The 72,089-nt window shown below is 47.2% G+C and overlaps 1 protein-coding gene and 1 pseudogene across 1 annotated transcript; one reads left to right on the top strand and one right to left on the bottom strand.

Annotated features, from left to right (window-relative positions):
- Window positions 1-43,004: 43,004 nt before the first annotated feature.
- On the bottom strand, window positions 43,005-44,421 carry LOC125521294 (homeobox-leucine zipper protein HOX28-like). Its single transcript, XM_048686351.2, has 2 exons — window positions 43,974-44,421; window positions 43,005-43,858 (listed from the first exon to the last, which is right to left on the bottom strand). Exons 1-2 carry the CDS (start codon window positions 44,313-44,315, stop codon window positions 43,400-43,402), a joined length of 801 nt encoding a protein of 266 aa, XP_048542308.1. The 5' UTR covers window positions 44,316-44,421; the 3' UTR covers window positions 43,005-43,399.
- Window positions 44,422-48,390: 3,969 nt separating this feature from the next.
- LOC147957820 (uncharacterized) lies at window positions 48,391-50,001 on the top strand (annotated as a pseudogene).
- Window positions 50,002-72,089: the final 22,088 nt, after the last annotated feature.

Here is a 72,089-nt window from a genome sequence, read left to right as displayed (position 1 = left end):
ATGACCCCGCCACGTCGGTTATCGCCGGAGTTGGCCGGCAGTGACCAAACCCGCGGCGGCAACGCGCCGGACTTGCGCTAAAGGCGATGGGGGCGGTGGCTAAGGGCATCAGGGCGTAGCCCGGACTCGCCCGCATCCAGGGAGGTAGGTGGGTGGCCGTGGGGGCACCGGAGCTCACCGGAACGGAGCTCGTGGCGGCGGCCGGAGCTTGGGTGACGATGGATTCAGGGCTAGAGAGCATGGGAGGGGGAGGTACTGGTGGCTACGGGTTCGCGGAGACGCGCTGAGCACACTGGTGTGCTCGGACATGGGCTGCAGTGCCCATGGCCGCGTCTGCGTCATCGCCGGCGGCGAGGAGCTGACGGCTTCAGTGGAAGATGCGGCTAGAGTACGGGAACGAGCTCAGGGAAGAGGGGATAGACGCAGCAGCTCACAGTGAGTTGAACGAAGGCCTCGGCGTGCTCGGGGAGGGGTTGGTGACGACGGGAGGTCGGTGGCGATCTCCAGCGGCAGAGGAGGAAGAAGACGATGGCAACGGCGATGCAGGCCGTTCGGGCTTGGTTCCTTCGTCTTGGAGAAACGGCGCGAAGATTCAGAGCTCGGGGGCACGACCGGAGGGCGAGGGGACGGCTGTGGCTGCGGGTACGCGAGACGGTGGCCGGCGGTTGCTCTCGGATGGAGCTCGGGGAGGAGCTAGGGGGTGAGGGAGAGAGCAGAGAGTGAGGGAGAGGAGCGAGGGGTCTCCAGGGGGTGTCGTGGCGCTCGGAGCCGTCCCCAGCAACAGCGGCAACCAGGAGCTGGCCGAGCGCGTGCGCGCGTGCCGCGGCCACACGCCCTCCTGCCTACTGGCAGGAGGTTAGGGGTGACTGGCGCGTGGGCCTCGTGGGCTGGCTGTCCACTGGGCCGGCTAGGTAAGTCCAGGTAGGCTTTTTTTGTTTTTGTTTTTCTATTTGTTTGCTGCTGTTTTGGCTTTAGTAAAAATACTATAGCATTTTGTAAAATGCTGGAATAATTTGTGGACACTCTCTAGATTATTCTAGTGGCCCACATTTAATTTCAGCATTATCTGAGCATTTAAATTATTTATAGTATTTAAATTCCCAAAGTCAAATACAATATGAATTAATTCAAAAATCCAGGAATGACCTAGAAATATGTTCATCATTTTTGGCAGAGGTTTTCACCCTTATCAGAAATCATGAACATTTTCAAAGGGCATTTTTGGGTTCATTGAAAATGACTTTAGTTGAGCCTATTTGAAAACCATGTGGTGCTAGGGTTTGAACATCCCCATTTCAAGTTTCTGAGAATTTAAACATGATGCAAGATGATGATGCAAAGACAAGCAAGGCCAAAGCTAGGGCTGTGACATCTATGCAGCAATGAGGATAATCCTCAAGTTACGGACCCAGTCCGTGTAGTTGCAACCATCATCTTTCAACTTAGCTTTCTCTAGCAACGCATTAAAATTCAACGGAACAACAGCACGGACCATCTATCTACAACAACATACACATGCAAAATACTATCAGGTACTAAGTTCATGATAAATTAAAGTTCAGTTAATCAAATTACTTAAGAACTCCCACTTAGATAGACATCTCTCTAATCATCTAAGTGATCACGTGATCCATATCAACTAAACCATGTCCGATCATCACGTGAGATGGAGTAGTTTTCAATGGTGAACATCACTATGTTGATCATATCTACTATATGATTCACACTCGACCTTTCGGTCTCAGTGTTCCGAGGCCATATCTGCATATGCTAGGCTCGTCAAGTTTAACCCAAGTATTCTGTGTGTGCAACACTGGCTTGCACCCGTTGTATGTGAACGTAAAGCTTATCACACCCAATCATCACGTGGTGTCTCGACACGATGAACAGTAGCAACGGTGCATACTCAGGGAGAACACTTGTACCTTGAAATTTAGTGAGAGATCATCTTATAATGCTACCGCGAAACTAAGAAAATAAGATGAATAAAAGATAAACATTACATGCAATCAATATAAGTGATATGATATGGCCATCATCATCTTGTGCCTTTGGTCTCCATCTTCAAAACACCGTCATGATCATCATCGTCACCGGCTTGACACCTTGATCTCCATCGAAGTATCGTTGTCATCTCGCCAACTATTTCTTCTACGACTATTACTACCGCTCAGTGATAAAGTAAAGCAATTACATGGCAATTGCATTTCATACAATAAAGCGGCAACCATATGGCTCCTTCCAGTTGCTGATAACTCTGTTACAAAACATGACCATCTCATACAATAAAAATTAGCATCTTGTCTTGACCATATCATATCACAACATGCCATGCAAAAACAAGTTAGACGTCATCTACTTTGTTGTTGCAAGTTTTACGTGGCTACTACGGGCTGAGCAAGAACCATTCTTACCTACGCATCAAAAACCACAACGCGGTATAGTGATTGATTTTTGATCTTCAGAAAGAACCCTGTTCATTGAATCCGATTCAACTAAAGTTGGAGAAACTGACAGCCACCAGCCACCTGTGTGCGAAGCACGTCGGTAGAACCAGTCTCTCATAAGCGTACGCGTAATGTCGGTCTAAGCCGCTTCATCCAACAATACCACTGAATCAAGAATCAACTAGTCACCCCCACAACTCCTTTTTGTTCTACTCGTGCATATAACATCTACGCATAGACTTGCCTCTGATACCACTGTTGGGAAACACAGTAATTTCAAAAAAATTCCTACGCACAAGCAAGATCTATCATGGTGATGCATATCAACGAGAGGGAAGAGTGTTGTCCACGTACCCTCGTAGGCCGTAAGCGGAAGCGTTATGACAACGCGGTTGGTGTAGTCGTACGTCTTCACGATCCGACCGATCCTAGTACCAAAAGTATGACACCTCCGCGATCAGCACACGTTCAGCTCGGTGACGTCCCACGAACTCTTGATCCAGTTGAGTCTCGAATGAGAGCTTCATCAGCACGACGGCGTGATTACGGTGATAATGAAGCTACCGGCCCTGGGCTTCGCCTAAGCACTACGACGATATGACCGAGGTGGATTATGGTGGAGGGGGGCACCACACACGGCTAAGACTTCAATGATCAACTTGTGTGTTCTAAGGTGCCCCCATGCCCCCGTATACAAAGGAGCAAGGGGGGAGGCCGCCCGGCCCTTGGGGCGCGCCAGGAGAAGAGGAGTCCTCCTCCTAGTAGGAGTAGGACTCCCCTTTTCCTAGTCCTACAAGTAGGGGGAAAGGAAGGAGGAGAGGGAGAAGGAAAGGGCCCCCCCTTCCCTAGTCCAATTCAGACCAGAGGGGGAGGGGGCGCGCGGCCTGCCCTGGCCGGCCCTCTCTTTCTCTCCACTAACGCCCATGTGGCCCATTAGTTCCCCCCCCGGGGGGGGGGGGTCCGGTAACCCTCTGGCACTCCGGTTTTCTCCGAAATCACCCGAAACACTTTTGGTGTCCAAATATAGCCGTCCGATATATCAATATTTATGTCTCGACCATTTCTAGACTCCTTGTCATGTCCGTGATCATATCCGGGACTCCGAACAACCTTTGATTTATCAAAACACATAAACTCATAATACCGATCGTCTCCGAACGTTAAGCGTGCGGACCCTACGGGTTCGAGAACTATGTAGACATGACCGAGACTCATCTCCTGTCAATAACCAATAGCGGAACCTATATGCTCATATTGGTTCCTACATATTCTACGAAGATCTTTATCGGTCAAACCGCATAACAACATACGTTGTTCCCTTTGTCATCGGTATGTTACTTGTTCGAGATTCGATCGTCGGTATCTCAATACCTAGTTCAATCTCGTTACCGGCAAGTCTTTTTACTTGTTCCGTAATGCTACATCTCGTAACTAACTCATTAGTTACATTGCTTGCAAGGCTTATAGTATGATGTACATTACCAAGAGGGCCCAGAGATACCTCTCCGATACTCGGAGTGACAAGTCCTAATCTCGATCTATGCCAACTCAACAAAAACCATCGGAGACACCTGTAGAGCATCTTTATAGTCACCCAGTTACATTGTGACGTTTGATAGCACAGTAAGTGTTCCTCCGATATTCGGGAGTTACATGATCTCATAGTCATAGGAACATGTATAAGTTATGGAGAAAGCAATAGCAACGAACTAAACGATCATCATGCTAGGCTAACGGATGGGTCAAGTCAATCACATCATTCTCTAATGATGTGATCCCATTAATCAAATGGCAACTCATGTCTATGGTTAGGAAACATAACCATCATTGATTCAACGAGCTAGTCAATTAGAGGCATACTAGTGACACTCTGTTTGTCTATGTATTCACACATGTACTAAGTTTCCGGTTAATACAATTCTAGCATGAATAATAAACATTTATCATGATATAAGTAAATATAAATAACAACTTTATTATTGCCTCTAGGGCATATTTCCGTCAATATCTCTCCAAAAGTGAAGTGGAATCTTAGCCGGATGAGATCTACCATTAGTGGAGATCACCTTTATCTCATCAATTCAATTTGTTTGGTCTTTTTGTTTACCAATTTATACCTGGATATTGACATTTACATTTAACTTTAACACAGTAGTTCCATTATTAGTTTGAGCTCTGAGTGTCGTTTCCCACCTTTTTTTAATTGTATGTCTGTCTTTTTATTGCGAGATTTTTATAGGTCTCCTTAACTTCTAATGCAAAATGAATTTTCTAACCGGCCAGGTGTCCTACAACATGAAAACAATGAAGTAGCAATTAACTCTATAAAAATGTGCAACAACCATGTGTGATTGCAAAGAACCAAAATTACATTGTCGATTGTATGGTAGTACCGAGCAAGGAGCAATGCCATGCTTGCAATATGAAGCTTGTGACATGGATTATAATGTTTTGGTAATCTTACTACAAGACAAGGTGTATCATTTAATATAACAATAGAACTACTGGATATCAAGGGCGAACTTTACAAGACATTTGTTCAAACAAAATTACAAAGCCAAGATAAACAATGAACATACTGAATTCGGTTTATACTTTTAGTTGAATTGCGCTACCAGTTAGGTACAACACTTTAATTCTTAACTTTTGGATCATCGGGGTTGTAAATTAACTAGCTTAGTTTTGTCTACATAGTATCATATCATTCTTGAATACATGAAAGACAAATCCAAAATACCAATCCAGCACTTAGGTAGTTTGTATGCTTTGTTGAAACCTACAAAGAAAAAGCCAATGGCAAGTTCTTTTCTGCACTGAAATTTGAGATCAGATATGTCATAGGGGCAGATACAAAACCTCATGCTACAACAAATAAAAAAAACGCCTCCGATGCACGCCACGAGTAAACAATTTATAGAATTTTAGTTATTGGTTTCTCCGTGCACGTCCTTATCACGGAAGATCTTATTCGATCGGGAAATGGATCTCCTCCCCTCGCTCGCACTCGTCATATCATGTGATTATATTAACTAGATAATTCCCCATGTGTTACTGCGGAACATTTGCTCCAATATACGTAGAGATGTGCATAGAGAAAAAATAATGTAAATAAATGACAAATTGTAATAAATAATTGTAAGGGTCGTTTACCAATTTTATTTTTGTGTCTAAATTGCTAACTTGTCTATCCCAAAAATCAGATTCTCCAATTAAAAGGTGTCTAAGATTAGCACCAATTAGTAATAAATTCAGCCTTGAAGTTTGAAAACAACACGGGGAAATCTTGCTTACCTTGCCTTTCAGAAAATCGAAGCAGATATGTGCAATATGCTAAAACAGGTTGGTTGAGATAACAATGTGTCTACATTGAAAATTTGACTGGCCTTGGAGACCAATAGGTATGCAAAGATCACATTTATGTAAGCAAGTGTAAACCGTTACTCATCATCCAGTCATATTATCCATGTGTAATTACCCCGAACCATGGCGAGAAATAGAATTTTCCTGCCTGCGAGAACTTACCCTTTTAGATTATCAAACAATGAATATCATTATAAAAAGTTAGAGAAGTACTTAAGTGTAGCAAAATGATACGAAGGAATCAAGAATACAAAAATAGACCTACTGTCTTGAAGGATACACGGCGCACGACTCAATAGCAGAAAATCACTAACGCAAATGAACACCCATAGGGCAAGAACATGCACACTTAGTAACGTACCACTCGTATCTAACAACGTCCATATGAGTGAAATCAACTTAACAGGTAGAGAAGTAGAGAAAAGGAAAAAGAATGGGGGAATTGACTAGGCCGTTTCGGCTTGAAAATGGAAGTTACAGTACCTATGCTGCGCTTGATAATGCTAGACCACAGCTAGGAGGAAAGCAAGTGTTTCCAAATTTCCCACGCCAACGGCCGATCTCTCTGCCTAAATGCCTCCGCTTGCCTCGCACTCGCCGACTATGGCTGGGCATATGGCATTTCGTGTTTGTGTCGTGGACCTCGGCCACCTCTGTGACGCGTCCGAAACCATGATCGGCAATGCACGAGCTTGTCACCCTCTCGGCCTCTCGTAAGATACATCCATGATTCATCTATCCTCATTTTCTTAGTCCTTATCACTGAAGCATATTATATTGTTAGGGTTCTAGTATAAAACTACAATTCTATTTCTTTACTTTCTTTGGCAATTCTATTATGTGTTCAAATGTTGCCTAAATTTTTTTTGTGTGCTGAGAAAAGAAAATAAACATAGATGAGCAAATCAATTTATTGAATAATAAAGGGGTACTTTAAATGTTGCCTAAAATCATGATTGTTGATGGTCTTGGAGTCATTTGAATTTTGTTCTTATTTGAGGTAATCATACTAGTTTCATCTTGTTGTTCTTTTAATCTTCTTATCATAAGACATCTCAAACTAAAAACATGGTTGAAAGATATGTCTTAAAACTTTTCTTGTAAAAGTAGACACATATATGTATATGTACAGGTACATATATAGCCTTACGGACCTAGTAACTTCACCCAAGGGCCCTCGAAAACATAAAGTTGGCCCTGTCTTGGAGTCGACAACAGCGGTGAGAAGGTATAATTGGGCTTGCGGGAGGCCACTGAAGGAGGATGTGTGGCGGAAAGGGCAGTCCATAACACGACTGCTGATGGGCATCGGTGAGGATGCCATGGCGGCACTCAAAGCAAGCACGGTGAGGGAACAAGAGAAGCGATGTGATCTCGGGTAACTCATAATAATTGTGTAGCACCTCTAACAAGACGCAGAAACCCATGGAAAACCGCTTTGGCTTCTCGGACAGTCACCTCCATTTGTATTCTGATAAAATTCATGTATGTATCAGATACAAAAGGCTATTTTAAGGGTTTTAGCTCGACATATCCTTCTTCATATTCATTTCTTATTATATCAGAGCGGTGATTGTTCGAGTGTTACATGTTTCTGAGAGACCCTAGCTGGGTGTGTGAGCTAGTAATCATTAATTATTTTCTGAAATGATTAGTTAAGCCTCGGCCAGCTGTGAGTCCATAATATACTCACTCTTTTTCGCAGGAAACAAAACCTGAGCTAAACAATGCTCTTTTTTAGGAGCCCTCCTAAGTAAGATTCGGACCGATTCCGAATGCTGCTAGCTGCTCCGACACACGATGAAATGCTAAACTAGTCTGCACACGTACGTACGGTTTAGTTGCTTTGTTATTGCCTACGGAAGCCTTGGATCTTGCTGCATGCTCATGACCAGTTCTAATCATAGAGCGAGCTCTTTTCTTAGTGAAAACTATCGACTAATCGGTCACCATCACGCAAGCACATACACTCGATCGATATGATTATTGATCTGGCCAAGGGCCAACAGCGAATGGCTCTGGCCCTGTCGCGGCGACGCCAATTCCGAGGAGCGAAACACGCAAGCAAACAAATCGGGGCATTCCCGCGCCATGAAGCAACCGAGATGAAGCGCGATTAGCGCACGTAGAGTTGACAGGACCAACAGTTTGCATGGATCGATGCATGCATGCGCGCGTACGTAGGATCGTGTCGAGGTGGCCGGGGCGGAGCCAGAAAATCGAGCCAATGGGTTCATGACTGATTTATTATGAAAATTTAATATGACATAATTAAGTACACTGTCCAATTCTACACTACCATATAACGAGAGGCTAGCACCCAAATACAAATATAATAGCACTTATATTTTATACCTTGAAGACAAAACAGTATAACATTTGCAAAGAAAAACATCAAGACATACCAGTTGGATGATATTATAAAAATCTCTTGTTTACATATTGTGAATAGAGTAATTTCGAAAATAACTTCATAGCTTCAGGTGCAGCTTCTCCTTCCCGAAAACATCGGCAAAATAGTCAAGTTACATTGAAAGTGTATAATACCATAAATAAAACGAAGCATGTACAATCACTCACATTACAGTGTTCTCCTTTTCGACCATTCCAGTCAATTAATTACCAATGTATCACTCACAACTTGCCCCTAGTTATGATCTGTGAAAAAGGCGGCAACACAAATAATAGATGGATCGTCTTAATATCAGTTCTCTGTATAGATGGATTTTTCTCTTTTCGAAATCTGTAAGAGTACTTACATCAACGATGTTTGATGCATTTTACCAGCATCTAACAGGTGGCCTTGAAGTGCCTACATCATAATCTGAATCTGGTGATTGGTTTCTATTTGAGAAATATTGCTCCATTGCCGAGATCAATCAAAGTTCAGGAAAAGTTAATTAGAAAATTAGGGCAAAGGCTAGGCTAAATAGAACATGCATGAGAAGAAGAATATGTGGTGATCTACTAGTATCTTGTATTTGTACTGCACGCTGACCTGCTGTTGCTTCCTTGGGGCTGGCTGGCGAAGACTAGGCGATGCGCCGTCGCCGCGATGGGCGAACAAGATGGGGAGAGGCGGAGTAGAGGGAAGACCCCGGTAAGTCTTGGCGAGCGAGAGTCGTCGATTCACAACACATCCGACCTGATGCGTTACGAGTCATCTAACGAACGCACGGGACAAGTCGTGGTTTTGTCACGGCAGATGTCCTAGAGAAAGGACTTAGTCGTGGAGCCATCGCTACAGGTTAGCTTGAAGGGGTTAAAGCGGACACAAGGACGCAAGAGAGTTTATACTAGTTCGGCCCCTTCAATGAAGATAAAAGCCTACGTCTAGTTGTGATGGAATTGATGGATGTTTCGACGACTAGGGAGCAAATAAGCTTCGCCTATGTCTCGAGTTGTTGCCTCTCTCCCCGAACCGCCGCCGGGTCGTCCCCTTATATACATGGGGACGCCCGTCGGTTTACAGAGTCCCGATACCGGCTCATAGATGCGTCCGGTCCGGTCTCCACTATTCCTAACTTTTAACACAAGTTACATACCGACGCCGGTTTATAGCTATAGGCCTTAAACCGATTATGGGCCTTTAGCCCTCATCTGCCCTTATGGGCTTTTATCACACTCAACTACTGATGAAGTTAACCCGGGTTGTCCTGACCGGTTTACGCCCAGTAGTAATATCCCCAACATTAGGCCCCAAATTGATTTGAATAGGTTCATGTCAATCCTTAGCAAAAATCTTCATCTTCAACATCTTCTTGTATTTTGTTGAACCGCCGTGATGTCATCTTCTCTGCTCGCGGTAGACCGGTGTGACGTCACTGGTTATAAAGAACTTTATCCTGTTAACAAGCCTGCGACAATTAAGGCCGCAGTTTTGTTTCCAAACTCGCTGCTACTTGATTCTCGCACCTGACATATCCCTTTCTTTATAAATAGGACCGGAGGGTCATTTCCTTTCTCTTTCCCTCCGACCCCTTCTGCTTCGTCTTCCTCGCGTCGCCCAGCTTCGGAGCTCCGCCGCCACCGTCGTCCTCTGCATCAACCTTGGCCGCTGCATCAACCTGAGCACACCAGAGCATCGCGGCGACCTTCCGCTTCTTCCTTAGCTTCGGTAAATCTTCTTTCCTTTCCCTTGCAGATCTGTTCTAGGGTTTCCTAGTTCGTCGAAGTTCATCGAGACTCTGGCGCTGTTCTTCCTTTGTTTCTTCTTTAGCCCATGAATAAAACTTCAAACCTGATGTATTCTCCGTAATGGCTTATCTTCTGTTACCAAAGCAAACCTTTATGCGCATAAAACACTGATCTGGTCCCTTGTGAATTGCTTTGAGATCGACCTTTTAGGTCTAAATCCTTTTATTTTCCTGTCTTGCGGTAGATCCAAAATTTCACTGCGACCTTATGAAATCTGTTTTTACCTTCCTTAGTCATTCTTGCCTTAGATCTGTATCCTCTTTACCACATAGGCGGTTCACCTTTGAAAAAAGCAATCTATCATATATCATTAGTCCCCTTGTTGAACCGCCGGGATGCTGTTGCTTATAAACTCCGGTTTAGATAGATCTGCTTCCGGTTTAACATTGCACATGTCAATGTACTTTGTAGATTTCATCATGTCCAAGCAAGTGTATGAGTGCAATTGGGTCCCTTCTCGCGTCACAGAGGATCAACTGGACGATTTAGTCCTGATTGGCGCCTTGGGCAGCAAAGACACCGTCCATTGGAGGGCTCCTGGCAAAGAATGCCCCCCACACCTCGAGAAGGAGAGGTTGTTGTTTTCGTAGACCACTTAGCCCGGGGTTTTAAACCGCCCGGTTCTAAATTCTACCGGGATGTTCTAGCTGATTTCCAACTCCATCCGCAAGACACTGGCCCCAACTCTGTTACAAATATGTGCCACTTCCAAGTGCTCTGTGAGGTATTCTTTCAAGAGGAGCCCACAGTGGAATTATTCAGAGATCTTTTCCATCTAAACCGCCATACTGAGTTTACTGATGGCTCTAATACGGAGTTGGGTGGCATGGCGATTCAAAAAAGGAAAGAGGTCACATACCCTCACGCCAAGCTGCACAGTCACCCCAAGGAGTGGAATTAGACATGGTTTTACTGCAAAGACACCTCCCCTGCTGGTGAGAATCCCTTGCCTGGCTTTCGTCCGGAGCGGCTCAGCAATACCCATCCATTTCCTCAACGATTGACTGCCCAGGAGAGAAGCAAATATGCTCCTCAGCTGTCAAAGCTCAGGGCCTTTATGGCCAACGGTTTAACAGGGGTTGACCTTGCTCGCTATTGGATATCATGGAGCATACTGCCCCTTAGTCAGCGCTCGGGTTTGATGTGCGAATATACTGATAGTGTGGATGACCCACTGCGACATTCAAGACTCCAGCTCTCCGGTGAAGAAATCACAGAGGCTGTGCGTAAGATACTGAATGAACCGGAGCACATCTGCGCTAGAACCGGCCTGCTTCCTTTCTGTGCCACCAACAAACCGCCAGCTGTAAGACTTTGATTTTTCTCTTTGCTGAATCTGTTATTGATATGTCTGGTCATTGTTTTTAATATCAGTGTCTGCATAACCAGGGCGATGATCCGTTTTGGAGCAAAAAGCTGCCGTAGGAGAAACCAGAGAAAACAGATAAACCGGAAAGAGCAACCCGGCAAAAAACTAAAACTGTGAAGAAGACTGCCCACCGGAAAAGAACCACTGCATCTTCTAATCCGGCCCCCGATGACGAGGTGGATAATCCGGACTTTGAGGTAGAGCTTGACTCACTTGGTTTATTTTTCATGCATCTTATTGATGATGATATTTGTCAGGATGATGCCGAAGCCAGCCATGCGGATGTAGCAGAGGTAATTATTCTCTCTTCCGATTCAGAAACTTTGCCTTCACAAAAAATCCGTCAGGAAAACCGGAAAGTTAAATTTTCTCATCATCTTGCTTATTTGGATCCTAAACTTCTTATGAAGACTCAACAACACGAAGCTCGCCGCACCACCCGGCACAGCGGCCAGGTAGTTACCTCCGCCGGTTTACCGAACAGTCCAGTTCGGAAACGTCATTCCGAAGTCTCTAATTCGCTTGTCAGTGCTTGTCCTAAAGTGGGCTGCTTTCGTCAACCTCTTAATCCGTCTGACTCCGATTATCAGGTTATTTCCCACTCATCTTCTGGCGAGTCATCGGCTACTCAGCTCCCACCGCTCAAAACAGTGCTTGGCTAAGCTATATTTATTGTGATGTTTGTAGTATATTGCCTTAGAATATATGCTGTATTTAATTTTGTTATTCTTCTCAGGGCCAAACCTAGGCCGAGCAAGAAGGCCCGCCTGGATAAAGCGGCCGAAGAAGATGTCATTCTTCAACCAGGCACCACACCCAATCTTGAAGCGGCTATTCCTGAGGATATTCCCAATGATCCACCGCAGCCAGATGATGATCTTACTGCTGAGGAAATACCTACTGATACCTCTGTTGGAAATATGCCCTAGAGGTAATAATAAAAGCATTATTATTATATTTCCTTGTTCATGATAATTGTCTTTATTCATGCTATAATTGTGTTATCCGGGAATCGTAATACATGTGTGAGTAATAGACACCAACATGTCCCTAGTAAGCCTCTAGTTGACTAGCTCGTTGATCAACAGATAGTCATGGTTTCCTGACTATGGACATTGGATGTTATTGATAACGAGATCACATCATTAGGAGAATGATGTGATGGACAAGACCCAATCCTAAACATAGCTTAAAGATCGTATAGTTCGTTTGCTAGAGTTTTTCCAATGTCAAAGTATCTTTTCCTTAGACCATGAGATCGTGTAACTCCCGGATACCGTAGGAGTGCTTTGGGTATACCAAACGTCACAACGTAACTGGGTGACTATAAAGGTATACTACGGGTATCTCCGAAAGTGTCTGTTGGGTTGACACGGATCAAGACTGGGATTTGTCACTCCGTATGACGGAGAGGTATCACTGGGCCCACTCGGTAATGCATCATCATTATGAGCTCAAAGTGACCAAGTGTATGGTCACGGGATCATGCATTACGGTACGAGTAAAGTGACTTGCCGGTAACGAGATTGAACGAGGTATTGGGATACCGATGATCGAATCTCGGGCAAGTAACATATCGATTGACAAAGGGAATTGTATACGAGGTTGCTTGAATCCTCGACATCATGGTTCATCCTATGAGATCATCGTGGAGTATGTGGGAGCCAACATGGGTATCCAGATCCCGCTGTTGGTTATTGACCGGAGAGTCGTCTCGGTCATGTCTGCATGTCTCCCGAACCCGTAGGGTCTACACACTTAAGGTTCGGTGACGCTAGGGTTGTAGGGATATGTATATGCAGTAACCCGAATGTTTTTCGGAGTCCCGGATGAGATCCCGGACGTCACGAGGAGTTCCAGAATGGTCCGAAGGTAAAGAATTATATATAGGAAGTGCTATTTCGGCCATCGGGACAAGTTTCGGGGTTATCGGTATTGTACCGGGACCACCGGAAGGGTCCCGGGGGTCCACCGGGTGGGTCCACCTGCCCCGGGGGCCACATGGGCTGTAGGGGGTGCGCCTTGGCCTACATGGGCCAAGGGCACCAGCCCCAAGAGGCCCATGCGCCTAGGGTTCACAAAAGGGAAGAGTCCCACTAGTGGAAGGCACCTCCTAGGTGCCTTGGGGGGAGGGAAACCTCCCTTGGCCGCCGCCCCCTAGGAGATTAGATCTCCTAGGGCCGGCGCCCCCCCCCCCTTGGCCCTCCTATATATAGTGGGGGAAGGAGGGCTTTTCATCCACGCCTTTGGTTGCCTCCTTCTCCCTCTCCAACACCTCCTCCTCCTCCATAGTGCTTGGCGAAGCCCTGACGGAGTACTGCAGCTCCATCACCACCACACCGTCGTGCTGCTGCTGGAGCCATCTTCCTCAACCTCTCCTTCCCTGTTGCTGGATCAAGAAGAAGGAGACGTCACGCTGACCGTACGTGTGTTGAACGCGGAGGTGCCGTCCGTTCGGTGCTAGGATCTCCGGTGATTTGGATCACGTCGTGTTCGACTACCTCATCCCCGTTCTTTGAACGCTTCCGCTCGCGATCTACAAAGGTATGTAGATGCATCCGATCACTCGTTGCTAGATGAACTCATAGATGGATCTTGGTGAAACCGTAGGAAATTTTTTGTTTTCTGCAACGTTCCCCAACAACCTCAGGTCCTATCCATCAGCCCACAGGTTCCCTCCGGGTTGAAAGCTCCACCGGTCCCGCAAAACCTACTGACAAGCCAACAGCTCCAGTGCAAACAGGTGGTACCAATGATGATGAAGTTGTCATTACTGGCACTGACCATACTGAGCCAAGCAATCCTGTCGCTTTATCCAAACATTCTGCCAAGGAAGAATTAGCTGCTTTTGGCAAAGGCAAGTGAAATGCTGATCTGACGGCTCACGCTGCTCTGAACGCCCAAGATATCCATTCCGGCTATCTGAACCGGCTGTATACCAGCCGTGACTATGAAGCCGATCATGTTAACACGATGAAGGATAAATATGAGGTAACTTCCATATGCTCCTTCCTGCTTGTATGCTTTCATTCTTGCTGACTCTCCTAGCCCCTAAGGGCCGATTTGAAATATTCTTTCAAACCGGGACATAATAATATGAATCTTGATGCTTTGAAATTTGCTGATGTAGTCCCCAAGGGTCGGTTCAACTTAGCGTAGTTAAACCGGTACTTTAAATAATTGAAACTGCCGCATCAGCATACATATGATCAAATAGCCATTAGCCCCCAAGTGCCAAGTTGAATACTTGTATTGAGCTTGGGACTTTGTAAACAATTGAAAGATGAAGATCGAATATGCATTAGCCCCAAGTGCTAAGCGCATAACTTGTTATGTGGTTGGTACTTGAATCCTTCTACCGATTTGTTGAAACATATATCTGTATGCCTGCAGGCGGAGCTGAAGGCGAAAGAAAGCCAAGTCATCGATCTGCGAGAAAACCTGAAAACCCAACATGCTGAAACCTCCAAGGCAAAAGAGGAATTGGCCAGTGCCTTAAGCGCCATGGAACAACTTAAGGAGAACTTCAAGAATAAACGGGCGGATTAGGCCACTGAAAAGTCCGCTTTGATCAAACGAGTAGAGGATGCCGAGGCTGCACTGAAACCCGTGACGGATGAACTGACCAGCATAAAGCGGCACGTTCATGCTATGACCACTGCTATCTTTGGTAAGCCACTTGCCTTCTGAATTGGTTCTGCCTTCTTACAGAGTCGCCGGTTTATTAACCTTTTATGGTATTTCAGGGACACGCATTGGTCACTTGGGGTCAGATGTGCGGAAGAAATTGAAAGCCGCCTATACCTTGGTTGAACAATTGTATACTGGTGCCCAGCGGATCATCTGTACCGCGTCTCATAACAAACCGGCGCCCACTTTGATTCAAGATACTTTGATGAAACTGTCAGTGCTTCCTGCCTGGGTTGAAGAGCTGAAGAAATCTGCTGCTCGAACCGGTGCAATCAATGCTTTAATCCGGGCAAAAGCCTGGGTGCCGGATTTTGATCCTATTGAAGCGGCTCAAGGTTATCCCAGTTTGAAGGAAGACGGGTCAGAATTTGGTGAAGCGGATCTGCGAGCCATAAACCGGGAGGTACGTCCGTTAGCTTGTCAACTGGCTGAGGAAGCAGATTTGTCTCATTATCAAGCCCAATATGACAGCCAGAACAAGCGAATAGCTGCACCAATCCATGAATCGGAAAACCTGATCCCTCCAATCCGTAAGCATACTTATGCTCCCGATATTGACCCGTCTTCGCTAATCCATGACGAAGTTGTTTTTCAAGCAATGATGGGAATCAACTGGACAACTGTGGATTTTCAGCCACTGGGTAGAGAAACGGAAGCTGAAGCGGCGCAGGATGACCCACAACTATCAGGCCGGGCTGGTGGCCAAGCTTAAACCGGAAGCTGGTTTTAAAACTGTCTCTCCTTTGTGCAAAACAATTATGTTATTATGGGCACCATGTTGCCTTGTAATAGGCTAGCTGATACCTTTGATGTTGATATGCCTTCGCGCATAACTTGTTCTTCCTGTGGTAATGAACTTTCCAAAATACTTTCTGCCACCATTGAGTGTGAAGTTGGCTTGGCCAACCTTGAAGCGGAGCTTTTGCAAACCCACACTGTTGGAGGAAATCACAACTCCTGTATATGTATATGACACTGGTTACCATGTAAACCGTGCCGGGTTATAATGAACACCGTGTTACTCCATAAGAGGATGTTAACAACAAGGATCAAACCGGACAAATAGTCTCCGGATTGACGTGAACTGTGTTCCGTCAATTGATTGGTTAAAAAACTTTGTCGGTTTAAAGAACACAATAAAAAGCAAAAAAAACCTTCAAAGAAAAGTATGAAGCAAAAGCAACGACAAAAACGTTTGCCAAAAAATATTTATTTAAGCTGATCAAATGGCGTAACCATGGCCAAACACGACCAAGCTCCCGTTAGGTGTAACTATGGTTCTAGTTAGCCAGGTCCCCAAGTGATTCTTGTGGCATTTATGCCGACCAAATGGCGTGGTCATGGTTCGGGTTCGACCAAGCCCCCAAGTGATTCTGTGGCCTTAAGCCGATCAAGAGGCATGACTGGTTCAGACATGACCAAGTCCCCAAGTGATCTGGTGGCTTTCGCCTATCAAGAGGCATGGTATTGGTTCGGACACGACCAATCCTCCAAGTGATATAACACGATGCTTTTAGCAAAGCGGACTCAAGGGGTAAACCGGAGGCCGCTTTAGAGCAACTCCGTGTAACCTCACATGATGTAAAAGAACAGATACCCCACTTTAGCTGAGGTTCCGGTTTATTATACTTAATCATAATATATACATTGTATGTACATAAGTATAGTCAATGGCTCAGGTATAGTAAGGCCGAAGATGAGCTATATTCCACGGCCTGTTAGTCTCTTCTTCTGATGTACGTGAGTCCTTATGCTCTCGAATATCGATCGGATAGTACGACCCGTTGTGCAGATTCTTGCTGACCACGAAAGGCCCCTCCCAAGGTGAGGATAGCTTATGCATATCAGTCTGATCTTGGATGAGCCGAAGCACCAAATCTCCTTCCTGGAAGGCTCTGGTTCTGACTCGGCGACTATGATAACGACGAAGATCCTGCTGGTAAATCGCCGACCGGGCGGCTGCGATGTCACGCTCTTCATCCAACCGGTCCAAAGCATCTTGCCGTGTTGTCTCGTTGTCCGCTTCAACATAAGCCGTGACACGAGGTGAGTCATGACGGATATCGCTGGGGAGACCCGCCTCCGCTCCATAAACCATGAAGAACGGTGTGTATCCTGTTGATCTGTTAGGTGCTGTATTGATGCTCCATAACACAGATGGTAATTCTTCTACCCAACAACCTGGCGTTCTCTGTAAAGGAACCATGAGCCGGGGCTTGATTCCTTTCAAGATCTCTTGATTAGCTCTTTCTGCTTGACCATTGGACTGTGGATGTGCCACTGATGAAACGTCGAGCCGGATGTGCTCCCGTTCGCAGAACTCCTTCATGGCACCTTTGGATAAATTGGTACCATTATCTGTGATAATACTGTACGGAAAGCCAAACCGGAAAATCACCTTTTTGATGAACTGAACCGCCGTGGCCGCATCACACTTGCTAACAGGTTCTGCCTCCACCCACTTTGTAAACTTGTCCACCGCCACCAGGAGGTGGGTCTTCTTATCTTTGGACCTTTTGAAAGGCCCAACCATATCCAGCCCCCAAGTCGCAAACGGCCAAGTAATTGGAATCATCCTCAATTCTTGAGCCGGTACATGAGCACGTCTTGAAAACCTTTGGCAACCGTCACATCGTCTGACCAGATCCTTCGCATCAGCATGAGCAGTTAACCAATAGAAACCATGGCGAAACGCTTTAGCCACCAGAGACTTTGAACCGGCGTGGTGACCACAATCTCCTTTGTGGATCTCATGCAAAATTTCACGGCCTTCTTCAGGAGACACGCAACATTGAAAAGCTCCTGATATACTGCAATGATGCAACTCACCGTTGATGACAGCCATGGACTTGGATCGCCGGATTATCTGCCGGGCCAGAATCTCATCTTCTGGCAACTCGCCCCGGTTCATGTATGCCAGATAAGGAAGCGTCCAATCCGGAATAACATGAAGAACTGCCACCAATTGAGCCTCTGGATCAGGAATGGCCAAATCCTCTTCACCAGGGATCTTCACCGACGGGTTGTGCAGCACATCCAGAAAAACATTGGGTGGGACCGGTTTGCGCTGAGAGCCCAGCCGGCTTAAAGTGTCCGCCGCTTCATTTTCCGCCGGTCCACGTGGTCCACTTGATAGCCTCTGAAATAACCTGCAACAATATCCACCTCACGACGATATGCTGCCATGAGTGGGTCCTTGGAGTCCCAAGTGCCAGACACTTGCTGAGCCACAAGGTCCGAATCACCGAAGCACTTATTCATACTCAGCTGCATTGTTAGTACAAGGGAACATTAAACGGAGAACATAACAAAACTTATCACCTCGTGGGGAAGTTAATATGACTCCAGCCCCCGAGCCTTCCAACTGCCTGGATCCATCAAAATGGATGGTCCAATATGTATGATCCGGTTTTTCTTCAGGTGCTTGCATTTCCGTCCAATCATTGATGAAATCAACAAGTGCCTGAGACTTAATCGCTGTCCGAGGCACATATTTCAAACCGTACAGCCCCAGCTCTATAGCCCACTTTGCAATCCGTCCAGTTGCTTCCCGGTTCTGGATGATATCTCCCAAAGGAGCAGAACTGACCACCATAATTGGGTGCCCTTGGAAGTATTGCTTAAGCTTCCGGCTTGCCATAAAAACTCCGTACACCAGCTTCTGCCAATGCGGATACCTTTGCTTGGACTCAATGAGTACCTCGCTGATATAATAGACCGGACGTTGAACCGGATGCTCCTTACCTGCCTCCTTTCGTTTCACCACAATAGCCACGCTGACAGCACGAGCATTAGCAGCAACGTATAGCAGTAACAGCTCCTTGTCAATGGGAGCGGCGAGCACAGGCGGATTGGCTAATTGCCGCTTTAAGTCCTCAAATGCTTCATCAGCAGTAGAACTCCAGACGAACTGATCCGTCTTCTTCAACATCTGATACAAAGGGATCGCCTTCTCACCAAGGCGGCTGATAAACCGGCTTAACGCGGCAATCCGGCCTGCCAGGCGTTGAACAACATTGATACACTTCGTTTTAGCCAGCGAGGTGATGGCTGTGATCTTCTCCGGATTAGCCTCAATTCCCCTGTTGGACACCAGAAAACCCAATAACTTGCCCGCCCGTACACCAAAGACACACTTGTCCGGATTTAGCATCATCTTGTACGTCCTTAGGTTATCAAAGGTTTCCTTCAAATCATCAACCAGAGTCTCCTTCTCCCTGGATTTAACCACGATATCATCCACGTAAGCATGTACATTACGGCCAATCTGCTTGTGAAGACAATTTTGTACACACCGTTGGTAAGTTGCCTGGGCACTTTTGAGCCCAAAGGGCATAGACACATAGCAGAAGGCTCCAAAGGGAGTTATGAATGTCGTCTTCTCGTGGTCCTTAACTGCCATTTTGATCTAATGATAGCCAGAATATGCATCCAAAAAACTTAAACGCTCACAACCCGCCGTAGCATCAATGATTTGATCAATACGGGGGAGGGCAAAAGGATCTACTGGACAAGCTTTATTAAGATCTGTGTAATCCACACACATACGCCGGGCGTCGTTTTTCTTAAGGACTAGCACCGGATTGGCAAGCCACTCAGGGTGAAAAACTTCAACAATAAAACCAGCTGCTAAGAGCCTGGCTACCTCTTCTCCAATCGCCTTGCGTCTTTCTTCGTTAAACCGGCGGAGGAACTGTTTCACCGGTTTGTACTTAGGATCCACATTAAGTGTGTGCTCAGCGAGTTCCCTCGGTACACCTGGCATGTCAGAGGGCTTCCATGCAAAAATGTCCCGGTTCTCACGGATGAACTCGATGAGCGCGCTTTCCTATTTCGAATCCAAGTTGGCACTAATGCTGAACTGCTTGGACGAGTCGCCAGGTACGAAGTCAACAAGCTTAGTTTCTGCTGCCAATTTGAACTTCAGGGCCGGATCATGCTCCATAGTTGGCTTCTTCAACGGAGTCATGTCCGCCGGATCAACATTGTTTTTATAGTACTTCAACTCCTCGGTGGCACAAACCGACTCTGCCTAAGCCGCATCTCCTTCCTCGCATTCCAAAGCGATTTTGCGGCTTCCGTGAACCGTTATTGTCCCCTTGTGACCCAGCATCTTGAGCTGCAAATACACATAACAGGGCCGAGCCATAAACTTGGCGTATGCCGGACGCCCAAACAGGGCATGATATGGACTTTGGATTTTTACCACTTCAAACGTTAATGTTTTCAACCTGGAATCATGATCATCCCCAAAGGCCACTTCAAGAGCTATCTTACCAACGGGATATGCTGATCTGCCAGGCACTACACCGTGGAATACTGTATTGGACGGTTTGGGATTCTTATCTGTTAGTCCCATACGATGGAAGGTCTCATAGTATAGGATGTTAATGCTGCTCCCTCCATCCATGAGCACCTTGGTGAACTTATAAACTCCCACCTGAGGTGCCACCACCAGAGCCAACTGACCCGGATTATCGACCTGGAGTGGGTGATCCTCTCTGCTCCATATGATTGGCTGTTCAGACCAACGTAGATAACGGGGTGTGTCGGTTCAACAGAGTTGACTGCCCGCCTCTGAACCTTCCGGTCTCGCTTGTCCAAGCTAGTGGTAAAGACATGGTATTGCCCATTACTCAACTGTTTGGGTTGCTTTGGTAACCTGACCATTGCTGCTGTTGGTTGTAACTGTTGGGGAACGTAGTAATTTCAAAAATTCTCCTACGCACACAGAAGATCATGGTGATGCATAGAAACGAGAGGGGAGAGTGTGATCTACGTACCCTTGTAGATCGACAACGGAAGCGTTTGGTTGATGTAGTCATACGTCTCCACGGCCCGACCGATCAAGCACCGAAACTACGGCACCTCCGAATTCTAGCACACGTTCAGCTCGATGACGATCCCCGGACTCCGATCCAGCAAAGTGTCGGGGAAGAGTTCCGTCAGCACGACGGCGTGGTGACGATCTTGATGCACTATCGTCGCAGGGCTTCGCCTAAGCACCGCTACAATATTATCGAGGACTATGGTGGAAGGGGGCACCGCGCACGGCTAAGAATATGATCACGTGGATCAACTTGTGTGTCAAGGGGTGCCCCCTGCCCCCGTATATAAAGGATCAAGGGGAGGAGGCCGGCCGGCCACTATGGCGCGCCAAGGAGGAGTCCTCCTCCTAGTAGGAGTAGGACTCCTACTAGGAGGGGGAAAGAAGTGGGGAGGGAGAGGGAAAGGGGGGGCGCCGCCCCCCTCTCCTAGTCCAATTCGGACCAGGGGGGAGGAGGCACGCGGCCCACCTTTGGCCGCCCCTCTCTCTCTCCACTAAGGCCCATATGGCCCATTACTTCTCCCGGGGGGGTTCCGGTAACCCTCCGGCTCTCCGGTTTTCTCCGAAATCACCCGGAACACTTCCGGTGTCCGAATATAGCCGTTAATATATCAATCTTTATGTCTCGACCATTTCAAGACTCCTCGTCATGTCCGTGATCACATCCGGGACTCCGAACTAACTTCGGTACATCAAAACTCATAAACTCATAATATAACTGTCATCGAAACCTTAAGCGTGCGGACCCTACGGGTTTGAGAACAATGTAGACATGACCAAGACACGTCTCCGGGCAATAACCAATAGCGGAACCTGGATGCTCATATTGGCTCCTACATATTCTACGAAGATCTTTATCGGTCAGACCGCATAACAACATACGTTGTTCCCTTTGTCATCGGTATGTTACTTGCCCGAGATTCGATCGTCGGTATCTCAATACCTAGTTCAATCTCGTTACCGGCAAGTCTCTTTACTCGTTCCGTAATACATCATCTCGCAACTAACTCATTAGTTGTAATGCTTGCAAGGCTTATGTGATGTGCATTACCGAGAGGGCCCAGAGATACCTCTCCGACAATCGGAGTGACAAATCCTTATCTCGAAATATGCCAACCCAACATGTACCTTTGGAGACACCTGTAGAGCACCTTTATAATCACCCATTTACGTTGTGACGTTTGGTAGCACGCAAAGTGTTCCTCCGGCAAATGGGAGTTGTATAATCTCATAGTCATAGGAACATGTATAAGTCATGAAGAAAGCAATAGCAACATACTAAACGATCGGGTGCTAAGCTAATGGAATGGGTCATGTCAATCAGATCATTCACCTAATGATGTGATCCCGTTAATCAAATAACAACTCCTTGTTCATGGTTAGGAAACATAACCATCTTTGATTAACGAGCTAGTCAAGTAGAGGCATACTAGTGACACTTTGTTTGTCTATGTATTCACACATGTATTATGTTTCCGATTAATACAATTCTAGCATGAATAATAAACATTTATCATGATATAAGGAAATAAATAATAACTTTATTATTGCCTCTAGGGCATATTTCCTTCAGTCTCCCACTTGCACTAGAGTTAATAATCTAGATTACACAGTAATGATTCTAACACCCTTGGAGCCTTGGTGCTGATCATGTTTTGCTCGTGGAAGAGGCTTAGTCAACGGGTCTGCAACATTCAGATCCGTATGTATCTTGCAAATCTCTATGTCTCCCACCTGGACTAGATCCCGGATGGAATTGAAGCGTCTCTTGATGTGCTTGGTTCTCTTGTGAAATCTGGATTCCTTTGCCAAGGCAATTGCACCAGTATTGTCACAAAAGATTTTCATTGGACCCGATGCACTAGGTATGACACCTAGATCGGATATGAACTCCTTCATCCAGACTCCTTCATTTGCTGCTTCCGAAGCAGCTATGTACTCCGCTTCACATGTAGATCCCGCTACAACGCTTTGTTTAGAACTGCACCAACTGACAGCTCCACCGTTTAATGTAAACACGTATCCGGTTTAAGATTTAGAATCGTCCGGATCAGTGTCAAAGCTTGCATCAACGTAACCTTTTACGATGAGCTCTTTGTCACCTCCATATATGAGAAACATATCCTTAGTCCTTTTCAGGTATTTCAGGATGTTCTTGACCGCTGTCCAGTGATCCACTCCTGGATCACTTTGGTACCTCCCTGCTAGACTTATGGCAAGGCACACGTCAGGTCTGGTACACAGCATTGCATACATGATAGAGCCTATGGCTGAAGCATAGGGAACATCTTTCATTTTCTCTCTATCTTCTGCAGTGGTCGGGCATTGAGTCTTACTCAATTTCACACCTTGTAACACAGGCAAGAACCCTTTCTTTGCTTGATCCATTTTGAACTTCTTCAAAACTTTGTCAAGGTATGTGCTTTGTGAAAGTCCAATTAAGCGTCTTGATCTATCTCTATAGATCTTAATGCCTAATATGTAAGCAACTTCACCGAGGTCTTTCATTGAAAAACTCTTATTCAAGTATCCCTTTATGCTATCCAGAAATTCTATATCATTTCCAATTAGTAATATGTCATCCACATATAATATCAGAAATGCTATAGAGCTCCCACTCACTTTCTTGTAAATACAGGCTTCTCCAAAAGTCTGTATAAAACCAAATGCTTTGATCACACTATCAAAGCGTTTATTCCAACTCCGAGAGGCTTGCACCAGTCCATAAATGGATCGCTGGAGCTTGCACACTTTGTTAGCTCCCTTTGGATCGACAAAACCTTCTGGTTGCATCATATACAACTCTTCTTCCAGAAATCCATTCAGGAATGCAGTTTTGACATCCATCTGCCAAATTTCATAATCATAAAATGCGACAATTGCTAACATGATTCGGACAGACTTAAGCATCGCTACGGGTGAGAAGGTCTCATCGTAGTCAATTCCTTGAACTTGCCGAAAACCTTTTGCGACAAGTCGAGCTTTGTAGACAGTAATATTACCGTCAGCGTCAGTCTTCTTCTTGAAGATCCATTTATTCTCAATTGCTTGCCGATCATCGGGCAAGTCAACCAAAGTCCATACTTTGTTCTCATACATGGATCCCATCTCAGATTTCATGGCTTCAAGCCATTTTGCGGAATCTGGGCTCACCATCGCTTCTTCATAGTTCGTAGGTTCATCATGATCTAGTAGCATGACTTCCAGAACAGGATTACCGTACCACTCTGGCGCGGATCTCACTCTGGTTGATCTACGAGGTTCAGTAGTATCTTGTTCTGAAGTTTCATGATCATCATCATTAGCTTCCTCACTAACTGGTGTAGGTGTCACAGAAACAGGATTTTGTGATGTACTACTTTCCAATAAGGGAGTAGGTACAGTTACCTCGTCAAGTTCTACTTTACTCCCACTCACTTCTTTCGAGAGAAACTACTTCTCCAGAAAGTTTCCGAACTTAGCAACAAAAGTCTTGCCTTCAGATCTGTGATAGAAGGTGTATCCAATAGTCTCCTTTGGATATCCTATGAAGACACATTTCTCCGATTTGGGTTCGAGCTTATCAGGTTGAAGCTTTTTCACATAAGCATCGCAGCCCCAAACTTTCAGAAACGACAACTTTGGTTTCTTGCTAAACCATAGTTCATAAGGCGTCGTCTCAACGGATTTTGATGGTGCCCTATTTAACGTGAATGCGGCCGTCTCCAAAGCATAACCCCAAAACGATAGCGGTAAATCAGGAAGAGACATCATAGATCGCACCATATCTAGTAAAGTATGATTACGACGTTCGGACACACCATTACGCTGTGGTGTTCCGGGTGGCGTGAGTTGCGAAACTATTCCACAATTTTTCAAATGTACACCAAACTCGTAACTCAAATATTCTCCTCCACGATCAGATCGTAGAAACTTTATTTTTCTTGTTACGATGATTTTCAACTTCACTCTGAAATTCTTTGAACTTTTCAAACGTTTCAGAATTATGTTTCATTAAGTAGATATACCCATATCTGCTTAAGTCATCTGTGAAGGTGAGAAAATAACGATATCCGCCACGAGCCTCAATATTCATCGGACCACATACATCTGTATGTATGATTTCCAACAAATCTGTTGCTCTCTCCATAGTACCGGAGAACGGTGTTTTAGTCATCTTGCCCATGAGGCACGGTTCGCAAGTACCAAGTGATTCATAATCAAGTGGTTCCAAAAGTCCATCAGTATGGAGTTTCTTCATGCGCTTTACACCAATATGACCTAAACAGCAGTGCCACAAATAAGTTGCACTATCATTATCAACGCTGGATCTTTTGGCTTCAACACTATGAATATGTGTGTCACTACTATCGAGATTCAACAAAAATAGACCACTCTTTAAGGGTGCATGACCATAAAAGATATTACTCATATAAATAGAACAACCATTATTCTCAGATTTAAATGAATAACTGTCTCGCATCAAACAAGATCCAGATATAATGTTCATGCTTAACGCTGGCACCAAATAACAATTATTTAGGTCTAATATTAATCCCGAAGGTAGATGTAGAGGTAGCGTGCCGACTACGATCACATCGACTTTGGAACCGTTTCCCACGCGCATCGTCACCTCGTCCTTAGCCAATCTTCGCTTAATCCGTAGTCCCTGTTTCGAGTTGCAAATATTAGCAACAGAACCAGTATCAAATACCCACGTGCTACTGTGAGCATTAGTAAGGTACACATCAATAACATGTATATCACATATACCTTTGTTCACCTTGCCATCCTTCTTATCCGCCAAATACTTGGGGCAGTTCCGCTTCCAGTGACTAGTCTGCTTGCAGTAGAAGCACTCAGTTTCAGGCTTAGGTCCAGGTTTGGGTTTCTTCTCTTGAGTAGCAATTTGCTTGCCGTTCTTTTTGTAGTTCCCCTTCTTCTTCCCTTTGCCCTTTTTCTTGAAACTAGTGGTCTTTTTGACCATCAACACTTGATGCTCCTTCTTGATTTCTACCTCCGCAGCTTTCAGCATTGCGAAGAGCTCGGGAATAGTCTTATTCATCCCTTGCATATTATAGTTCATCACGAAGCTCTTGTAGCTCGGTGGCAGTGATTGGAGAATTCTGTCAATGACGCAATCATCTGGAAGATTAACTCCCAATTGAATCAAGTGATTATTATACCCAGACATTTTGAGTATATGCTCACTGACAGAACTGTTCTCCTCCATCTTGCAACTATAGAACTTATTGGAGACTTCATATCTCTCAATCCGGGCATTTGCTTGAAATATTAACTTCAACTCCTGGAACATCTCATATGCTCCATGACGTTCAAAACATCGTTGAAGTCCCGATTCTAAGCCGTAAAGCATGGCACACTGAACTATCGAGTAGTCATCAGCTTTGCTCTGCCAGACGTTCATAACATCTGGTGTTGCTCCAGCAGCAGGCCTGGCACCCAGCGGTGCTTCCAGGACGTAATTCTTCTGTGCAGCAATGAGGATAATCCTCAAGTTACGGACCCAGTCCGTGTAATTGCTACCATCATCTTTCAACTTTGCTTTCTCAAGGAACGCATTAAAATTCAACGGAACAACAGCACGAGCCATCTATCTACAATCAAGCATAAACAAGCAAGATACTATCAGGTACTAAGTTTCATGATAAATTTAGGTTCAATTAATTTACTTAAAGAACTCCCACATAGATAGACATCCCTCTAATCCTCTAAGTGATTACGTGATCCAAATCAACTAAACCATGTCCGATCATCACGTGAGATGGAGTAGTTTCATTGGTGAACATCACTATGTTGATCATATCTACTATATGATTCACACTCGACCTTTCGGTCTCCGTGTTCCGAGGCCATATCTGTATATGCTTGGCTCGTCAAGTATAACCTGAGTATTCCGCGTGTGCAACTGTTTTGCACCCGTTGTATTTGAACGTAGAACCTATCACACCCGATCATCACGTGGTGTCTCAGCACGAAGAGCTTTCGCAACGGTGCATACTCAGGGAGAACACTTCTTGATAATTAGTGAGAGATCATCTTATAATGCTACCGTTAATCAAAGCAAGATAAGATGCATAAAAGATAAACATCACATGCAATCAATATAAATGATATGATATGGCCATCATCATCTTGTGCTTGAGATCTCCATCTTCGAAGCACCGTCGTGATCACCATCGTCACCGGTGCGACAGCTTGATCTCCATCGTAGCATTGTTGTCGTCTCGCCAATCTTATGCTTCCACGACTATCGCTACCGCTTAGTGATAAAGTAAAGCATTACAGCGCGATTGCATTGCATACAATAAAGCGACAACCATATGGTTCCTGCCAGTTGCCGATAACTCGGTTACAAAACATGATCATCTCATACAATAAAATTTAGTATCATGTCTTGACCATATCACATCACAACATGCCCTGCAAAAACAAGTTAGACGTCCTCTACTTTATTGTTGCAAGTTTTACGTGGCTGCTACGGGCTTAAGCAAGAACCAATCTTACCTACGCATCAAAACCACAACGATAGTTTGTCAAGTTGGTGTTGTTTTAACCTTCGCAAGGACCGGGCGTAGCCACACTCGGTTCAACTAAAGTTGGAGAAACTGTCACCCGCAAGCCACCTATGTGCAAAGCACGTCGGGAGAACCGGTCTCGCGTAAGCGTACGCGTAATGTCGGTCCGGGCCGCTTCGTCCAACAATACCGCCGAACCAAAGTATGACATGCTGGTAAGCAGTATGACTTATATCGCCCACAACTTACTTGTGTTCTACTCGTGCATATAACGTCAACATATAAAACCTAGGCTCTGATACCACTGTTGGGGAACGTAGTAATTTCAAAAATTCTCCCACGCACACGCAAGATCATGATGATGCATAGCAACGAGAGGGGAGAGTGTGATCTACGTACCCTTGTAGATCGACAACGGAAGCGTTTGGTTGATGTAGTCGTACGTCTCCACGGCCCGACCGATCAAGCACCGAAACTACGGCACCTCCGAGTTCTAGCACACGTTCAGCTCGATGACGATCCCCGGACTCCGATCCAGCAAAGTGCCGGGGAAGAGTTCCGTCAGCACGACAGCATGGTGACAATCTTGATGCACTATCATCGCAGGGCTTCGCCTAAGCACCGCTACAATATTATCGAGGACTATGGTGGAAGGGGGCACCGCACACGGCTAAGAATATGATCACGTGGATCAACTTGTGTGTCAAGGGGTGCCCCCTGCCCCCGTATATAAAGGATCAAGGGGAGGAGGCCGGCCGGCCACTATGGCGCGCCAAGGAGGAGTCCTCTCCTAGTAGGAGTACTCCTACTAGGAGGGGGAAAGAAGTGGGGAGGGAGAGGGAAAGGGGGGGCGCCGCCCCCCTCTCCTAGTCCAATTCGGACCAGGGGGGAGGAGGCGCGCGGCCCACCTTTGGCTGCCCCTCTCTTTCTCCACTAAGGCCCATATGGCCCATTACTTCTCCCGGGAGGGTTCCGGTAACCCTCCGGCTCTCCGGTTTTCTCCGAAATCATCCGGAACACTTCCGGTGTCCGAATATAGCCGTCCAATATATCAATCTTTATGTCTCGACCATTTCGAGACTCCTCGTCATGTCCGTGATCACATCCGGGACTCCGAACTAACTTCGATACATCAAAATTCATAAACTCATAATATAACTATCATCGAAACCTTAAGCGTGCGGACCCTACGGGTTCGAGAACAATGTAGACATGAACGAGACACGTCTCCGGTCAATAACCAATAGCGGAACCTGGATGCTCATATTGGCTCCTACATATTCTACGAAGATCTTTATCGGCCAGACCGCATAACAACATACGTTGTTCCCTTTGTCATCGGTATGTTACTTGCCCGAGATTCGATCGTCGGTATCTCAATACCTAGTTCAATCTCGTTACCGGCAAGTCTCTTTACTCGTTCCGTAATACATCATCTCGCAACTAACTCATTAGTTGCAATGCTTGCAAGGCTTATGTGATGTGCATTACCGAGAGGGCCCAGAGATACCTTTCCGACAATCGGAGTGACAAATCCTAATCTCGAAATACGCCAACCCAACATGTACCTTTGGAGACACCTGTAGAGCACCTTTATAATCACCCATTTATGTTGTGACGTTTGGTAGCACACAAAGTGTTCCTCCGGCAAATGGGAGTTGCATAATCTCATAGTCATAGGAACATGTATAAGTCATGAAGAAAGCAATAGCAACATACTAAACGATCGGGTGCTAAACCAATGGAATGGGTCATGTCAATCAGATCATTCACCTAATGATGTGATCCTGTTAATCAAATAACAACTCCTTGTTCATGGTTAGGAAACATAACCATCTTTGATTAACGAGCTAGTCAAGTAGAGGCATACTAGTGACACTTTGTTTGTCTATGTCACACATGTATTATGTTTCCGGTTAATACAATTCTAGCATGAATAATAAACATTTATCATGATATAAGGAAATAAATAATAACTTTATTATTGCCTCTAGGGCATATTTCCTTCAGTAACCACCCTGGTTGTTCTGACTATTTTGACCATTATGTCCGCCCGGATTAACATTAAATCCTGAACCGGAACTTCCTCCACCGTAACCCGGCCCGGACCCTGAGCCACCGCCAGATCCGTGATCATACCGGAAATTATTAGAATTTTTGAACTCCTGCATAATAAAGCAATCCTTCCAAAGGTGGTTTGCTGGCTCCTCCTTCGTCCCATGTCTTGGACAGGGCTGGCTTTGCAGATAGTTCAGGCGGTTTGGGTTGGGGGTTGGGCGCTCCACTACGATTTTTCGGCCTACCCTTGCACCGCTGGCCATTGTCCTGTACGTTGGTATTAGCCACAAAATCCATGTTGCCATTTGCTTTACGCTTGCCTCCTCCGCCATTGCCTACCCAGAGATGCTGCTGACCTTTGGAGCTGTTGTTCTTCTTCCCCTTCCCTGTCTTGTCATCATCAGATTCGAGATCCTTGGTACTATCAGAATCAGCATATTTTACCAAAGCGGCCATGAGGGTCCCCATGTCGGTGCAATGACGTTTCATCCGTCCCAATTTCAACTTCAGAGGCCCAAACCGGCAGTTGCCTTCTAGGGTTAATACTGCGGTGTCAGTGTTGATGCGGTCTGAGGAGTGCAACACTTGTGAAACCCGACGCACCCAATGAGTCGTTGACTCTCCTTCCTCCTGGACGCATGCAGCTAAGTCCACTATCAACATAGGCTGTTTACAGGTATCCTTGAAATTGTTGATAAACCGGGCTCGTAATTGGGCCCATGAACTGATAGAATTAGCGGGCAAGCTTTTTAACCAAGTACGGGCCGTTCCTTCAAGCATCATGGTGAAGTATTTCGCACACGCCGTGTCATCCACATCAAGCATCTCCATGGCCATCTCATAGCTCTCTACCCATGTCTCTGGTGGTTGATCCGCCGTATAATTTGATACCTTGCGTGGGTCTTTGAAATCCTTGGGCAAGCGCACGTTGCGTAAAGCGGGGACGAGGCAAGGCATCCCCAAAGAACTAGAAGTAACACAAGGTTCGATCGAAATGGTTGGACGAACCGGCGTGAGCTGCCGAGCCTGATGTTGTGCGGCTAACTCGGCCTCCCTACGCGCTCGGGCCCGGTTCACCACTTCCTGAGCGTCATCAGCACCACCCGTCGGGTTGTTACCACGGGGTGCTCCACGTCGTTCATTACTCGACACTACTGGTTCATCCATATGTTTGCTATAGCTCCGGCTTGGACGGGGGGTCGAGTGGATTCGGTCGCGGCTGTACGAGTACGCCTCCTGTTGGGCCAAAGCTGTCCTCAGAAGTTCCTTGACCCGTCGCGTCTCTACTGCTTGCGGCGAGTCACCTTCAACTGGAATGGCCTCCAGTCGTGCAGCAGCGGCAACAAGATTGTCCATTGGGTTGGAGTAGTGACCCGGAGGTGTTAAAGCATCCCGAGGTATAACGGTGTTTTGACGAGGCGGGTCCATTTGACGGGGCTGAACCGGTGCACCGGTCCCAGGGGCTTCTGCCCGGTTCCCCTCCAGCGGATTACTGGCTCTTGGTCCTAAAGTGTTGAAAAGGTCTCTGGCCTCGAAAACCGGAGGTAAGCGGGACCGGTGCTTCCTCCTCATGACTTCATGCGACGCGCTCTGATCCAACATAAGCCTGTAGGCCTGTGCGTCTAAAGCGGCCCGCTCTGCGGCCATCCTAGTGTCCTCAGCCGCCAGATCCGTTTTGGCCTGCGTGATTTGTTCCTTTACCTTTGCAATCTCCGTGTTGTGAGCGTCCTGATCTGGCGGATTGACTTCTGCCATAAGCACAGCCAACGCATCAAATAGTTCTGATAGAACCTGAGCCGGTGGGCGCACAGGGCCTCCCGCCCCAGCAACCGTTGCCGCTGCTGAACCGGAGATCGTTGCCGCGGCTGTCGAAGAGTGAAGCGCTGCTTGTGTTCCGGTCATGAATATTCCAACCCGGTTAGGCAGATCAAAGGGGTCCGGAATACTGTCACCATCGGAACAGCTCTCAATCCGGCCATCTTGTAGCTGATAAAGAGATTCGGTTTCTCCAGTCGAAGATTCGTCACCGGAACGAACGGCAGTCGCCCCGCGAAGCTCCGATCCATCCTCATAACTCCCTCCATGGATCATTCCCACGAAGGCACGCTTCATGGCCGGTTTAACCCGGGTGGATCGCGTACGCTGAGCCGTCTCGACAAGGTCGGTGCAGATGTCCGGCTCAGGGCCCGGTTCACCGATCTTGCCAATGAAAACGTGAATGCTACCAAAGGGGACCCGGTACCCGTACTCAATTGAGCCGGCCTCGGGGCCCCAGCCTGCGTCGTCGATGTAGAGTTTGCCGCGACGACTCTTAGTCATCCGGCCTACAGCGTAACCCTCGAGTCCTTCAAAGCGGCCCTCCAAGAACCGAAAACCATCGTGCGATAGCCCCACGGTGGGCGCCAACTGTCGTGGTTTTGTCACGGCAGATGTCCTAGAGAAAGGACTTAGTCGTGAAGCCATCGCTACGGGTTAGCTTGAAGGGGTTAAAGCGGACACAAGGACGCAAGAGAGTTTATACTAGTTCGGCCCCTTCAATGAAGGTAAAAGCCTACGTCTAGTTGTGATGGAATTGATGGGTGTTTCGACGACTAGGGAGCAAATAATCTTCGCCTATGTCTCGAGTTGTTGTCTCTCTCCCCGAACCGCTGCCGGGTCGTCCCCTTATATACATGGGGACGCCCGTCGGTTTACAGAGTCCCGATACCGGCTCATAGATGCGTCCGGTTCGGTCTCCACTATTCCTAACTTTTAACACAAGTTACATACCTACGCCGGTTTATAGCTATAGGCCTTAAACCAATTATGGGCCTTTAGCCCTCATCTGCCCTCATGGGCTTTTATCACACTCAACTACTGATGAAGTTAACCCGGCTTGTCCTGTTCGGTTTACACCCAGTAGTAATATCTCCAACAGGACAGTAGTAGCAGTTTACGTATGGGCCTTAGCTGGGCTACTCCCGTGAAGATTTCTGGACTAAAAGGCTTTCGCTTGTGAATTCCAAATTCCGATGGGTGCAGCCTCGATTTTCTAATGGGTTCACGCACACGATAATATAACCTACATACGCGTACATGGCAGCAGAAAATCGTTGGGTTCAACCCAACGCCACAACGCTGGCTCCGCCCCTGGGTGGCCCGCGGCGATTGGCCGCTCGGGGTACGAACGGGTCAATTCGCCAACGACGTCGCGTCGGGATTCCTGGGGTGGCCGATTGTCCATGTCCCCCGGCAAAACTACAGCTGCGTGGCTAATTACAAATTGATTGGCATGTGTTGTTCTTAGGCCAGCCGATAATCAAATTGATTGGTAGAGTAGTCTAATTGTGTTGACTGTATATGGCTTAGCAACCAGCTGTCCGGGTTTACGCATACATCCATGCCTGAATCCTGCGGTTTTGGTAGGGGTAGAGGATGGCGATAACAACCTGCCTCCGACTTGTTAACGTGATCATCGATGGGGCAAACGTACGTGCAGAGGACACAATATAAACACATTTGGTGGCATTAGTAAAAGAAAATAAGAAAAAATGACCCCAAATTCAAGCCAGAAGATCCTGAACTATATGATTGAGTTGTACAGTAGGTGCCCCCAATAACTAGCTAATTCGCTCTAACTCTAAGGAAAAAAGGACTAACTAATTCGATCATTTTCATAGCTAATTCGTCCCAGTCTAAGGAAAAGAGACGAACTAATTTGATCAAATATTTTGCGAAGAGTTTGATCATTTTCATTTAACAGATAGGGATAGAAAAACTATGTACTGCACAGGGTATGAACAAGAGGCGGCTGAGCCAACCAATGAATCTTCAGACTTCTTGACATGAAAATAATATTTTAGCGGTTCTGTTCATGGCAGTTCAGGCAAAGTTCATCGAAATGCTATATACAGCTGAAGTACTATGCCTCCTGCAACTGAACTGAGTGCGTCGATCGAGCCGGCTCGCGCTGGTTCGGCGGCTCATGGGCTCATGGCGACCGACCGAGCCGAGCGGGGTACTCACTCGTTTTTTTTTTTTTTTTTGAGAATCAGCGGGGTACTCACTCGTGATCAGGGAGGAAAACAAAAGAAAGCAAAAGGCCCATGATGATTTCCAGCGCACACAAGAGAGAGAGCCCATAGTTCTCAAAAAAAAAACAAGAGAGAGAGCCCATGGGGCGGGTCCACCTGGCAAATTGACAAGGTGGAAAGTCAGGACAGGGATGGCCCACCGGGCCGGCCGTGCGCCTCGCTTTGCCGGCACTTTTCCTGACACCACCCACAACCTCCCCGCAGTCATCGGGGGCGCCAATCACTCCACGACTCCACTGCGGTACTACTTAAATTACCGCATGGAAAAGAAAAAGGGAAAAGAAATTGCACGGCCTGCTTTTCTGAAATATTAATGTGGTCAACTTCAAAATCTTGCCACTAAAAAGTCTGTAAACGTGCACAGCTAGTGATTGTCAGTGATGCCCGTAGATGCCTGCTAATTTGCAAAATTGGCAGTCATCTACGCAGCATTTAGCTCACCTTTTCTGATTTGTGTAGCATTAGAGCCATGTTAATTTCCGGCCTTTTTCAGTGGATGCCTTTTCCGCTCCATGAGTCCGATCAGCATGCAATCTGTCTGTCTGATCTCTCGGATCCAACTCACTCAATTACTCCTAACCTACTCCACCCACGTTGGAGGAATTATTGGATGGGCCATGCATGCCCTGCCTCCCAGCCCATGGTGGTTGCCCTTCTTTGTTCCTCCGCTCACTCACTGCTCTGCCTTGGAAACGTGGGACCTTGCAATTTTGGCCTCACGCACCAAATGATTGCATTAGATGAGTTGAGTTTGCTTAGCGCGTTCTATCACTATAAGTTGTTTCTTTCTTGTACCAACACATGGCATTTTCTCCACTACTAGTATATTGATAAAGTTTAGGGATATATATGCTATGCTTGGACAGAAAATTGTGGATAAATTTGTGGAGCCTCACAGAACATCAGGTTCTGAAGAACGAACAACATTTTCCTTTTGCTTCTTTTTGACAGTGGGTTAAGTTGTTTATTGTACGAGAATGCATAGTTAAGCAAAGTGGTCTATACACCCCGCAAAAAAGAAGAAGCAAAGTGGTCTATATATAGTACTAAGATTCGAGAATTTAATCATTAATTGGGACTTTTGTTCGTGCCTGGAAATTCTAGTCCCCCTGCAACTGGTTAGTTGCATGGCCGGTCAAGCTTTAACTTTAACTTTAACTCGACGCTTACTACAGCCGCAAAAAAAAACTCAAGTCTTACTAAAGCTAGCTGAAGCTAGTGCAAATGGACTTGAACATTCTTCTGCATACTAGTAGTACCATTGGGCTAGATATTACAAGGCAAACTGTATACTGTCAGCACACTTTGTAATACTTGCCCACCGGAAAAGGCTCTCATGCCCATTTTTTTTTCAAGCAACCGATGTTTATCTTTTTTTTTTGCGGGTGACCGATGTTTATCTTTGCACAGGTACCATGAAAGCTCCTTTTAACCTTGACTTTTAATGAAGAAACTGTTGCATTGGGAGCTCAAAACTTGTGAAGTGATCTTGTAAAGGTTGCAGTCACAAAAACTGTACTATAAGTTTGCATCTGCATTAGCTTTTGGCCGTTTATTTCCATTATGCAGTGCAAATGGGGGGAACTGGTACGCATGGACGCAATGATAGGCCCCATGCTGTTTATGCATCTTGGCATGATAGTGAGGACATGTGCAATCTTGTACTGAAAGCTGCATCCTCAAAGAGCAAGAGCAAGAGCAGATGGGGTGTTTGAATAATGGTGTAGGGTGGCGATCAAGCCCCCTATATTGTTGTTGTCGGCTCAAGTGGGCGCTTCTTTTATCCTCAAATTATTACCTACTGCTGACCCTACTTACTATACCCGGCTTCATTGCATTGCATATGCTAGCTGAGTGAGCAGCACTCATGCACTTGGACTATTGTATTGATCACAAGTAGGTGATGATAGAGTGGCTAATCAATCAACAGCACCGTTCCACAAACTAACAAACGAGTACATATATGTTGTGTTAGTTGATTATTAATATCACTGGGAAATGGTAGGTTGAGACCTGAGAGATTCTTTTAAACCGAAAGCACTGAGAATTTGTAATCATGCTTATTTGGAACCAGGGGGAATTAAAGAAAGTTATATACTTATATTAGTACTAGTAGTGAGGTAGAGTATCAGGTGCGTGTCAATAATTGGTTCCGTGATTCATTCAGCTGTCACCGTCTCCATCAGATCAGCGAGCTGAGAAAGGATGACAGGAGATTCATACATATCCCCAAGCGTCAATCTCCATCTTTTCTTAGCAAGTAATCCAATCCTCTTACAAGCTACCGCATCCTTTTTTTATTCAAAAAGGAGGATAACCCCGTCCTCTGCATCAGAATGATACATGCAACCATATATTATTAATAGTGCAAAATCCAGCGGCCGAAGACCATCAATCCAGAAAAAAGCGGAAAACAAACCCTGAGGCTATATACCTCGCGACAGTAACTTCCCCAAATAGCCACTAACCCTATGATACAAGACACAACATAACTTAAAAAACACAACTCCTAGGCTACGCTTTCAAAAAAGAATCGACGCACGTGCGCTGATGACGGCGAGTCCACCACAAGATTGAACTCCATATTCTCATCCCAAAACCAAGCTTCAATCCACCACCTTCAGCAAGGACACGACACAGGCGCGTGGCGACATAGCTCGATCAAAGATCTTGTGTTTCCACTGGAGTGCATAAACTCGTCATTGAAGTCATTTGTACCATCCGCCCTTATCCATTTGCCGACACCTCGATAGCCAGATACCTCTGGAGGAGACAACGGAAGACAAAGACGTACCATGCCGCCTGCCTCCCGCTACTATCGCACCACCTTCAATCCAACGACAACAGGCTAAACATGACAACTCCGCCATAACCACCGTGCGTCACCTGTCGATAACTGGCATGACTTGACGTCTCCGTATAAGACGTCGTGCGTAGCATCCGTCGGCAACGCATCCACTGGTGGCTTCACCCGCCGACGACAGGCACCGCCCGACAACTCCGAAAGAGGCACATGTGTCACCTGTCGAGCCGCATCCAACCCGATCTGTTGATGGAAGGGGCGTCCCATACCGGCACCAGCTTCAGAAGGCCGTCACCACCTCGAGATCCAGACTTCGAGTCGCCCAAACGACCTCGCCGTCCACCGCCTTTGATGAAGAAGGGTCGCCACCCTGATTCCGGGCGCCGCAGGGAGCACCCAGCGTCGCACCAGCTGTTGTCATCGCCCATACTACGGCGCGTTCCCGTGTCAAGCGTCGTCGATGTCGGAGGAAGGTCCAGCCGCCACGCGCGTCCTGCTACGAGCCCGGACACGGGATCCCAAGATCCGCCGCCACCACAAGGACCCACCTCCTGGCCCGTCATCCCCGGTGGAGGGGACGCCGCCACCATCATGGTCGGATCCGGGCCAGCCGTCGCCACCGCCAAGATGGAAGCCAGATACTATAATGTACATGATGTCACTTTTAATTCAAAACTAGAAATACTCATCACACAGAAGCATTTCTAGAGTAGTACCCCCTCCGTCCGGAAATAGTTGTCATCAAAATGAATAAAAGAAGATGTATCTAAACGTATTTTAATTCTAGATACATCCCTTTTTATTTATTTTGATGACAAGTATTTTCGGGTAGAGGGAGTATTATTTATGCGCACAGCAAGGGGATGGTGTGATGTAGTACAACAGGTACGCACTGTTTTCTTTCTTCATTTTAGCATCAGAAAGGGTACTCCAGGTTATGTTGCTTTGGAGCAAGAGTAGATGAATTCCACCAAATACTAATAGTGCTGGATCGGCAGTGCCAGTGCGTGCATTTGGGGAAGAGCTGACATGGATCTACCTACATCTAACCCAGGACGCATGGACGATGGATGCAGTGAGGTGTCCCTCACGTGCGGCCAATGATGGGGGCCGGGGGCGACCGCGAGGGCCCAGATGTACGAGGCTGGAGGGGACGGGCCATGTGCCGGGCTCGTGGAGGCGGGGGCGGTCGTGCGCATCGGTCGCCCTAATCATTCGCCCCACTTGCGCGGCTGGCTTTTGCCTCAAGCTTATGATTGATTATTATTGGTTGTGATGGATCCATGGACCATCACTGGACCGATCCATCCATCGGTTGTTCTTGTTCAGTTGGACGGACCGGACGGACAGACAGCCCGGGTGGGACGGTTGCCTCATCATTGGCTCCTACCACTGCAAGGAAAAATCATTGGCTGTCGTTGGTTAATCATCTCTCTTTTCTGAGAAATGGTTAGTCATTTCGTACTAGTAAGCGAGGAAATCATATCACTATAAAAAGAAGAAAAATCGAGGCGGAGAGAAAATCGCACGGACAGGATACACCGGCCAGGCCCCTCTCTGGCCCAAGCTGGCAGACATACATGGTCGACATGGAGGAAATTAATTACACTAGTACTACTCACTCGTTGGGCTAGTACATTGCGGAAGTGGCAAATATACATTGCCCGGTCCGTACCCACCTGGCCACGAAACGGGAATATCACGCACTGCATGCACTATCTACAGTACGCCGCTGCAGTGAGTGCCTTTATTTGGAAGAAGAATAAAAGTTGGTTGGCTCGGCTGGCATAATTGGAGGCCGGTGCGTGCGAACGTGTGAAATGTACGAGCCATGAGGATTAATGGCAGCAGCTAGCGATGGGGCGAGCGAGCCAGTGGTAGCTAGGCCGGCATGCAACGTGACGCCCAGCTCGGCGTTGGTTAGCCAGCTTTCCGCTGCGACGGATGCATGGAGCCGTTCAGTGTACAGTTGCGCACCGGCCACCCCCGGACCAGATGCGTCCATCCATCGATCGTCGCAGATCTCCCGCGCACCCGATCGATGAATTATTGGCCGCAGTTACCTGACGCTGGCGGTACCATCGATCATTCCGCTCTGGATCGACTGGACCAACGCACGCGTGGAAAATGTAGTCAACGTTTTGCGCATACATATAAAAAACACCGATCGTTTCAGGGTAGGCTCAGTGCAGTACACCTACACATAGTGGGGCAGGTGCAAAAATGAACCAGACCGGGGTTCAGAACGGTGACCAACTTGTGCAGAGAACGCGTACGTACGCGCGGCCTGATGAATATACATGATACATTGCACCTACACAATGTCACCCCAGTCCTTCTGTCCAATTCCAGTGACTCTGTCGTCGGTCCACCTTCAAGGCCGGGCTTTTCACTTTTGGTCGTGCTCGCAAAAAAAAAAGAGCTCTCAAACATGCCGTCAGCGTGCCGCTAGCTGCTAGCCTGCTACCCACGTTGATTTTGGTTTTGGCCGACATGGCCGTGCTGTCAAAGACACCGGCCGATCGGTCGATGGGCAACTGCTGAATTATTCCTGGTGCACATGCATGGCTCGATCGATCTCTGGCTCTTCCCGGCCCTGCATGTGACCCATGGTGGCCGGTAATCATTTCTTCTCACGCGTCCCTCCCCGATCGGTCGAGTATTATTTCCAGTATACGTACGCGCGCTTGTCTGTACAGACTATCTCAACAATTGCGTACGTGCAGCAGGGAGGGAGCGAGGAAGCTGCATCCACGGTCGTGATCGATGTGTTTTGTCCGTTTGGTTGCTGCTTTGCCTCGACCGATGCGCTGTGCTTCGCGGGCATGCGATGCAACATGGCGGAATGAGATGGGCCTGCACAGGCGTGCAAACATGCGCTCCAAATGATTGTTATCAGCTGATCGATCACTTTGTATAGTGGTTTGTCTGTCTGATAATGGGGTCAAAGTTTTGTACTATATGCAAATACAATCGTCTCCTGGGATCTTTTACTTCAGTGCTTCATTTTTGCCTCCATATATGCAGATACTACATGCAGTGCTTTATTTTCTAGATGCCCAGAAGAAGAAGGGAAATGCTAATCTCAGGGTAAACAACGAGTATTTGGACAAATCTTCCTCCTCCTAGACAACGGCCAGTTGCCACACCTATGTACATGAGTATTCCGTAGGCACGGCAGTCTAGGCAGACCATTGCAGTCTCTAGCCCCGGTTAAACAAGGAAGCGCACGAAATCCGGGTCCGCTGGCTGACCGGCGACGTGCACTTGCGCATGTAATTATGGGCGATCGACTAGACCAGATTAGATTATGCGGCTAGCAGAGCAGGCGACAACGCGCGGATTATGCTAATGCCAGTGCCGTGCCCCCTTCCCTCGGTCGCCGCGCCCGCGCGAGAACACGACGAAGCCACCGGCGGCGAAGGGAAGGAGGAAGCTCGCAAGCTACGCTGGAAGAGCAGGCGGGCACGCACGTACGCGCGCAGGGACTCGCGAGCATGTGGCAGCGTGGCGCGGAATCCCGAGGCGCGCAGCGGTGCGGTGCCAGCGCGGGCATGCATGTCGACCGCACGTGCAGCCCGGTCAGCGGCCGGCCACGCGAGCGAGCGAGAGAGATCCCGGCCGGCCGGCCGGTCAAACATTCCACCGGACAAAGCACACCCCCACTGGTGTTTCTATATTGCCCCTCCTCCATGAACCATGATCGCGAGTCCTAGCTGGGCATCTCGTGGCTAGCTGCGCTTTCTGTGTCTTTCTTTCTCTCGCGTAAACGAGTGTGCATGCCTTTGTTGTTTTCTTCTTCTTTTATGTTTTTTTTGTGCTTCCTAAATATTAGTACTCCTTTCGTTTCATAATTCTTATCGTGGTTATGGAACGGACGGCGTAGATGCCTGGATTTTTTGTTCGCGTCATGCGATTCCATAGAGCACGGAGGCGGGCCGACATGGCGAGCAGTGGCAAGGAGTGTCGGCCCTGGCCAGCGCTCCATGCCGAGCCAGGACTGTGCCGGAGAAGAGGATGACACAGCGACCTGTGACTTCCCAACTAGATTCGGGGAAGAGGGTTGACTGTTCAGGTTAGGGACGGGGAATGCCGATGACTGAGAACAGGAGGTCGATGGGTTTTGAGGGATGGGACTGAGAACAGGAATTCCGATGACTTCTTTACTGTTTAGGAGGCGAGGGGAGCCAGGGACGCGGCAGTGAGGAGCATGTAGTAGCACGTGACAAATCTCTTGACCTAAAAAAAAAGTCATTTCTTGATTTATAACGAACCAGCCTCCACGGATATATACCTTTGCTTTTGAACAAAGTGCATGAAATGGATTAACCTTGAAACAACAATGATTAATTACTCTTATCATAGAACAGGTTCGTGTTTTATCTTTCTCACTTTTAACATTAAACTGAAGGCCCAGATAAAATGAGCGGCTAACAAAAAAAAAAGACCATATGTAAATAATGACGAACCATAAGATGTCGGTCAAGTGGACTGCAGAAGGCAATAATCCGGCCTGCAATTGTTGGGGGTGCAAGGCTGCATATAAACAGTGCATGCCTGATCATGGCCGTTAAATAGCGATCTAATGGTTTGGGATGGATTAATGCTTGTTTTTCGTTTCGGGTACCAGATAAATAGGCAGTCTTTATTTCCTTACCCCAAACTTTTTCTAGCCCTAGTGCCATACAAGTTACTTCCTCAGTTTACAAGTAGGCGAACGATGTCACAAAACTTGCACGTCAACCACTCTAGCGACCACTAGCGGAAGAAATTAGTAGTATCAATCAAAATACCACTACTACTAGTAGTTTTGTAGCTAGGCGCCGTTGAATGGCGCCCTTTAATCGTCGTTTTCCGGGCACTTTCGTCGTCGACGTCGCATGTGTGCGCTCGTGCGGTCGCGCCCCCGGCCGGCATCTGATTCGTCGATCACGCTCGTGTGTGCGTGCGCTTCGGCCTGTCGTCGTGTGTTTTCTGATGGCCGCATTATCAATATCACGACCAATATAGTATCACTAAATTCATTCTAAAATATCTTTTATATTCCAGATGAGGGTATTGCCTTTTTTTTTGTTATTTACCCTATTTTACTTATGACAAAAATAAGAATTCAATTAATTTAAAATAAGGGAATTACAAGCTTTTTCTGCGAGAAACTTTTGATCTATTCATTTTCAATCACGGAAGTACAAGGAGCACCAGAAATAATTAAAATTAGATCCAGATTTAATAGACCACCTAACGGCGACAACAAGCATTGAATCGTGCCGAAGGCGCGCCGCCGTCATCGCCCTTGGCATGGTTTTTTTTTTTACGACAAAGAGTGAACTTTATTGGCTCAAAATGAAACATCAGAAAGATATAAACACAATGAATACACACCCGGCATCTACATAATTAATATGCACATGACCAACACCAACACACACGCACAAAAACATATCGTTAAATACCAAAGTCATATAAGGCCAAAACTATGCATAGGCAAGTAAAAAAGGGAAATAAAACCTGAAGCGATAAGATCTGCAATATGCAAACTACAACAGTGACCACATTCGCACTAACCATCTTATCACAACACACAGATGGGGAGGTTCTTCAACAAGCAAGCTAGGCACAAACTAAAGCTTGCTATTTTTTTAATCATTGTTGGCACAGTCAGGTTAACCTCCGGTTATACTTGGATTCTCTGGATATGTAAAGAAAACTCAAATCCCTTCGAAATAACTGTGTCCATATGAGAATTCCCCTGTACTCCTACAACTCTTTAAGACCACTCATCTCAACTGGTTCTAGTAAACCTACACCTTCAAACACCATATGAATCTGTAAATGGATTGCAAGAACAAAAATATCTATCTCGTCATCAAACTCTATAGAGGCGATTTTCCGAGCGTTCCTACCATGCCGCCACTTCTCCTATACTGATAGGCCATTCCCCTCCTCCATTTGTTCTGTCAGTGTGGGAGTGCAAGGAGATCATGATATATCCTATGTAGCTCTATTTTCCCCGCTTCCGGCTTTATAACTAGAGTTAGACGGTGACGATTTGTTTGGTGGCTACGCACCGATCAGACCGATTTCCTCGAGCCTCCAAATATCAACGGTGTCACCTACATGAATGTTAATTGCTTGTTGGCGTAGATCTTTGCCAGCCTCTGATGCCGGTGAGGTCAGGGTCCGCAACATTTGTTGGTGAGGGCGGCGACGGCTTTTCTTTGCAATGTGGTCCTTTGGCGACCTCTACATCACGTTGGTTCGGCCTTGTGACACGCGTGAGGTTTTTTTAGGCCGGGATATGCGGATCTTCCAGTTGCGACTCCGGAGGCCAATATAAAAGCTCAAACACATAGAAACGACAAGGTGAAATACCTGAACAACCAAAATGAGGAGACCATGCACCTAACATGTTACTCGGACTTGGAAAATTGCCCGTAAGATAGGCAAGTGAAATGGTATACTAATAGCATAACTTCTTTTGCTAGATGGCCAAACTAAAGCAGAAGTCACCTTTAAGATGCAACTTGTCGGGCAGCTGAAATTGAGTAGATGATACTCCAGAAAAACCAAGTCAAGTAATACTACACCAACTCCTGATCTACGCTGCAACATCTATGCAGGACAGGGTAGAAAATTAGAAAAATCACTCAACATGTTGGTGATACATCTGACAAACCAAGCCAAGTAGTCAAGTAGTAATAATACACCAACCCTCGATCTACGCTGCCCACTGCAACAACTATGCAAGACAGGGAAGGAAATTGGAAATTTACTCAACATGTTGGTGTACTTTTACTCAACATGTTGGTATGCATTAGTTTCTCATGTTATTTCATAAACTTTTCACATGGATACATTCATCCCCACAGGAACTCGTCGATTGACCGATCCTAGATTGTTAAAACTAATTAACTTGCATTTCCCTCAGAGACAGAGAAGAAAAAGGATTAAACTTTCTGCTACACTTGCTTAAATTTGTGAGTCGTGACAATGCCGCCATTTTTTTGTTAGCTTGCTTGGCATGCTCATCATGGCGGCGTCACAGAGATAGCTCGTTCTATCTGGCCGCCTTGACCACCTTCGCGAGCCCGGCAGAGCTGCCGTACGTTGCTCCGGTGTCTCGGAAACCGCAGAAGAACTGCCGGTGCTCTGGCAGCGCCACCGGGGATGGCATTGGCATGCCGGTGCCGGCATTGGAGGAGAAGCTGGGCACGGTGCAGGCCGAGGCGGAGGACGTGGACGCGACGCGCTTGCAGGAGAGGCACATGGTGAGGGTGGTGAGCGGCCCCGCCGAGGCGCCGTTGTGCGCCGGCGGTGCGGCCTTGAGCGCCCTGAGCTCGGCCACCTCCTTCTCGAGGCGGCGGTTCTGCTCGGCGAGCTGCTCGCACCAGCGCTTCATGTACTCGCAGTCCACCTCCGTCTGCTTTAGCTTTGTCCGGGCGCGGCGGTTCTGGAACCACACCTCCACCTGCCGCGGCCGCAGCCCGAGGCTGTTGGCCAGCGCCAGCTTCTGCTTCTGCAAACGCAAAGGAAATCCATGTCATTTCCCCATCCTCGATCTCCATGAATCATCCATGTGACGTGATCGAGCGTGTTGCGTTGTGTGCAATGAGGCGAGGCGAGACACGTACCGGAGTGAGGGTGTGGTGCGTCTTGAAGCACTCCTCGAGGACGGCGGCCTGGTCCTTGGACAGGCGGAGCTTCTTGCGCGCGTTGCCGCCGTCATCGTCCTGGTCCTCGTCGCCGCTGCCGGCGGACCTCTCGGCACCACGCTTCAGCCCGCTGCCGCTGCCGCTCGACGCCGGGCTACCGGGCGAGCACCTCCTCTCCTCCACCGCCGCCGCGGTCGGAGTCGGGCCCACTTCTTGGTCCGCCGCCACATTGCCGCCGGAGTACCAGAAGCTCGGCTGGGAGGGCTGAGACACGAGGCCAAGGCCAAGGCTCAGGCCAAGATCCAGGCTCTGAGGCGCCATTTTCTTTAACAAACTATCGGAGCTCTGTGGGTGTCCGTGTAGCTAGGAAGGTCGAGAGGAAGTAGAGAGCTCGCCGGCGGTGGTGATGAGCAAATGATGCGCAGGTGCGCGGGTATAAATAGGGGGATCGGAGCGATGGTTTACCGGGGATGATGGGAGGGGGCGGGCGACAATGATGAGCTGGTGCGCGTGGGGTGGATCTCCTTTGGAGATCCTGTGGCGAGTTTCCATGGCGGCCCTTGACCCTTGACAAGGCACTGGGGATGCACTGCCGGAGTAATCAACTGCCAAAATCGCTGGCCACTCCAGGTTCCCAGGTGAGATTGCATTACGTTAGGGTCATGTGAGCAAGGGAAATCGAGCGCCCGGTTCGTGTAAAATAATTAGGCTCATGATAGTACAATCAGTGTGCGAACAAGTGGGGATTAATAGTAACATAATCAGGATGCAAGCTGTTGCATCGTCGCATGATTGCAGCATATTACATTAGTTCTTCTGGAGGAGATCAAGGACGTGACTAAGCCTCTTTCCAGAGGTTCTGTCAGGAGATTAGCAGAGATGGTAACATGGGTTAGAGCCTTTTAGTGGGAGAGGGACAGCCGGGTAAGGGTTTCTTCACGCCTTGGTTCTGCTTAAGCATGTTGGGTTCTACGGTAGGGTGCGTCGACTGCAAATTAAAATTTCCTACGCGCAGAACAGCCAAGAACATGCTACGGGAGATGGATCACAGTTCGTTACCACTAGATACGCAGTGCCGTGTGCAGCGGAAGAAGAGTTGGGGCAGCGCGTCCGCGTGGATCGTCTCCTCCTCGTGCGATCTACCTCGAGCAGCCTGTTGTCCGATCCCACGTACAAGTTCGCCGGAGCGGCGCAGATGCACCGCCTCTAACGGTATCCGCGCGTGCAGGAGGAACACCGTGCGGCGGACAGCTAGGTCCGATCACACAGTCGGCGGCGAGTGGAGGTTTCTATTCGCAACACATGCAAACCCTAGTGACAGCGCCGAAGCAATCGACCGCATGAGTGTGCCGCACCTCCACTATATATAGGCGTCCGTCGCGGGCTCAACACTTGGGCCTCGCACGGATCCTAAAGCCCACAAGTATACTCGGCCACAATCCGAATACAGCTCGGACCACATCCGACCAGTGTCCTCGGATCCGACCTCGTAGGTTCCTTCCCTTAAGCGCGTGACCCCTTAGGTTCAAGCCGACTTGGTCGCAGTTCGGATCACTTCCGAACTGCACAGTTGGTAGCGGCCTCTAGCAAGGCATACTGAACACCAAGCAGACTATGAAGCTGGTTAGGAGAAACTGTACATCACAGTTCCGTTCCTTTTGCCACATGATCTATGTTGTCGAGCTCAAGGCGAGTCTGTCATCCTTGTGCTAGCCCGACCTCTTTCTCGTTCCAGTGATGCCGACCACAAACCAAATTATCTCAAAATCCTTATCGCATGGCCATGCTTATCCCGGTCGGATCACACGAGGGGCCCAGAGTATATCCTCTCCTGATCGGAGGGATAAATCCCATCTTGCTCGACCATGTCTCGCAGCATGGGTCTGAACAAACTCGAAATCTACCTTTGTAACTACCTGTTGGAGAACGTAGCAGAATTTTAAAATTTTCTACGCATCACCAAGATCAATCTATGGAGTCATCTAGCAACAAGGGAGAGGGGAGTGCATCTACATACCCTTGTAGATCACGAGCGGAAGCGTTCAAGAGAACGGGGTTGATGGAGTCGTACTCGTCGTGATCCAAATCACCGATGACCGAGCGCCGAACTGACGGCACCTCCGCGTTCAATACACGTACGGTTGGGAGAGACGTCTCCTCCTTCTTGATCCAGCAAGGGGAGAGGAGAGGTTGATGGAGATCCAGCAGCACGACGGCGTGGTGGTGGAAGCAGCGGGATCTCGGCAGGGCTTCGCCAAGCACCAATGAGAGGGAGAGGTGTCACGGGGGGAGAGGGAGGCGCCAGGGACTTGGGTGCGGCTGCCCTCCCTCTCCTCCACTATATATAGGGGCCAGGGGGGCGCCGGCCCCTCTAGATCCCATCTAGATGGGGGGGCGGACAAGGGGGTGGCTTGGCCCCCAAGCCAGGTGGACGCGCCCCCACCCCTAGGGTTTCCAACCCTAGGCGCAGGAGGAGGCCCATGGGGGGCGCACCAGCCCACCAGGGGCTGGTTCCCTTCCCACTTCAGCCCATGGGGCCCTCCGGGATAGGTGGCCCCATCCGGTGGACCGCCGGGATCCTTCCGGTGGTCCCGGTACAATACCGATGATCCTGAAACTTTCCCGGTGGCCAAAACTGGACTTCCTATATATAAATCTTTACCTCCGGACCATTCTGGAACTCCTCATGACGTCCAGGATCTCATCCAGGACTCCGAATAACTTTTGGGTTACCGCATACTAATATCTCTACAACCCTAGCATCACTGAACCTTAAGTGTGCAGACCCTACGGGTTCGGGAACCATGTAGACATGACCGAGACAACTCTCCGGCCAATAGCCAACAACGGGATCTGGATACCCATGTTGGCTCCCACATATTCCACGATGATCTCATCGAATGAACCACGATGTCGAGGATTCAATCAATCCCGTATTCAATTCCCTTTGTCAATCGGTACGTTACTTGCCCGAGATTCGATCGTCGGTATCCCAATACCTCGTTCAATCTCGTTACCGGCAAGTCACTTTACTCGTTTCGTAACACATCATCCCATGACCAACTCTTAGTCACATTGAGCTCATTACGATGATGTTTTACCGAGTGGGCCCAGAGATACCTCTCCGTCATGCGGAGTGACAAATCCCAGTCTCGATTCGTGCCAACCCAACAGACACTTTCGGAGGTACCCGTAGTGGACCTTTATAGTCACCCAGTTACGTTGTGACATTTGGCACACCCAAAGTATTCCTACAGTATCCGGGAGTTGCACAATCTCATGGTCTAAGGAAAAGATACTTGACATTAGAAAAGCTCTAGCAGACGAACTACACGATCTTGTGCTATGCTTAAGATAAGATCTTGTCCATCACATCATTCTTCTAATGATGTGATCCCGCTATCAATGACATCTAGTGTCCATAGTCAGGAAACCATGACTATCTGTTGATCAACGAGCTAGTTAACTAGAGGCCCACTAGGGACATTGTCGGTGTCAAAACCGGCGGATCTCGGGTAGGGGGTCCCGAACTGTGCGTCTAGACCGGATGGTAACAGGAGGCAAGGGACACGAAGTTTTACCCAGGTTCGGGCCCTCTCGATGGAGGTAAAACCCTACGTCCTGCTTGATTAATATTGATGATATGGGTAGTACAAGAGGGCAAATTTGACAATTTTGACCTTGGGACGAAATCAATTCATGGAATGAACTGCCCGTAAAACTATTTCACAGCACTGACCCTTTTGTGTAGCGCCCGCCACGCAGGCGCCACACCCTACGGTGCAACGCCCAGCTCTGGGGCGTTGCACGCCTGTCCACCGTGGCAGCCCTTGGGCCCGCACCCAGTAGTGCAGCGCCTCCGAGCTAGGCGCCACACATGTAATGTGCAGGCCCGGCCCGTAGGTGCTGCACTGTGACTTATCCAGTGGCTTGGCCCCCCTCCCCCACTCCCCCCACCCCACACACCCCAACCCGAGCTTTGCCCCCTCTCCCCCTCTCTCCCCCTCTCAAATCCTCTTCCAAAACTTGCAAATTTAAAGAATTTGTTCGTGGATTTCGAAGTCATACCCTCCCTCAAGGTAATCTTCTCCGATCCCCTTGTTTTGATCCAAGTAATGCTAATTTGGGGAAACCCTAGTTTTGTTTGGATCTAGAGATTTGCATGGAGATGTGAGATCTTTGTTTGCCAATTTCCTATGATTAGGCTTTGTTAGTATGTTAGGGTTATTCTTATGGGTGTTCTTATGTTGGTGCTAGGGTTATGGTTAGGGTTAGGGTTATTGCTAGGGTTATGGTTAGGGTTAGGGTTGTTGTTTGATATATATATTAGGGTTTGTATTCCGTGTTAATCCTTAAATTAGTACTCATAGAAGCAATGTTACGTTGTGTTGTTTGAATGCTTATAGGGATGGGAAGAACATGTGTGTTTGTTCATCATGGGGACAAAGACGCCTTCTTGAAAGGCAATATTGAACCGGATCCGGATGAGCTAGATATGGTGTTTGATAGTAGTCCTAGCTATGCGGAGCTCTTGCAACAAGTGAGGAAAGATTTGAATTGGATGGACCCTAGTGATATCGTTGAGTTGGAGGGAAGGCATAATGTAGGTTTTGGAATGCACATCCGTTGGAAGACAATGCGTATCAACTCGGTGCAACGTTGGGTTGCATACAAGGAAACGGTGGCCGATTCACTTGACAAGGCTCTTGAGTTATTTGCAACGAAGAAGGTTGATTCAAATTTGCATTTGGACTTGAACCGGAAACCCTCCCCTTTGGTTGCCAGTAGCCCCCCACCCTTGAAGTGAGATGAAATTGTTGAACCTCTTTTGACCCAAGAAGTGAGGCCAACATTGAGCCCGTTTACAAACAACCAAGATGAAGCTTTGCAAGAGGACAATGATGAGTATGCGGACGATGACAATGAAGTTGATCTCCATGACAACAATGTGGGTGATCTTGACAAATATCATTTGCGAGAGACGATGGACCATTCCATCCCTTTTTCCCGTGCATATGCATCGGATTCGGATGACGAAGGTCCCGATGAACAAGTTGATGAGGAGGGGTTCACGGTGAAGGAGGCCGAAGCTTTCGAGAAGGTATTCGGTCGGGATCACAAGACACCATTGTTCAAGGATGTTAGTCTCGCGGATGAAGCCGTTGTGGATGGTGGCAAATCTATGTCTCTTGGGGTTAGGCCAAGCTCTCACCGTGATTTGGGAGACGACAAGAACCGGATTGCTAAAGGGTGTAAGTTCGAAACCTTCTTGGAATTGAAGATGTGGCTCGACAACTACTCGGTTACGCATTATCGTCCACACAAGGTGGTGCATTCGGACGTCAATGTGCGCTACACGGTTGCATGTGCATGTGAAGATGAAATATGTCCGTGGATTGTGCGTGCAAGACCATGGAAAGGAGGTCCCGCTTGGCACGTAGTGAGTTGTGTGCCAACTCACATGTGCCGAGGCAAAAGGGTGGATGGCAAGATTGTGTCCCAAGACCACAGACAACTCACGTCCGAGTTCATCGCTTACAGGCTCTCCAACTCAATATCCACACTTCCAACAATGAGCGTCCAACATGTCATTGACCTTGTGAAAGCCATCTTTCATTACAAGGTGAAGTACGGCAAGGCATGGAAGGCGAAGCAAGCCGCATTTAAGATGTTGTATGGTACTTGGGAGGAAGCATACAACCGAATCCCTAGGTTGTTGTTAGCCATGGCCGCCACAAACCCGGGCATGGTTCATGTTGTCGAGCCTCATGGGCACCAAACAACGGTTTATGAAGGAAAGAAAGTCCGAGTATTTGGCCGTGCATTTTGGGCGTTCGAGGAATGCGTGAGGGCTTTCGAACACTGTAGGCCGGTCATCACCATTGATGGCACGTTCTTGACCGGACAATACAAGGGCACCTTGTTGGTTGCGATAGCAAGTGATGCCAATAACCGGGTGTTGCCATTGGCATTTGCTTTGGTTGAGGCGGAGAACAATGACAACTAGGAGTGGTTTATGCGTCTTTTGAGGACGAAGGTGTTACCCGCTCAAAGGGAAATTTGTGTCATATCGGATCGGCATGCAGGAATTCTTAACGCGGTGGAGATTGACATTCCCGGGCATGCTCCGTTGCACCATCGATGGTGCATGAGGCACTTTTGTTCGAACTTCTATAGGGCATGTGGCCTTAAGGAGTTGGCCGATGATCTTCAAGATTGTTGTCTTGCTTTCTCCGAGAAGCGGTTCGCCACTTTGTTGAACAAATTGCTCGCACACAAAAAACTTGATCACGGGGGTCAAGACTTTATGAATAGGCACATTCAACACCGGAACAAGTGGGCACGTGCTTTTGATGAAGATGGCCGAAGATAGGTCAAATGACAAGCAATATGGCCAAATGCTTCAATAGGGTGCTCAAAGGTGCACGTGGATTACCCGTGACGGCAATAGTTCAATACACATTTGACAAGATGAATGCGTACTTTCTGAAGTACTCAATGGAAACTGATGCACAGATAGCGGGTGAGAACCCGCATAAGTACAAGTACAAGTTCCCACCCAAGGTTGATGAATGGTTAGAATTTCAATCACGAAAGGCGGACTCAGAAGAAGCTATATTATATGACAACGAAGAGTGGAAGTATGAAGTGAAAGAGCCAGGAGGAACCACAAACGATGGCCGGCAACATGGAGGTCGGGCTTTCAAGGTGTCTTTAACACAATGTGATTGCTCTTGCGGGAAGCCATTGTTGCTTCATCTCCCATGCTCACATTTGTATACCGCTGGCCGCGTTAGAAATGTGGACATCAATCACCCACGCACCGTGAGGGAGTTGGAGTTCTCAATCATGACGGTCAAGAAAACATGGGCTCCCCGCTTTCACCCATACTTTGACCAATCACAATGGCCGGAGTACCATGGAGTTCAACTATGGCCGGATCCGGAGTTGAAGGTTGTTAAACGGGGTAGACGTAAAACAAAGCGTCTTAGAGGCGACATGGACGGATGGGGCATGGTGGTCGCCGCGAAGCGGGAAACGATCAATTCCAAGAGCCTCGTGAGAGCTCCCGTTGTGGGGAATGCAAAGGTCATGGCCACAACAAAAGAAAATGTACGAAACCAAGGAAAAGGTCCAAGAAAAATGATGCAAGCACTAGCCAACAAGGAGTTACACAAGGGAGCCAACCAAGTGGTAGCCAACAAGTGCCAAGCCAACCAAGAGGTAGCCAACAAGTGCGAAGGCAACAACGTGGTAGCCAACAAGTGCCAAGGCAACCAAGTGGGAGCCAACCTAGTGGTAGCCAACAAGTGCCAAGGCAACCAAGTGGGAGCCAACCTAGTGGTAGCCAACAAGTGCCAAGGCAACCAAGTGGGAGCCAACCTAGTGGTAGCCAACAAGTGCCAAGCCAACCAAGTGGTAGCCAACAAGTGCCAAGCCAACCAAGTGGTAGCCAACAAGTGCCAAGCCAACCAAGTGTTAGTCAAAGAGGATCTAGGCAACAAAGAGGTCGGCAACTAGGACTTACAAGAGGCCGTGGTGGTGGTAGTCTAGGCCGTGGTGGTGGTAGAGCTCGTGGTGGTGGTGTTGGACGTGGTGATGGTCTTGGCCGTGGTGATGGTCTTGGCCTTGGTGATGGACTTGGCCGTGGTGATGGATAAGGGCAAGGTCGTTATAGAGGAATGTTTGGATACCTCGATGGACCATTTCCGTATGTTGCTCACTAACTATAATGTTTCAAATGTTCTTGTTTTCGATATGTTCTTCTTTTTCATATGTTCTTCTTTTACATGTGCTTTCATTTGTTTGTATTGTCTTTACTAACCATTATGTTTCACTCATTGTAGGTATGGCGGCTTCCCAACCCAACAAACCAACAATGAAGGAGGATGGCGAAGATGAGATGGCGGGATGGTGGGAGAAGGCTGCGAAGAAGCTTAGAGAGGAGGATGCAGCCAAGCTAAAGAAGAAGAAGGAAGAGGAGCTTGAGGAGAAGAGGAAGGAAAAAGAGAGAGCGTCAAATGCGATGCGCGCTAGGGAGCAAGCATTGGTGAGGAAATGTGAGGAGGCACAGAAGAAGCGTCAAAAGGATTTTGAAGAAGGAACCATGAAGCTTTGGGCAATTGCAGCTGAAAAAAAAGAGAGGGAGGATAAGATATTCATGGAGAGGGTGGTTAAGTAGGCCCACCTCATAAGGAAAAGGGAGGAGGAAGAGGAAGAAGAGAGGAAGAAGAAGAAGGGAAAAGGGCCTTGCTCTACGCAATAGAGCTATGTCATCTTCAACTTGCTTGTGGACGATAATCGTGTTATCCTCTAAACTATGCTCTTCGATTTGGTTGTGAACTACTATGTGTCATGAACTACTATCTGTCCTCCTCAATTTGGTTGTGATCTACTATGTGTCGTGAAGTACTATATATTATGAGTTAGTATGTGTCGTGATCTACTATGTGTCGTGAAGTACTATGTGTCGTGAAGTACTATGTATTGTGAACTACTATGTGTCACAGTTCTTTGCTTGCTATGTGTCGTGAACTACTATCTCTCCTCATCGGAATATGTGTGCATGTGCCAAAAAATTTGCTAAGTACAGGTGCAACGCCTAGCTCTGGGGCGTTGCACTGTACAGTGTGGCGCCTCGAAGCTAGGCGCTGCAGTGGCTGTAGGTTGCAAACACTTTGTTTGCTCTCTGTTTAGCTCAGCCCAGGAGTGCAACGCCTCAACGCTAGGCGTCACACTATATAGTGCAGTGCCTGGCGCTGAGGCGTTGCACCCTTGGGCTGAGCTAAACAGAGAGTAAACAAAGTGTTTGCAAGCTACAGCCGCTGCAGTGCCTAGCTTCGAGGCGCCACACTGTACAGTGCAACGCCTAGCTGCCGGGCGTTGCACTATAGAGTGTGGCGCCTCCACGCTAGGCGCTTCAACGGCTGTAGCTTGCAAACAGAATGTTTGCTCTCTGTTTAGCTCAGTGTATAGTGCAGCGCCTGTTTGCTCTCTGTTTAGCTCAGTGTATAGTGCAGCGCCTAGAGCTGAGGCGTTGCACATTTGGACTGAGCTAAACAGAGAGCAAACATTCTGTTTGCAAGCTACAGCCGCTGCAGCGCCTAGCACCGAGGCGCCACACTGTACAGTGCAACGCCCTGTAGCTAGGCGTTGCACTGTATAGTGTGGCGCCTCGGTGCTAGGCGCTGCAGCGGCTGTAGCTTGTAAACTTGTTCATTATCAGGTACATTGCAACATTTCCTAGAATAAGCAGTCAGAAACTTTGCTAAGACAACAAGAATAGTCACAGTTTGAACATTATTAAGACAACAAGTGCAACATAGAGGATCAAGTTCAACATTGCTAAGACGTCAACTCCAAGTTCAACATAACTAAGACATACAAAGAGGATCAAGTTCAACATAGAGCTACCACAACTCCAAATTCACCGACATAACAACTCCAAGTTCACCGACATTACAAATAAAGGACTATGGCTGGTTCCTAAGAAGAGCTAGTTCCTTGAACGCTTTTTGGCTGCTCCCCCCTCTTGCTGGCTAACTTCTTCACCTTCCTAGGAAGAGGAACACGCTCCCGCTCCGGCTCCGGTTCCTCCACGTCATCGACATCGTCATCCAAATAGTCATCCAAAGCCGCCATCCGCGAGGTGCCGACCGTCCTTTTGCCTCTTTCGGTGAAGTCTTCAGGTGTGTACTTGTTGATTCCCTTCCTAGGCTTTAGATGTATGCAGACCTAACCTGGTACGTCCCCAAGGTCATATCATCATCAGCAACCTATGCATCAACAGAAGATATGGAAAGACCGTGTGTGAGGATATGGTTAGCAATGCATCAATAATTGGATATATATGCTCATGCCATACCTCTTGGGTGACCACACCCACATCCTCATCCTCCAAATGATCACCATGGCTCTGGCCCGAAGCGGGATCTGATGGTGTCGCCGACCTAGACCGTTCTGGTGATACATACTCAGGGTCACGACAACCAAAAAGGTTTGATAGCCGCCATAACTTTTGGCCCTGGCGCTGCAACATGTACAAGTGAATGAGACATCGAACGTAGCAACACATGTTAAGTGCTAGTTTGAAGGAGATGTGAACCTTGATGAATGCTCGAAGTGCACCTTCTCCATCGCTTTTGCCAGCCGGGGTTGTTTCAAGAATAGTCTCGGTCTCATCAGCTGCTTTCTTGATCTGGGCACGCTATGAACAGAAATGGTATTAACGTGTTAGGCAAGCGAAGATGTGAATAGTGTGAATGAAAAGCAAAGAGGGCAAATACCACAAAGTTCATCATTGGAGCTGAAGGGATCACTGAGTTGCCTTTCCTGACTAATGCGTTGTACTGGTGTTGGGCTACCTCATCAAAAACAGTGGGTTCTTCCAAAATCTCATCAGCATACGTCGGCTTGCATACCTCCACACGGGTACTTGCAAGAAACCATGTGAGATAGTTGTTGAACGCTACAGGGCAGTGCTCACGAAGCTGGACTCCTTTTCCAGCCCTAGCTTGCTCCACACTAAGCGCAAACTGTACGACATACTTTCTGTGATGCTTGGCCCAATCCTTAATCTTCCGCTGCCTTTTCCTATCCAACCTGCAAGTTAGAAACATAATATTAGTAGCATCGAAACCGCCGAGAAGCTGCTAAGTACTCAAGGTTAATTATATCTTACGCATGTAGCAACTTTTCCATGTCCTCCCACTCCGGCGGATGTGCCTGGAATAAACCAAACCGACGGCGCACTCGATGTGGGAGGTGAAGCTCAACCGCCCAGTTGCATATGAGTGGGCACCGCATACGCCAGAGATCCCTATCCCTGGTGCACATCGGATTCAGCCTGAACTGTAAAGGGTCACCAAAACTATCTCCTGTTCCATACGGCTCCCATATCACCTGCAAAATGGGATAGAATGCAAAATTGATATCGACTTGCAATAGAAACATCATAATCACTCATGCCATGTCAATTCACCTGCTCAGGCGTGATCGCGTCAAGCTCGCTCTGGTACAACTTGTACATGACCGAGGGATCATCTGTCGTCTCATTTATCACATCCCACTTGTAAGCCGAAGTGGGTAGCCGTAGTAGGTCGCCTTTGTCGTCCCAATCATCGTACTTCACCTTCTTCGGACGTCCAACCGGCAAACGCTCCCAGCTCCATATGGAAAGTGCGAGCAAACAACCACCAATACCTCCAGATGACCTACAACAGGCTTCGTCCAACTGCACATAAAAGAGAACATGGTTCAATTAAGAGCAAGATCGCATTCATAATGTAGCAATGAAGTGAAAAAGAAACAACTTCATACCTGTCTATACAAGTAAGCCAGTGTCGCCGAAGCCCAACTCCATTTGCTATCGAAGATGGTCAACGCCTTCAGCCACATCCATGGAGCATTCTTGCCTGTGCCATCAGCAAACATAGTCCTGGATATCACATACCACATGTAGACACGAGCATATGTCTTGACCGTGTCCTCATTAGCTTTCGGTGGGTAAGTACCAAAGTGCTCAGTAATCCACGTGAAAGTAGCACCGGCTGCGACTCTTTCCTTCTTCTTGTTTTCTGCTGCTGGTTCCGGAGGCTCTGGAGGAACCATACTGATAAGGGCATGCATCTGCGTGCGCCACCCCTCGGAATCGGTGCTCATACATAGAGGATTCCCATCGATAGGAAGACCGGTGATCATAGCAATATCCTGGAGCGTCACTGTCATCTCCCCGGTCCGTAGATGGAAACTATGTGTCTCCGGCCGCCAATGATCAATAAGCGCGGTGAGTGCTGGAGCATTGTTGGGTGGCGTCGATTGTCTGACCATATGAATGAAAGGGAGAAGTCCTGTCTCCCTTACATACGGTGTGTATCGCTCATCATAGAGCATCCACCCAAGGGTGACCCCATGAGAACGAAGCTTCAAAGGTGCAAGCTCCTACAAACAAACAATTCATAACATTACATATGGGGCATTTGTGTTTGAAATAAATACGAAATTCATAAAACAGGCCACTTTCATTATTACCCGCTGCTCCACCGCCATAGCGTACGACCGGTGCTGTTTGTCCCAGTGATCATCGAGAAGCCAAACCATCCTAACAATTTTGAAAGAAAGCTTTCTTGTCAACACGATTATCTTTTCAATACAAATAAACTAAAGTACGCCTACTAGATGCAACCGTACCAATCTATGTATCCAACCATATCAAATCAAACAAAACTAATAAACTAGGATTTCACAAATAACTAGGTCTACTTCATACAAATAACTTTTCCATAAACTATGCCTACTTCATACAAATAACTTTTACATAAACTAAACTAGGGTTCCACAAATCAAACAAACAAGGGTTGTAATACATGCAAAGTTATAATACATGCAAGATTCAAATCTAATATAATCAAACAAGGCTTCCCCAAATCTTCAAAATATCATATTTTCTATGGATAGAAAGAAGGGGATCGGAGGAGAGTACCTTCTAGGATGGATTGGTGAAGAAATGCACGGACCAAATCGTCGGATCTGAAGGATTTGGGAGAGGGGATTGAGAGGGGGAGAGGAGGAAGCCGCCGGCGCGCCTGTTCTGTAACTACTGGAACGAATGGGTGGGGTGGGGGGAGGGGGAGGGGGCGGCTGGCATCTAAGTCACAGTGCAGCGCCTACGGGCCGGGCGCTGCACATTACATGTGTGGCGCCTAGCTCGGAGGCGCTGCACTACTGGGTGCGGGCCCAAGGGCTGCCATGGTGGACAGGCGTGCAACGCCCTAGAGCTGGGCGTTGCACCGTAGGGTGTGGCGCCTGCGTGGCGGGCGCTACACAAAAGGGTCAGTGCTGTGAAATAGTTTTACGGGCAGTTCATTCCATGAATTGATTTCGTCCCAAGGTCAAAATTGTCAAATTTGCCGTACAAGAGTAGATCTACCACGAGATCAGAGAGGCTAAACCCTAGAAGCTAGCATATGGTATGATTGTTGATGTGTATGTCGTATCGACTAGCCTAGCCCTGGTTTATATAATGCACCAGAGGCCTAGGTTAACAAGAGTCCTAGCCGAATACGCCGGTGGGGAGAAGTCCTTGTCTTGATCGCCAAGTCTTTGTGGAATCTTCCTTTGATGCGGCAGCTGTCCGAACTGGCCCATGAGTATACGGCGATGGGGGGCCTCAGCCCAATCTAATAGATCGGGAGACGACGTGGTGAGTACCCCCTAGTCCAGGACACCGTCAGTAGCCCCCTGAACCGGTCTTGAAGTTAGGGACGCTCCTCGATTCTTCCGAACTGTTCTTCACCTTCGGTCGTCGGTCTTGAAAATTGGTTCAACAAATCTTCTTTATCTTCAATCTTGAGGATCGCCGAAATGCATTCGATGAATTTACACATCGGGTATCCGAGGAGCCCCTTTAAGTTTCCGGCCTTTACCAATGCCTTGTTATTTTTATGCCACACCTTGGGTTTCAAGTTGTTCCCGGGCGGCAGCGTCCTCTTGCGTCCGAGCTCCAACGCCAGACTGTATTCGAGGTATCTTTTGCAACCGAGCACCAACGCCGAACCGCTTCCCAGCTCTAACGCCGGAATGTATCCGAGCTCCAACGCCGGACTATGTATCCGAGCTCCAACGCCGGACTGTATCCGAGCTCCAACGCCGGACTATATCCGAGGTGTCGTAAATCACCTTGGTTCAAAGAAGTTTGAAGGAGTTTAGCCGAGCTTAATGCCGGAAATGCCCTCTATGGAGCCAGCCACTAGCGCCTGAGCTTTATGCCGGGCTGCTTCCGAGGTGGTGCACCACCCCGAATGTGGGCCGATTTTTGTGAATATTTTTTATTGGTGCAATTTATTCTCTGCCGAGATATATAGCCAGTAGCCCTCAAGGTGTGTATCGGTCTAAAACCCGAGATGCACCTGAAGGATGACGTAAGACCGCTGATCCCAGTAGCCGCTGAGACTCAGGTTGATTTGCATAATCGGCCTAAGGATCAAGTCCAAGCTCAGCAGAATACTTCGGGACACTAAAAGCAGCGTGCTCAGTCCTCGAGACTCAGGTTGGGTGCGGCCGACCAACCTGAGGATCAAAATCTCCTCGGAAACTATATTGCACATAAAATTTTCTACATTGGACAAGCAATGCAGTAGCCCCCGAGACATTGGTCGGGTGGTGACACCAGATCAGGGGATCAATGTGCCCCTTTAATATTTGTAAATAATAAGCCCGAAGCCCATTAGCCCCTGAGCCTTAATGCGGGCACGGGTGGCGGAATTAAGGATCAATATCCATGTGTAATGACTCTATGTATCCAAGTACTTTACGTCATTAATGCTCGGATCCGCATTATACAAAACTTTGTTGACCGACCATCGGCTTCCACCTCCTCGGCCAGTAGCCGAGGAGTGTTTGTCCTACTTTATAAAGCCTTTATAAGGACAAAGATTTACAACAAACAAGGCAATCTGGCCATACGGTTTTATAAACAAAGGTACGCAGAGAGTTATATTACTGTTTAACAGAAGAAATGTCTTCCAAAAAAAATAGTCCCGCTATCGGTTCCTTTCTTTGGGTTTTCATGGTAAGCATGATCATTAAACCTCAGCTCTAATGGAAAAGCACAAATAGTTTAAAAGTGCCAAAAAGCTTGGAAAACCAAGAAACGTCAGTAAAAACATGACGTCCGAACAATTTCAAGTGTTCGGTGCCAATCCGAAAGTTGGTCTTAGAAAAAAGAAGTGCTTTTGTCGTGCTTTAACATGATACATCCTATCTCAAGACTTCGAGCGGCTCAGCCTACGGCTTCAACCTCCTATCCCGAGGGCGGAGTACTTCTCATCAGGCCAGTTTAGCAAACTAAACTCTAGCGGCTTTGAGAGAGAAATTAGGCTCCCCGGCTAGTGACCGCACACTCATGTCGAAAAAAGGAATGATAAATAATAATAAAACTTTGCAACGACTAAAAAGAATAACACTTATTATAAAATGGCTCAAATAAACTTAAGAGCCCCCAAGTGACTTGGGTAGAAGAATGATTGCATGTACCGAAGTACTTATATCATATCTATGTTCAACCGACTTTAAACGCGTCTTAACCGACCGTCAGCTTCTCCCTCGTCGGTTAAGGACCGAAAAGTGTTATGTACTCCATCGGTCGAGAATATCGACGGTGTTTCCAATAACCAGGCAATCAGGCCATAAGGTTGTAACAGACAAAGCGCGCTCAGGTAATTTATGCTATATTACCGTGAAGTGTAAGAAGCATCTTCGAAGAAAATAGTACCCCCACCGATACCTTTCTTCGGCGCTCATTGTTATTATGAAACTTGTGCAATAGTTTTTTGTACTCATGAGTTCCGTTGTGTGCCGACCATCATTAAAAACTATAAGAGTGCTAGCTTTCGGCTTCACCCAGTCTGAGGTCCGGCTCGGGCGACCCGATCGTGACAATCGCAGAGGTGGTCCCTTTACTCCCTAGCCGAACAATCGGGAACGTAGGGGTAAACACAGGAGCGAGGCAACCTACCTTGCAAATCGCTTAAGTCAATATGGTGCATATTGTGGCGTAATACACGAACAAGGAACGAAGCCGTACAAGTATAATCATATGCAAGTGGAAAAGCTTCATGAAGGAACCCCCCAAATGAATTGGGTATTTGAATTTATGTGTCACTAACAAAGTTTGGACAAGGAAATTTTTTACAAGCAACTTTTTTCCAAAAAAGTATAATGCTTGGTCGAACCGAACACGAGTTAGAAATTAAAGCTTTGAGCATGAAAGCGTCTTAGCTGGTTAATGTGTTCGGTATTGATGACGCGGTCCGAGCTTGGTGCGGGGCAAGGTTCCATCCCCCAAGCTGGTCCCGAGGTGGCGGAGCGGAGAGCTCGACACGCCGAAGTGGTGACATAGCACGGTAAATGCAGACCGGCAGAGTGACGCCGAAGTCCCCGGGTCATTTTCCTGTGCACAAAAAATAGTGCAAACCGGAGATAATAGTAATAATGATAATTAAAAAAAATGTTGCATAATAAATAATTTATGCAAAGTGAGGAATAGAAGAAATATGGCCTGGCGCCGAAGTCAATGTCGATGCAGGGCGTCGGCATGATGTAGTAAAGGCGCGGCAAAGCCTGAATTCACAGGTCGGTCCGAGCTCCGGATGCGGCGTTCGCCGGACAATGTACGGAAATTGATCGAACCCCCACGCGACCATCGTTAATGTGGTCACCATTTGATAGACCTGTGTACATATCATGGACAAACCAGAGTAATAATTCTTTGGGAAAAATGAACCCAAACAAGCAAAAAATACTGGAATTAATAGCATCTGGTTTATTTGTTGTAGCAATCCGAAGGAAGGTGATTCCCAAAATTGGGACTCGCTCCGCACACCCATTGCCTGATGGGCGATAAAACGACGGCATGGCAATGCTGGTAAAGGTTGATTCGCCGAGGCAAAGCCCTCGACCCAGCTAACGTGACGGAGCTGGTTGGCTAGTGACGCCGAAGTGTCCGGAGTAGGTTGATGAAGAGATGGTGAAACCCCCGGTCCAGCCGAGATGTCGAAGCCTCGACGTCAGCCGATGAGTCGGAGTAGGTCGGCGTGATGGACACCAGCTTGAAGAAGCAATAGTGCGGCCCTGTCGCTGCAGGTCGTGACGTGGTCGATGCCGGCTTGATGAAGTGACCGTGCAGCGATGCCTGTATGCCCGCTCCGTGTAATCCGTGGGGCGGCGATGTTGATGATGATTTATCCTTCGTGATGCCGGACTCTTGTTCGGCTTGCCGAGATGATGATCCGAAGAAGTTGAGCTCGGCTAAAGTGACGACGTGTCTAGCGCAGGTCGGCAGCCGTGGAGTAATATTGCCGGACTGGTTTGACACCAGCATGATGTTGAAGATCATGTTCAAAAGATCTTAAAGTTAGTGGGATGTGTTCGGGAACAAAACACAATACCCCATACAAAACTTCCTTCAAAAGGGATGTCCGAAATCCCGCTCATAAAAAAGATGAACTCGGGTCGGATTCGTTTTCGTGCGGAAAACAGATCCGAAAAGTGATGCACTAATCGGAAGGTTTCCGGAGTTTGGACGGTCGGATCGAGCTGAAATTTTGAGAGGTGGTAGATATAGGAATTCCGCAGCCGATCAACGGTTGGATCTTCCGAAGGACGTCCGAGCTAGAAGCTGGACACCACGCCCTAAACTTATCCAAATTCCCATCTAGATTTGACAGGGCTCCGGTATATCGTGGATTGCCAGAGATTCCTCCATCGGAACTCGACGAAATTTTCCAGGGTTGTTATAGACTCAATTCCGCACAATTCCACCAAAGCGATCATCAAAGTGATACTCGATCATCAAAGCAATGTTGACGTTGAGCCCCCGAGCTCCATAGATAATTCCTCCGTGATCTTGATAGAGATCAGAGTTGATGTTTGATGAAGGCCCTCGTCCGAACATGGTGATCCGAACACGGGGTGCAATTCTTGGTCGAACCAAGGTGACCAGTCGAACTGGTGACGAAGACGCCGAAGTCGCAGTTGATCTGCAGGCGAGCCATCGATCCTTTTGTCGATCACACAGCGGAACTCTCAATGAAAGCACCAATGTCGGTGTCAAAACCGGCGGATCTCGGGTAGGGGGTTCCAAACTGTGCGTCTAGGCCGGATGGTAACAGGAGGCAAGGGACACGAAGTTTTACCCAGGTTCGGGCCCTCTCGATGGAGGTAAAACCCTACGTCCTGCTTGATTAATATTGATGATATGGGTAGTACAAGAGTAGATCTACCACGAGATCGGAGAGGCTAAACCCTAGAAGCTAGCCTATGGTATGATTGTTGATGTGTATGTCGTATTGACTATCCTGGCCCTGGTTTATATAATGCATTAGAGGCCTAGGTTAACAAGAGTCCTAGCCGAATACGCCGGTGGGGAGAAGTCCTTGTCTTGATCGCCAAGTCTTTATGGAATCTTCCTTGTATGCGGCAGCTGTCCGAACTGGCCCATGAGTATACGGCCATGGGGGGCCTCGGCCCAATCTAATAGATCGGGAGACGACGTGGTGAGTACCCCCTAGTCCAGGACACCGTCAGACATGTTGTGGTCTATATATTCACACATGTATTACGGTTTCCGGATAACACAATTATAGCATGAACAATAGATAATTATCATGAACAAGGAAATGTAATAATAACTATTTTATTATTGCATATAAGGCATATTTCCAACAGTCTCCTACTTGCACTAGAGTCAATAATCTAGTTACATTGTGATGAATCGAACACCCATAGAGTTCTGGTGTTGATCATGTTTTGCTCGAGGAAGAGGCTTAGTCAAAGGATCTGCTACATTCAGGTCCGTATGCACTTTACAAATATCTATGTCTCCATTTTGAACATTTTCACGAATGGAGTTGAAGCGACGCTTGATATGCCTGGTCTTCCTGTGAAACCTGAGCTCCTTGGCAAGGGCAATAGCTCCAGTGTTGTCACAGAAGAGAGTCATCGGGTCCGCCGCATTGGGAATTGTTGGGGAACGTAGCAATAATTCAAAATTTTCCTACGTGTCACCAAGATCTATCTATGGAGTCATCTAGCAACGAGGGAGGAGTGGATCTACATACCCTTGTAGATCGCGCGCGGAAGCGTTCAAGAGAACGGGGTTGATGGAGTCGTACTCGTCGTGATTCAAATCACCGATGATCCTAGCGCCGAACGGACGGCACCTCCGCGTTCAACACACGTACGGAACGGAGACGTCTCCCACACCTTGATCCAGCAAGGAGGAGGGAGAGGTTGATGGAGATCCAGCAGCACGACGGCGTGGTGGAAGTAGCGGGATTCCAACAGGGCTTCGCTAAGCACTGCGGGAGGAGGAAGATGTGTCACGGGAGGGAGAGGGAGGCGTCAGGCCTTAGATTGGTTTGCTCCTCCTTTTTCCCCACTATATATAGGGCCAAGGGAGAGGGGGAGGCGCAGCCCTTGCCCCTTCCTCCAAGGAAGGGTGCGGCCAAGGGTGGGGAGGAGTCCATCCTCCCCAAGGCACCTCGGAGGTGCCTTCCCCCTTTAGGACTCTCCCCTTTTTCTCTTCTCTTGGCGCATGGGCCTCTTGGGGCTGGTGCCCTTGGCCCATATAGGCCAAGGCACAACCCCTACAGCCCATGTGGCCCCCCGGGGTAGGTGGCCCCACCCGGTGGACCCCCGGGACCCTTCCGTGGTCCCGGTACAATACCGATGACCCCGAAACTTGTACCGATGGCCGAAATAGCACTTCCTATATATAATTCTTTATCTCCGGACCATTCCGGAACTCCTCGTGACGTCCGGGATCTCATCTGGGACTCCGAACAACTTTCGGGTTACCGCATACTAATATCTCTATAACCCTAGCGTCACCGAACCTTAAGTGTGTAGACCCTACGGGTTCGGGAAGCATGCAGACATGACCGAGACGTTCTCCGGTCAATAACCAACAGCGGGATCTGGATACCCATGATGGCTCCCACATGTTCCACGATGATCTCATCGGATGAACCACGATGTCAAGGACTTAATCAATCCCGTATACAATTCCCTTTATCTAGCGGTATTATACTTGCCCGAGATTTGATCGTCGGTATCCCGATACCTTGTTCAATCTCGTTACCGGCAAGTCTCTTTTACTCGTTCCGTAACACATCATCCCGTGATCAACTCCTTGATCACACTATGCACATTATGATGATGTCCTACCGAGTGGGCCCAGAGATGCCTCTCCGTCACACGGAGTGACAAATCCCAGTCTCGATTCGTGCCAACCCAACAGACACTTTCGGAGATACCTGTAGTGCACCTTTATAGTCACCCAGTTACGTTGTGACGTTTGGTACACCCAAAGCATTCCTACGGTATCCGGGAGTTGCACAATCTCATGGTCTAAGGAAATGATACTTAACATTAGAAAAGCTTTAGCATACGAACTACACGATCTTTGAGCTAAGCTTAGGATTGGGTCTTGTCCATCACATCATTCTCCTAATGATGTGATCCCGTTATCAACGACATCCAATGTCCATGGTCAGGAAACCGTAACCATCTATTGATCAACGAGCTAGTCAACTAGAGGCTTACTAGGGACATGGTGTTGTCTATGTATCCACACAAGTATCTGAGTTTCCTATCAATACAATTATAGCATGGATAATAAACGATTATCATGAACAAGGAAATATAATAATAACTAATTTATTATTGCCTCTAGGGCATATTTCCAACAGTCTCCCACTTGCACTAGAGTCAATAATCTAGTTCACATCGCCATGTGATTAACACTCACAGGTCACATCGCCATGTGACCAACACCCAAGAGTTTACTAGAGTCAGTAGTCTAGTTCACATCACTATGTGATTAACACTCAATGAGTTTCAGGTTTGATCATGTTGCTTGTGAGAGAGGTTTTAGTCAACGGGTCCGAACCTTTCAGATCCGTGTGTGCTTTACAAATCTCTATGTCATCTCCTAGATGTAGCTACCACGCTCTATTTGGAGCTATTCCAAATAACTGTTCTACTTGGAGCTATTCTAAATTGTTGCTCCATTATATGCATCCGGTATCTCTACTCAGAGCTATCCGGATAGGTGTTTAAGTTTGCATCGACGTAACCCTTTACGACGAACTCTTTTTACCACCTCCATAACCGAGAAACTTCCTTAGTCCGCTAGTTACTAAGGATAACTTTGACTGCTGTCCTGTGATCCATTCATGGATCACTCTTGTACCCCTTGACTGACTCATGGCAAGGCACATTTCAGGTGCGGTACACAGCATAGCATACTGTAGAGCCTACGTCTTAAGCATAGGGGACGACCTTCGTCTTTTCTCTCTATTCTGTCGTGGTCGAGCTTTAAGTCTTAACTTCATACCTTACAACTCAGGCAAGAACTCCTTCTTTGACTGATCCATCTTGAACAACTTCAAGATCATGTCAAGGTATGTGCTCATTTGAAAGTACCATTAAGCGTTTTGATCTATCCTTATAGATCTTGATGCTGAATGCTCAAGTAGCTTAATCCAGGTTTTCCATTGAAAACACTTTCCAAATAACCCTATCTGCTTTCCAGAAATTCTACGTCATTTCCGATCAACAATATGTTAAAACATATACTCATCAGAAATTCTATAGTGCTCCCACTCACCTCTTTGGAAATACAAGTTTCTCATAAACTTTGTGTACACCCAAAATCTTTGATCATCATCAAAGCATACATTCCAACTCCGAGATGCTTACTCCAGTCCTCAGAAGGATTGCTGGAGCTTTGCATCCTTATTAGCATCTTTTCAGGATTGACAAAACCTTCCGGTTGTATCACATACAACCTTTCCTCAAGAAAATCGTCGAGGAAACAATGTTTTGACATCCTATCTGCAAGATTTCATAAATAATGCAGTAATCGCTAATATAATTCCAATAGACTCTTAGCATCGCTACGAGTGAGAAAATCTCACCGTAGTCAACTCCTTGAACTTGTCAGAAAACATCTTAACGACAAGTCGAGCTTTCTTAATGGTGACATTTACCATCATTGTCCGTCTTCCTTTTAAAATCCATCTACACTCAATAGCCTTACGACCATCAAGTAGTTCTTCCAAAGTCTACACTTTGTTTTCATACATGGATCCTCTCTCGGATTTTATGGCCTCGAGCCATTTATCGGAATCCAGGCCCACCATCGCTTCTCCATAGCTCGTAGGTTCATTGTTGTCTAGCAACATGACTTCCAAGACAGGATTACGTACCACTCTGAAGCAGTACGCATCCTTGTCATCCTACGAGGTTTGGTAGTGACTTGATCTGAAGTTTCATGATCACTATCATAAGCTTCCACTTCAATTGGTGTAGGTGCCACAGGAACAACTTCCTGTGCCCTGCCACACACTAGTTGAAGAGACGGTTCAATAACCTCATCAAGTCTCCACCATCCTCCCACTCAATTCTTTCGAGAGAAACTTTTCCTCGAGAAAGGACCCGATTCTAGAAACAATCCCTTATTGCTTTCGGATCTGAGACAGGAGGTATACCCAACTGTTTTGGGTGTCCTATGAAGATGCATTTATCCGCTTTGGGTTCGAGCTTATCAGCCTGAAACTTTTTCACATAAGCGTCGCAGCCCCAAACTTTTAAGAAATGACAGCTTAGGTTTCTCTAAACCATAGTTCATACGGTGTCATATCATCGGAATTACGTGGTGCCCTATTTAAAGTGAATGTGGTTGTCTCTAATGCCTAACCCATAAACTATTGTGGTAATTTGATAAGAGACATCATGGTATGCATCATATCCAATAGGGTGCAGTTATGATGTTCGGACACACCATCACACTATGGTGTTCCAGGCTGTATCAGCAGTGAAACAATTTCCACAATGTCTTAATTCTGTGCCAAACTCGTAATTCAGATATTCATCTCTATGATCATGACATTTTATCCTCTTGTCACGACGATCTTTCAACTTCACTGAAATTACTTGAACCTTTCAATAATTCAGACTCGTGATTCATCAAGTAAATATACTCAACATCTACTCTAATCATCTGTGAAGTAAGAACATAACGATATCCACTACACGCCTCAGCACTCATTGGACTGCACACATCAAAATGTATTACTTCCAACAATTTGCTTTCTAGTTCCATTTTACTGAAACCGAGGCTTTCAGTCATCTTGCCCATGTGGTATGATTTGCATGTCTCAAGTGATTCAAAATCAAGTGAGTCCAAACGGTCCATTTGCATAGAGTTTCATGCATACACACCAATAGACATGGTTCGCATGTCTCAAACTTTTCAAAAACGAGTGAGTCCAAAGATTCATCTACATGGAGCTTCTTCATGCGTTTTATACCGATATGACTTACGTGGCTGTGCCACAAGTAGGTGGTACTATCATTACTATCTTTTGGCATGAACATGTGTATCACTACGATCGAGATTCAATGAACCATTCATTTTAGGTGCAAGACCATTGAAGGTATTATTCAAATAAACAGAGTAACCGTTATTCTCCTTAAATGAATAACCGTATTGCGATAGACATAATCCAATCATGTCTATGCTCAACGCAAACACTAAATACCAATCTCGATGGTAGAGGGAGCGTACGATATTTGATGAACCTTGGAAATACTTCCAACACATATCGTGATCTCACCTTTAGCTAGTCTCCGTTTACTCCGTAGCTTTTATTTCGAGTTACTAACACTTAGCAACCGAACCGGTATCTAATACCCTGGTGCTACTAGGAGTACTAGTAAAGTACACATCAACACAATGTATATCCAATATACTTCTATCGACCTTGCCAGCCTTCTCATCAACCAAGTATCTAGGGTAATTCTGCTCTAGTGGCTGTTCCCCTTATTACAAAAGCACTTAGTCTCGGGTTTGGGTTCAACCTTGGGTTTCTTCACTAGAGCAGCAGCTGAATTGCCGTGTCATGAAGTATCCCTTCTTGCCCTTGCCCTTCTTGAAACTAGTGGTTTCACCAACCATCAACAATTGATGCTCCTTCTTGATTTCTACTTTCGCGGTGTCAAACATCGCGAATATCTCAAGGATCATCATATATGTCCCTGATATATTATAGTTCATCATGAAGCTCTAGCAGCTTGGTGGTAATGACTCGGAGAACCATCACTATTTCATCTGGAAGATCAACTCCCACTCGATTCAAGCGATTGTTGCACTTAGACAATCTGAGCACAAGCTCAACAATTGAGCTTTTCTCCCTTAGTTTGTAGGCTAAGAAAAATCGTCGGAGGTCTTATACCTCTTGACGTGGGCACAAGCCTGAAATCCCAATTTCAGCCCTCGAAACATCTCATATGTTTCGCGATGTTTCAAAATGTCTTCGGTGCCTCAACTCTAAACCGGTTAATTGAACTATCACGTAGTTATCAAAATGTGTATGTCAGATGTTCGCAACATCCACAGACAACGTTCGAGGTTCAGCACACTGAGCGGTGCATTAAGGACATAAGCCTTCTATGACGCAATGAGGACAATCCTCAATTTACGGACCTAGTCCGCATAATTGCTACTATCAACTTTCAACTAAATTTTCTCTAGGAACATAACTAAATAGTAGAACTGAAGCGCAAGCTACGACATAATTTGCGAAGACCTTTTTGACTATGTTCAGGATAATTAAGTTCATCTTATGAACTCCCACTTAGATAGACATCCCTCTAGTCATCTAAGTGATTACATGATCCGAGTGAACTAGGCCGTGTCCGATCATCACGTGAGACGGACTAGTCAACGTCGGTGAACATCTTCATGTTGATCGTATCTTCTATACGACTCATGCTCGACCTTTCGGTCTTCTGTGTTCCGAGGCCATGTCTGTACATGCTAGGCTCGTCAAGTTAACCCTAAGTGTTTTTGCTGTGTTCCGAGGCCATGTCTGTACATGCTAGGCTCGTCAACACCCGTTGTATTTGAACGTTAGAATCTAACACCCGATCATCACGTGGTGCTTCGAAACACGAACTGTCGCAACGGTGCACAGTTAGGGGAGAACACTTCTTGAAATTTTAATGAGGGATCATCTTATTTACTACCATCGTTCTAAGAAAATAAGATGTATAAACATGATAAACATCACATGCAATCAAATAATAGTGACATGATATGGCCAATATCATATAGCTCCTTTGATCTCCATCTTGGGGCTCCATGATCATCTTGTCACCGGCATGACACCATGATCTCCATCATCGTGTCTTCTTGAAGTTGTCACGTCATCTATTACTTCTACTACTACAGCTAACGGTTAGCAATAAAGTAAAGTAATTACATGACGTTTATGTTGACACGCAGGTCATAAATAAATAAAGACAACTCCTATGGCTCCTGCCGGTTGTCATACTCATCGACATGCAAGTCGTGATTCCTATTACAAGAACATGATCAATCTCATACATCACATATATCATTCATCACATCCTTTGGCCATATCACATCACATAGCATACCCTGCAAAAACAAGTTAGACGTCCTCTAATTGTTGTTTGCATGTTTTACGTGGCTGCTATGGGTTTCTAGCAAGAATGTTTCTTACCTACGCAAAGACCACAACGTGATATGCCAATTGCTATTTACCCTTCATAAGGACCCTTTTCATCGAATCCGATCCGACTAAAGTGGGAGAGACAGACACCCGCCAGCCACCTTATGCAACTAGTGCATGTTTGTCGGTGGAACCGGTCTCACGTAAGAGTACGTGTAAGGTTGGTCCGGGCCGCTTCATACCACGATGCCGCCGAATCAAGATAAGACTAGTAACGGCAAGCATATTGAACAAAATCAACGCCCACAACTACTTTGTGTTCTACTCGTGCATAGAAACTACGCATAGACCTAGCTCTGATACCACTGTTGGGGAACGTAGCAATAATTCAAAATTTTCCTACGTGTCACCAAGATCTATCTATGGAGTCATCAAGCAACGAGGGAGGAGTGGATCTACATACCCTTGTAGATCGCGCGCGGAAGCGTTCAAGAGAACGGGGTTGATGGAGTCGTACTCGTCGTGATTCAAATCACCGATGATCCTAGCGCCGAACGGACGGCACCTCCGCGTTCAACACACGTACGGAACGGAGACGTCTCCCACACCTTGATCCAGCAAGGAGGAGGGAGAGGTTGATGGAGATCCAGCAGCACGACGGCGTGGTGGAAGTAGCGGGATTCCAACAGGGCTTCGCTAAGCGCTGCGGGAGGAGGAAGATGTGTCACGGGAGGGAGAGGGAGGCGCCAGGCCTTAGATTGGTTTGCTCCTCCTTTTTCCCCACTATATATAGGGCCAAGGGAGAGGGGGAGGCGCAGCCCTTGCCCCTTCCTCCAAGGAAGGGTGCGGCCAAGGGTGGGGAGGAGTCCATCCTCCCCAAGGCACCTCGGAGGTGCCTTCCCCCTTTAGGACTCTCCCCTTTTTCTCTTCTCTTGGCGCATGGGCCTCTTGGGGCTGGTGCCCTTGGCCCATATAGGCCAAGGCACAACCCCTACAGCCCATGTGGCCCCCCGGGGCAGGTGGCCCCACCCGGTGGACCCCCGGGACCCTTCCGGTGGTCCCCGTACAATACCGATGACCTCGAAACTTGTCCCGATGGCCGAAATAGCACTTCCTATATATAATTCTTTACCTCCGGACCATTCCAGAACTCCTCGTGACGTCCGGGATCTCATCCGGGACTCCGAACAACTTTCGGGTTACCGCATACTAATATCTCTATAACCCTAGCGTCACCGAACCTTAAGTGTGTAGACCCTACGGGTTCGGGAAGCATGCAGACATGACCGAGACGTTCTCCGGTCAATAACCAACAGCGGGATCTGGATACCCATGATGGCTCCCACATGTTCCACGATGATCTCATTGGATGAACCACGATGTCAAGGACTTAATCAATCCCGTATACAATTCCCTTTATCTAGCGGTATTATACTTGCCCGAGATTTGATCGTCGGTATCCCGATACCTTGTTCAATCTCGTTACCGGCAAGTCTCTTTTACTCGTTCCGTAACACATCATCCCGTGATCAACTCCTTGATCACACTATGCACATTATGATGATGTCCTACCGAGTGGGCCCAGAGATGCCTCTCCGTCACATGGAGTGACAAATCCCAGTCTCGATTCGTGCCAACCCAACAGACACTTTCGGAGATACCTGTAGTGCACCTTTATAGTCACCCAGTTACGTTGTGACGTTTGGTACACCCAAAGCATTCCTACGGTATCCGGGAGTTGCACAATCTCATGGTCTAAGGAAATGATACTTGACATTAGAAAAGCTTTAGCATATGAACTACACGATCTTTGAGCTAAGCTTAGGATTGGGTCTTGTCCATCACATCATTCTCCTAATGATGTGATCCCGTTATCAATGACATCCAATGTCCATGGTCAGGAAACCGTAACCATCTATTGATCAACGAGCTAGTGAACTAGAGGCTTACTAGGGACATGGTGTTGTCTATGTATCCACACAAGTATCTGAGTTTCCTATCAATACAATTATAGCATGGATAATAAACGATTATCATGAACAAGGAAATATAATAATAACTAATTTATTATTGCCTCTAGGGCATATTTCCAACAGGAATAACTCCTAGGTCGGTAATGAACTCCTTCACCTAGATTACTTCTTGTGCTTCCTCCGAGGCTGCCATGTACTCCACTTCACATGTAGATCCCGCCACGACTCTTTGCTTGCAACTGCACCAGCTGACTGCCCCACCATTCAAAATATACACGTATCCGGTTTGTGACTTAGAGTCATCCAGATCTGTGTCGAAGCTAGCATCGACGTAACCCTTTACGACGAGCTCTTCGCCACCTCCATAGACGAGAAACATATCCTTAGTCCTTTTCAGGTACTTCAGGATATTCTTGACCGCTGTCCAGTGTTCCATGTTGGGATTACTTTGGTACCTTCCTACCAAACTTACGGCAAGGTTTACATCAGGTCTGGTACACAGCATGACATGCATGATAGACCCTATGGCCGAGGCATAGGGGACGACACTCATATTTTCTCTATCTTCTGCCATGGTTGGGCATTGAGCCGTTGTCGGTGTCAAAACCGGCGGAACTCGGGTAGGGGGTCCCGAACTGTGCGTCTAGGCCGGATGGTAATAGGAGGCAGGGGACACAATGTTTTACCCAGGTTCGGGCCCTCTTGATGGAGGTAAAACACTACGTCCTGCTTGATTGATATTGATGAGATGGGTAGTACAAGAGTAGATCTACCACGAGATCAGAGAGGCTAAACCCTAGAAGTTAGCCTATGGTATGATTGTATGTTGTGATTGTTGTCCTACGGACTAAAACCCTTCGGTTTATATAGACACCGGAGAGGGTTAGGGTTACACAAGGTCGGTTACAAAGGAGGAGATATCCATATCCGTATTGCCTAGCTTGACTTCCACGCCAAGTAGAGTCCCATCCGGACACGAGACGAAGTCTTCAATCTTGTATCTTCATAGTCTAACAGTCCGGCCGAAGGATATAGTCCAGCTGTCCGGAGACCCCCTAATCCAGGACTCCCTCAGTAGCCCC

This window comes from Triticum urartu, chromosome 7A (genome assembly GCF_056163025.1).
Source record: "Triticum urartu cultivar PI428250 chromosome 7A, HENAU_Tu73, whole genome shotgun sequence".
Classification (NCBI taxonomy): domain Eukaryota; kingdom Viridiplantae; phylum Streptophyta; class Magnoliopsida; order Poales; family Poaceae; genus Triticum; species Triticum urartu.
The sequence above is the reverse complement of the archived record's forward strand: the minus strand, read 5'-3'. Positions and strand labels throughout refer to the sequence as shown.

What these genes read in the sequence shown, in the direction of transcription:
- LOC125521294 (XM_048686351.2), bottom strand. Translation starts at nt 44,315, where the DNA reads ATGGCGCCTCAGAGCCTGGATCTTGGCCTGAGCCTTGGCCTTGGCCTC. An exon ending in CGCACCACACCCTCACTCCG is followed by an intron (nt 43,859 to 43,973) that starts GTACGTGTCTCG and finishes TTGCGTTTGCAG; the next exon opens with AAGCAGAAGCTGGCGCTGGC.